Source organism: Carettochelys insculpta, chromosome 1 (assembly GCF_033958435.1).
Source record: "Carettochelys insculpta isolate YL-2023 chromosome 1, ASM3395843v1, whole genome shotgun sequence".
Classification (NCBI taxonomy): Eukaryota; Metazoa; Chordata; order Testudines; family Carettochelyidae; genus Carettochelys; species Carettochelys insculpta.
The window spans coordinates 225,567,831-225,628,778 of NC_134137.1; the positions used below are offsets into that span (position 1 = coordinate 225,567,831).

At 48.8% G+C, this 60,948-nt stretch overlaps 1 protein-coding gene across 2 annotated transcripts; it reads left to right on the plus strand.

Moving 5' to 3' along the window:
* Positions 1–13,319: 13,319 nt before the first annotated feature.
* On the plus strand, positions 13,320–58,626 carry LOC142007044 (galactosylgalactosylxylosylprotein 3-beta-glucuronosyltransferase 1-like). Of its 2 annotated transcripts, none has more exons than XM_074983563.1 (7): positions 13,320–13,468; positions 42,318–42,522; positions 44,124–44,272; positions 47,930–48,465; positions 50,517–50,813; positions 51,374–51,481; positions 57,288–58,626. In XM_074983563.1, the coding sequence occupies exons 3-6, from the start codon at positions 44,161–44,163 to the stop codon at positions 51,458–51,460; spliced, it is 1,032 nt and encodes a 343-aa protein (XP_074839664.1). In that variant the 5' UTR covers positions 13,320–13,468; positions 42,318–42,522; positions 44,124–44,160; the 3' UTR covers positions 51,461–51,481; positions 57,288–58,626. The 2 variants fall into 2 exon arrangements, with proteins under 2 accessions (XP_074839664.1, XP_074839665.1); XM_074983564.1 differs by having other exon boundaries at positions 44,128–44,272.
* The last annotated feature ends 2,322 nt before the right edge of the window (positions 58,627–60,948 follow it).

Below are 60,948 nucleotides of genomic sequence, written 5' to 3' on the forward strand. Positions count from 1 at the left end.
GAGAGCTCTGCAGAGGATTCATGGGGCAGCACCATGCATGCAAACAAACTGCAGCGTGTTGCCCCCTCTGCCTAATTCAACAGGGAAATCAGAAACGTTTGACAACTCTACCTTGATTGGTTGTTCTGCTGCCTCTTCTAGCACAAAGCACACAGGGCAAAACAAAAGATGCTAGCTGCTTCTTCTGGGGAGTCTCCCCTACAATTGCACCGTACACAATACATCGACTAGAGGTTTCTTCCCCTCCATTAGGCTCAGCTGTCAGGACTGGCTTGCTGACAGTCAAGTCAAAACCAGGTCCTGGCTCACCGGGCAGCAGGATCTTCAGTCACCTGTCCTCTATACATCTCCTCCTTTGCCTTGTCCACTTCATCCTCCTGAAGGGCCTGTGACTGAGGCTCCTTAAAACCATCCACAGGTTTCTTATAGGAGCTGGTGGGGTCACCACCAATGATAGCAGGCAGCTCTTTCCAAAAGCAGCAGGTCTGCAGGTCTACACTGTCGGCCTCCTTTGCTTCCTGACGTACCTCTTGCAGCTGCTTGACTTTTACGCAGTACAGCAGTTGGTCCCTATTGCAAACCTTCTCCTGCATTCCCAGGCAGTCTGCTCACAGATGCCCACATTTCTACAGCTGGATCTGTGTTGCGCCTGCACAGCCTCTTCCTTCTCATGGGCTCTGGAGAGCCAAAAGCTCCTGCCTACTCCAGGCAGGACTGTGTCTTCAACATGAAGCCGGCATGGGCAGTAGAGCCACAGCGAGCTGCTGGGCGTGCTTGCCAAACCAGCCAGCCAGGAAAGGGAATTTCAAAAATTCACAGGGCTTTAAAAGGGAAGGCAGCTTTCTGTCCACCTGGCCCATGAGCCATAGGTTTCATATGGCTGGTAACCATAGGGGTCAGCGAGGGGCTTGGTCAGATGGCTCCCAAAGACCAGTAACAATAGCTGTAACTAGTTACTTCCCCAAACAGGAAGTCACTTCCATAGCTAGGTGGCTGTAAACTGCCTTGCATTGACCTTTCCATGCAGCGTGGAGCAGGCCCAAGTTGAGGGCAGGGACATTCATTCCAAGACTCCAGGAGACATGAATACCAGCATGAAATACACATGGGGAACTGTGGATGGGATACATGGCCTTTCTCTTCCTGGTCAACAGCCACTATACAGCACAGGAGGGGAGCACACCCAAGGTGCAGCAGATTAGGAGGGAATGGTCTGAGGGCTTGGAATGGGAATAACAAGAGGTTCTAGAGCGTGAGGCTAAAGAACATTGATGTCACCAGGCAGAGGTCCAAGAGACCGAAGTAACAGGGGGGTGGGGGGAACTCCAGGGCAGGAGTGAGGGGCAGTGGCAGAGACGTGCAGGGAGCTCAGGGCAGTGGGGTGCTTCCTCTCAGAAACGCTGTGTCATTACAGAATTACGGAGGGAACTGCAAGACTCATACTCCTGGTGAGAAGGTGGTATTGCTGGATAGAGGACAGGCTTACCCACGACCTGGCCTACACTTCGGCTTGGGCAGTGAATTTATGCTCCAAAAATATTGGCAAATTCAGGACTTGCCTACCTGGGGAAATTGATTGGCATAGCTATAGCAGAATCATGACTGCCCTGCAACTACACCAGTAGAGCTCTCTGTCAAAGCGAGATCTCACCATTGGGCACACTCCCCCCTGGCAGAATGTGAAATAGCACCAGCCTTTCCCCTCCTGCTTCTTCTGCCGCAGTCACTCCAGTCCTGGAGTGGTTTTCTTCATTCTTCTGACACGACCTTCTAGGAGGGTCACCGATGGTCCCACCACTTTAGAGGTAAACAGGGTCTTGTGTATGTCTAGCACTGCAGAGCTTCATGCTAGGTCTTCAGCACAACAACTTGGTATCTCCCACCCCTTATCTCCTGGGCCTCCACATCACCTTTGTCAATAGGCTAGTGGGTGAATCCTCTGCTCCGGGTTCCACCCTAGTGATCTTGAAATAAATACCTACAGTCTGCATAGTAAGATTTGGGCTGCTTCCTGCCACGGCTTACCTTTCGGCCTTTCCACCAGCCCCATCCAGGTACACTCCTTCACAGATCCTGAAAGGAATACACACACCACCCATCGTCCCAAGGAACAGAATCTATGTAAGTGTCCCATGCCAAGCTGGCCCACCCTAAGGCTGGTTCTGGTCATCTTTTGGCCCCAGCCAGTCCTTCCTTCAGGCAGTCCTGAGATAGACGTACCCAGGTTTAAATTCTAGGAGCTCTCCCATCCTCCTAGTCAGCCACCAGTGCACTGAGCTTTGCCACTCTTTACTATCAGGCTCAGCTCCTCTGCTCATTAACCCCCTCCAACCTGGTGCCAAAAAAGGCCAAAAGACTGGACAGATGTTTCAGTCACCTACAGAGGGACCTCTTGAGGACTAGGCACAGGACACTGATGGGGCAGCAGGGGTGAGGGAAGGGAGCTCCCCTTCAAACTGTAATGAATTCATGCTGGTCTTTTGCAGAGAAAGCTTCTCAACTCACCCCCAGCATCTCACCCATTTCAGCATGTCTTGATTTTCAGTGCATCCTGTCAACATCAGCATCACCCCCAGCACAATCACCCTGGACTGCAGGGTCGTCCAAAGTCACACTTTGTCATCCGACCCCAACATGCCCCCAGGATGCCTTCTGACACTGCATCACAACAGGAGACACAAGGTCATGGTGCAAGGACACATGTGGGCCATGTAGGACACGTGCTTACAAAAGAATGTAAGTCCCCTAGCGTCCCAGGCAACCCCATCATATAATCCCATTCAGAAACGTATCAAACTCCATATTACACCCACTTGGGTTGCTTGCTCCCATGTAATGCTTCGTGATGGCAGCTTTAAGTTTAAGATCCTTTTAATAACTATAGTACCCAGAGGCACTGAGACCTCATCTGGGGTGAGTGCAGTCTCTGCTCTACAGCCTCAGCTGAGAGCCAGCTGGTCTTTAGCTCATGTAGTAGTGTGCAGGACTTGCGACCCTATGCTCACAGGTTCTAACTCTGGGCCTGGCAACCCGGGTCTGTCAGCATTACCTAACAATCACATAATCTGTGTATTCTTCTGTCTGTTGATCCATGTGTGGCATACCCATCGCTGTGCTGCCTTAGCTCTCTTTAAATGTTCAGCTCATTTACACATAACTGATCCCCATGTGCTGGCAGTCGCCTCGCCTGTAGTACTTAAGGGCACAAGTTAACTTCTGCACTGTATCAGGCTCTTTCTCCAGAGTTCCCCAGCATAGCAGAGATCATCTCGGCCTGAGCAGAGGTGAGGAGCGCTCCAGCAAGTCACTGCATGGACAGAATAAACTGAAACAGCAATTCCCAGGCTGCTTTGCTAGGTAGCTGTCTGAACCCACTTGAACCAGACAGATGAAAGTGGCCAATTCTGGCCCAGATATCATACACCTAGTTTGGCAGACAATATCATCTCACAAGCAGCACCACTGCCTGCTGACTCTGGCCCGACGGCCTCTAGAGTTGGACCAAAGTGGGTCTTGCCCGCAAAAGCTCATGACCTAATAAATAAAAAGCAGACAAGTAACACTTTAAAAACTAGCAAAATGGTTTATTAGGTGAGCTTTCGTGGGACTGACCCACTTCTTCAGACCATAGCCAGACCAGAACAGACTCAATATTTAAGGCACAGAGAAACGAAAACACTAAGCAGGGAGGACAAATCAGGAAAAGATAATCAAGGTGAGCAAATCAGAGAGTGGAGGGGTGGGGGAAGGTCAAGAATTAGACTGAGCCAAGTATGCAGACAAGCCCCTATAGTGACTCAGAAAGTGGAACACTATAGTGGAACTTTCTGAGTCACTATAGGGGCTTGTCTGCATACTTAGCTCAGTCTAATTCTTGACCTCCCCCCGACCCCTCCACTCTGATTTGCTCACCTTGATTATCTTTTTCTGATTTGTCCTCCTTGCTTACTGTTTTTGGTTCTCTGTGTCTTAAATATTGAGTCTGTTCTGGTCTGGCTATGGTCTAAAGAAGTGGGTCTGTCCCACGAAAGCTCACCTAATAAACCATTTTGCTAGTCTTTAAAGTGCTACTTGACTGCTTTTTGTTTTGATAGTGTATAGACTAGCACAGCTTCCTCTCTGTTACTATTTGACCTAATAAATGTGTTAGTCTTTAACATGCTACAGGACTGCTTGTTCTTTGTGAAGCTAAAGACGAACACAGCTGCCCCTCTGAGACTGTCCAGCCTGCCTGTTTTGGCCAACCTGCCTCTAGGACAGTCCTCATGCACGTGCCTGTTCTTGCCCAGGCTTTCTGGGGCAGGCCAAACCACCTGCTCTGGACATACTCTTCTGGTATGAACAGCTGATACTGAGAGGTACCTGTGGACTGGGTAAATTCCTGGAGCTGTAGCAAATGGCTGCCTGCATATGACTTGTACAATTGTCCATCTTAACAAAACAGTCTGTAATTCTACATCGGCAAGAAGATGTCTGTAGCAATGCATGGGTAACGGTATCCAGCACGTACCTGTGAGATTTCTTCACATGCTTATGCTATGTCAGCTGTGGGATCAGTACAATCCACAAGGATTAGTAGTTGGCTCTGAGAGAGAATTCCCGATTAGGTCTACAGAGCAGAACGAGAGCTGTAACTCTAGCCCTGGATCTGAACACAGCCAAACTTGAACAAGGTCCCGATCCAGATCCAAATTGGGTGGGTTGGTTGCACCACTATACCGCGATGAACCAGAACCATAGTGTTTCCAATCACCACTTGAAAGTTCAGGTACAAATCAAAGTCCAAAGAGGCCTATCTCTAACACATGCAAAGAAAAAGTCAGCTCAGCCCTCAGAAGGCTCCTGGAGGGTGCTGAAGGGTCAGATTTGTTTTGCTGCCCTGACAGCTGCCTGTTCGCCCCACGGGGCATGTGGACTCTGCCTCCATGTGTGCGGAGAGGCATCAGATCTCTGAGCACGCGTGTGACTGACAATTGCTGGGCTTCCAGAACGAGCCAGGGCTGCGTGAGGCAAGTTTCAGCCTTTGCATGCAGCTCTATTTGACCCTTACCCAGCCCATTCATTCCTTCTGTACAAAAGCAAGTCTTATTTAATTCCATTTTGATGAGAGATACAGAGCAGAGAGGAGCTGGGAAACAGAAGCTACTTTCTCATAACGCAGTATAGCTGGCAGAGAGCCACCTTCTGTTCTCTTTCCCCTTCCCTCTGCCTCACAAAGCTGGCAAAGAATGCACCACTGCCTGAGCAAGGGTGAAAGCAGAGTTTGCCAGCTGTATTTGTGAAGTTGTACAGCTGTGCACAGGTCACCTCATTTCCTATATCAGACCAATATTTCCTTAATACTGGCTGTTACAATACCAGTGTATATAGATCTGCTCTGGGCGGTCACTTGTGAGTGTCTGCAGGCTTTCTAGGGAAGTAGCATATAGGGTAAGCTAGCCTACCCTTTCACACTACTTTACATCAAGGTCAGTGGAGTTACACCAATGTAAAAATGGTGTCATGGGGTTGAGGAGCTAACCTGTGTTTTTGACTGACAGCTCACCAAGGCAGTCACTTTATGAAGGCACAATACAGGTTGAACCTCTCTCGTCCAACATCCTGGGACCTGACTAGTGCTGAATGAGAGGATTGCTGGACCATGGGAGGTCAATATTTTCTAGCACATTACCAACACTTCCACTGCTTACTGGGCTCTCAGAAGACATTGAGGGGTAAATTACAGCTAAATACCAGCACAGAACACTGACAACCAGGACTGGTGGCTGTAAACAAACTTTATGGGACCGCAGGAAACTTGGCCACACCCACGATAAGGGGTTGTTCAGCTAACTAACATAATGCTGGATTACAGAGGATACCGGATGAGAGAGTGACAGATTAGAAAGATTTAACCTGTGTAATTGCTGTCTGCCTGTAGAGGATTAAACAGGGATGAAACTGATATAGAAATTACGATAGAAAAGTGCAGAATTTAACAGAGAAGGATTTCCTCTCTGTAGGCCTTTTCCTTTTGCTGTCCTATAGAACTCTGTAGCAGGGATATAACTCTAATCAATTTTACAGGATGGCTCAGAAATCGATAGAAAGGTCAATAAGTATTAGTCATTTTTTTTCCTTAAGGGTAAAATATGACCGTGCTGATCTAGATGCTGCCACCTGCTGGGTGGGCATGGAGATCACTGCTGTGTCACACACTGGTTCAGGGGAACCTGAGGAATGTACAGCACAGCGCCTTGGGACGCTGATATTCTGGTGGTGAACAGTATTCATTTTTCACATGCTACCTGGATGAGGAAAATGCAGTCTGCAGTCATTTGACTCAGCGTGCCTTTGAACCTCCCCATCAGTATAATTGAGTTCACTCCCTCTGTCTTGTGGCATAAGTAGAAGCCAATCTCTTGCACTCCCTGGGGCCTCCTACATGCCTCTAAAGAGACACAAGTCCTAGAGTGACAATTCCCTTCCCCGCTGGAAAGCAGGAGAGTTTATTGAGCCTCCGTGTTCATTCGGTATCAAGCGCCCCCTCTCGTCATGAATGGACCCAGGGTAAGCTGGATGCACATATGGGGTCCTATGTGCTTCCACTTATGGAATCCATGTGTGGGCTCCTTTGTGCACGCACATCATGCAGACCTATGTACACGCGTGCACACAGGCATCATCATGCACACACGTACTCATGCAGGTTGCTATGTGCACTCCCTCTGCCCCCTCCCAGCCCCCCCACAGACACCTTCTTTTGTTCTTGCATATGCAGGAGCCATACGTGAATTCCTGCTTTGGTGGCAAACCCAGATTCCCTCTGCGGCGGCTGTGTCCCACAAGGGGCTAGGAATTGCAGGAGAACCCTGGGGATACAGAGCATAACCCTGTCGCTGAATCTCCCCAGCACACCAGTCCTTTGCATTGTGTGCCCAGGAAAAGCTGCCTTCGAGCTCAAGAATAACAGATGCATTTACCACACAACAATCTGTCTGTCTATCGAGGCACTTCCATGGCCCCTATTATTATAACAAAATCTGAAGGCTTCCCAAGCATTTAAAAATAGAACTCGCACTCATCTTTCTCTTTCTTCCTCCCCAGCCTGGAGCAGAAATAGTTCGATGAGCATGTTGTTCTGTTGCTGCTCAGAAGAAAGAAATGAAACTGCAGAGCTGGCAGTGCAGCCTTCCAGCCTTCTTCAGGCTGCAACTGCTGGGCACTGCATGGATGCCTCCCCGCAGAATGTGTTTGTCAAAGGACAGTGGGTGTAGCTCAAGGCCCCGTTGTTCAGACATGCATCTTCCCAGCCTGATTTGCAGGAAGGGGAGTGGTGCTAACACAACTGGAACCTTGGGAGATAAAGGCCTGACCCCCAACCAATTGTTCATCAAGCCTGAAAGGCAGGGAGCCTGGGAAGAAATGAAGCAGTTAAGAAGTGGCTTTCTTTACAGAAAGCAATGGGACCCAGATGGCTCAACAGACTATTTGGTGCTGGAAGGAGGAAAATTGTCTAGTGATTAAAGCAGGGTGCTGGTTGTCAGAATGGGCCTGTTATATTCATGCCTGTGACCTTCAGAAAGCCATGCCCCTGCTCTGTGCCTCGGTTCCCCCATCTATATATTCAGGCTAATACTACTTTCCCTGCCTGAAAAGTGAAGTTTAACTCAGGCAGCTTTATAAGTCTCCACATAGAAAAGGGTTATAGAGGGGGCCATGTAAAGGTCTCAGTAATCACATTCATTACACACGCTTAATTACTCTGGCCCATGCAAGTGCGGTCTGTAAGTTAGTAACATCTGATGGCTCTTCGGCAGCCTAAATGGAATGAGCTGGTGAGTTCTCAATCTAGTGGCTAGTGATGAAGTTTCCATAGCACAGAATCACCCCCTTGCCTGGGCCTTCTGATGGCAATCTTAGGGGAACTCGAGGGCCCCGGAGTTGAACAGAGATTGAGTCATCTTGGTGAGGAGCTGCGGTCAAGCTTGCCCTGTGCTGGGCCCGTTCTGTGGACAAGCAGAGGATCCAGCCTCCGAGGGGCTCCTTCTGGTAGCTTGACTGGGCTTGGCCGCTGGCCTTCCATCATTTTGGTGGGCTCCACCCACCGCCCCATGATTTCAATAAGCTGGCACAAGTAGTACCCAACTTGCAATGGCCTCAATCCTGTCAAGTTGGCTCCCACAGTGGCACAGCCAAGGGAGGGTGCTTGGCTGGGAATGGATGAGCTGCTCCTAGCCTGGAAAAATGCCTCAAATGTGCTATGCAAAGTGTGGGGCAGCAGCCAGTGCAAGCTAGGGCAGCAGGCGGCAGCAGCAGCAGCACAGCCCAGATGCCTCAAGACTCAGGAGGCTCAGAAATGATGTGTGGCTCATTCCTTTCAAGCAAAGCCAATAAACATTTCCCCTCTCTGCGGCTTTGCGATTTACCATTTCAGGAGTCAATTGTGTGTCCATGAGTCTGTCCGCATGCTGGGACTGTGCCAAGTGTAACAGGGCGCACCGATGAAAAAAAAGGTGAGTAACAACAACTCATAGGAATAAAACACATTCAAACACATGAAGACCAGGTCCACCTAACCCCATCAGCCAAGATGGTCAAGGGTGTGACCCCCATGCTCTGTGTGTCTCTAGGCTGTTGACTGCCAGAAGCTGGGACTGGACAACAAGGGATGGACCATTTGGTAATTTCCCTGTTCTGTTCACTCCTTCTGAAACATTTGTCACCTGTCACTGTCAGAAGACAGGCTACTGGACTAGGTGGACCAATAGTCTGGCCCAGTATGGCCATTCTTATGTTCCTAAATGATAATAATTCACCCATCTTTAGCAGCTCTCACATGAGGATCTCAAAACTCTTAACACCCATCAATAGGTTTATCCTCACAACACCCCGGTAAGCAAAGTCAGAATTTTCATCCCCGTTTCACAGAAGAAGACACTGAGGCACTGCACACTCACATAGCAAATCAGTGAACCAGCAACAGAACACAGGGGCCAGTCCTGCGCTCTAAAAACTAGAAATACTAACACACACACCCCGCCGCCGCCCAGTGAGAAACTAGAATCAAATTCAAGTCTTGACTCTTGTTTTCCCTACTCTGAGCAAACAGTCCAGTAGATTTGGACTTTTCCTCCTGTCCTCACTCCAGCAGACTGACCGCTGCACCCTCCCCACTCCCCCAGAACATGAAGAGCTTCTTAAGAGACTTTTACCTAGAAAGGAAGGACTGCCCAGTGGATGGGGGCATGAGCAGAAAATTTGGGAGACTTTGATACAAGTCCCTTTTCTGCAGTAGACTTCATCATCTTCTCACTTTAGTCTCTCTGAGCCACCATTTCTCATCTGTAAAATAGGGACAATAGCACCACCCTACCTCTCAGGGGTGTTGTGAAGATTGCAATACTAGGCTCGTGGGGGGTCATATAAGTGATCGAGATTCTTTGTGAAACTGCCCCCTTCTCTTGCTAATTCATTCCCAGACAGCAGGGCTATTACGGAATTGATTCAGGAAGATAGACTTCCTCTGGGCCATCTGTCGGGGGGAAGTGTGGCTGTTTCCTGATGCCCCCCCCAAACACACACATAAAGGAAAGAACACCCAGCTTTTTTGTCCAGCAGCACAACTCCCAATGACTATCTAGACTTGTCACTGAAACATCCCCAGGTCTGAATAAGCTCTGGTCTGGGGAATGGAACTTCTGAGGTTGGCACTGAACTGATTAGACTTGAGCCCAGCTGGGTCATAGAAAGCTGTTGTTGTAGAAATATTCTGAGACCAGGATGGATGCAGAAGGTCAGCAATGAGGAATTCTATAGGAAGATACAGCTGCAAGAGAACCTGCTGCAGAAGGTTATAAAATGGAAGCTACAACTATTTGGGCATATTTGCAGAATGAACAATGAATGAAGAATCAAGACCCTGGTATTCGGCATAATGGATGGTGGAAAAGGAGAGGCAGACCCCACTGAGAATGGGTAGATGATATAGTAGATTGGTGCGGAGCTAGTCTACAGAAACTAAGCCACTCTGCACTAGATAGGGAATGATGGAAAGGAATAGTGAGAGAGGCATCCGACACCAACGGGCGCTGAGCCCAGGGTTATTGATGATGATGATGATGATGATGACGACGACGACAGCTGGGTCAGCTGGGCTGAGAGTTCTGATCTAGACTGAGAGGGGAGCAAGTGTAGAGAGGCCAGGGCACTCACAGATGCTCAGTGCATCTGGTGCCCATCATAGAAAGGTCTGCAGATTAATGAACCAGTGCAGTGCCAAGCACCCCATGCACCCAGCAAACATCTGGCCACACATACTGATCTTCCAGCTTTGCGTTTCCCTGCATGTTCTAGTTCAGTAAATATCATTTTGGCTGTAAAATTCCCTGTGGTGTCTTTCTACAAAGCTCCTTTCAGTATTCCAGATCCCCAGCCTAACAGAGAGGAGTAGGCTCATGTGGGGAGCAAGAATAATTCCTTGCCCTTCTATGGCACCTTCCAGCCAAAGATCTCAAAGCTTTTTGCACAAATGATCTTGTTGCACAGCAGAAGCTAGGCTACCTGAGGGCAATCCTGCTGCTACTAATACTGAAGTGAAGGCCACCTCAGCTCATTCACATGTTCAGCCCTGGCGGAGGGTAAGACAGCTCATCCAGCTGCTGATCCATGGAGTTTGGTCAAGGAAGGTGCAGAGACTGGCAATTTCTGCAATAATTCCCATGCTGTGTTATCCAGCAGACCTTCTAGGGGCATGTGGAGGATACACTGTGCAGTCCCTGTCCCTGCTGGCCACTCCTGCAGCATATGAGGAGGAGAGAAGCGAGGGCAGAGCTGCTGCTGGATTGAATCCCTGTAACCATTACAGCCCACCTCTTCCTCTGCTGCTAATACATGCCTGCCCAGCCCCAGCCTGCAGCTAGAACAAGGGCTAAAGGAAGAGAACCAAGCCCCAGTCTATGCCAAAAACTTAGTATAACTGTGTTCACACAGCAGAGCAATGGTGTTATCCAGCATATTGCCCGGTGCAGACAGTGCTACGACAAGGGGAGGCCTACGGCCTCTTGGGGAGGTGGAGCGTCTACATCAACAGGAAAAGTCCACCCGTTGGCATATGTAGCATCTTCACTAAGCTCTGCTGGGGCACAGTGCTGTAAATGTTGACAAGCTGTGCAAACCCTTCTTCCATCACCTCCGTTGGAGCCCCACTTGACTCTTCTGCCCTGAAAGACACCAGTTAAGAAAAGCAGCCACCTTGTGGAGAGGAGAGCCACCAACCACCAAAAAAAAATAAGGAGACCTCCTCTTTCCTCCTCAGACCCACCAGCCCTCCACCCAGCAAACTCTGCTCCTAGCCAGAGAAGAGTAGACAAACTCTCTGCCATCTCTGCCACTGTTGCCAGTTCACGGAGGTCTGTGGTGAAACCTCCATGAGGCTCTGAGGAAGGGAAAACGTGATGGACTAAGCAACCCTCCCCAGTCCCCTGAAAAGGCAGCATTTCCATGCTCCACTGTGCAAGCAGAAAAACTGAGCCATGTGAAAGTGCAAGGTCACAGAATCTGAGCCCAGCTCTCCCACACCGGCACTCAGCTGGCTTGACTGCACTCAGTGTTGATGACTCACAATTCTAATGCATCTCTTATGACATAAGTTGTTTTTCTTAATCCCCCTCTCCCCCGGCTGCATTTCAGAGGCTGCATGGGGGTCTCTGCAGACCCTAAAGGCCCTGATAGCAAATGCAACCTTCCCTAGCCATTGTTTGATAGGGAAGGATGATTCAGTGGCCATGGTCTAGGACTGGGGCGCCATAGGGTCAGTTCCTTTCTCTATTGCAAACTTCTTGAGCAAGTCTCTTACGTTCTCTATTCCCTGTCTGTACAATGGGAAGAATAGCACTGCCCTGCATCACAGGACTGGTAAGAGCCTAATAACACTTAGCTCTTTTTGGGTGCATTTTACCCGTTGATTTTAAAGCACTTTAGAAAGGAGGTTGGTATCATTAGCCTCATTTTATAGATGGGGAAGCTGAGGCACAGAGCAGGGTTGTGACTTGTCCCAAGTCAGCCAGCATTCATACAGCCTGGGAGCTACTCAGATATTATGGAAACAGGGCCACATAAGTACCACGGACAAGTAACATTATCTTTTAAATTGGAGTGGAAAGAGAGACTCCTGGGTGTTCAACAGTTGGGACAGGAGGCTCCATCTCACCCATGACACATGCCAAAGTATTCGGCTTTGCTACCCTCACCAGGTGGAGCTGATAGAAAGTGGTGTACAGAGGACTACTCCTGTCCTTGGTGTGAGGAATGGAATGAACATAGGAGCAGATTTGGATGGGGCATAGTAAAAACTACTGCAGCCTCAGGTCCCCAAAAGGGACACTATGGCTATGGCAACATTATATCTGGATCTGCCAGACCCAGGTTTTTGGACTGGTTGTTTCCAGGGTGAATTTATCTGAGCAGCCACCCTGCATTGTAAACCCGGGCTTAAGGCTGGCCCGAAGTTATTCATCCTGCATTATGCAAACCTTCTGACTCAAGTTTGTAGTTGAACCCCAGCCACACTGCAAAGTGGTAGGTCTTGTTATCTGAGTCACAGAGGGTCCATCACCCTCCCCATCCCACGCAGAGTCTAGGACCCAGGTCCAGAGCACTTGCTAAGCTCAGCTGGACCCATCCGGACGGGAGCAGAAGGGAGACTTGGGCTCAGACCTAAATCAGAGGTAAGTGCACAGTGTGGACAGCCCTGATGCAGCTTTGCACCCAAAACGTGTATGTGTGCAGGGGGGCACATGGGGCAACGCCCAAGGGAGCTGCTCCCTCATTTGGCGGGGCAGAGAGGGCTGGTTCCCCATCACACGGCCCAGAAGGGACCGGCTGCCGCAGGCTGCCCGTGCGCGGGGGTGGGCGATCTGGGTCTGAGCAGCAGTGCGCTGCGGGAGCGGGCTCGGGGAGCGCCGGGGGTCAGCGCGGGAAGCAGCCCCTCGCGGGGCCCCCGGCCCAGTCCAACCGGCTGGAGGCGCGAGCTGCGCAGAGGCGCGCGGCAGCTCCGCACCCGGGGCAGAGCGCGCGCCGCATTCTGCCCGGGTTCCCTCCTCTCCTCTCGTGCTCACCCTCCCGCCCCCTTCTTAAGGTGGCGCAGCGCGATGCAGGGCAGCGCGCCCCCGCTCTGCAGACCGCCCTCCGGCAGAGGGGCCTTAAGAAGGCTCCTTCGTATAGCCACGAGCGGAGCGGCGTTGCCGGCGCTGCCTATAAAGGGGCTTGATCCTGTCGGGGCGGCGGGGTGAGATTTATCTCGGCGTCGGGCGAGCTGCGGTGGGAGCAAGCGGGCCCGATCCGTCCCCACTCCCCGCGGTGGGAGCAGGCGGGCCCGATCCGTCCCCACTCCCCGCGGTGGGAGCTGCTCGCCAGCCAGCCCAGCGGCCACGTTCACGTGCAGACTCGTTCCGGCTGCGCAGAGCTTCCCGCCGGCGCATCTCCCCAGGTAAGCCCCGGGGCTCCTCTCCTGGGCTGGGGTCGGGGAGCAGCGCAGGTGTTGCGCTCTGCGGCCGCGCAGCATTGCCTTGGCTCACGCGGCTTGCCCGCAGATTGGCCGAGCCCCAGCCCTGGAGCCAGGCATCCCAAACTTCAGCGCAGCTCTGCCTCCGGATCCGGTCTGACTTCCCTGAGCAGCCCCTGCGATGGGCCGCGTGAAAACCGCAGCTCAGAGCGCCCCAGCCTGAGGGGGGAATCAAAATCCGGCTTGGCATTTTCCAGCTTGGGGTCCATTCCTAGCTATCGGATGAAGCGGGTCTTTGCCCACCAAAGCTTATGCTCCAATGGGTCTGTTAGGCTATAAGGTGCCCCAGGACAGCTTCTTGTTTTCGTGGCTACAGACTTACAGGGCTACCCCTTCTGATCCTAGCTCTCTCTTATTGCAGCGTCCATCTAACTGCTCTAGTGCCGGTTGGGAACGTGATTTCAGGTTCAAACTGGCCTTAACACTAGGGCTGTGAGAGTATTGTTCCTATTCTACAGATGAGGCCACCAAGGTAAAATGACTTGCCCAAGGATGCACGGTGAAGTGTTGGCAAAGCTCGAGACAGGACCTAGGTGTCCTATCTTCCAGTCTTCTAACTGCTAGACAGCACTCCCTCTCCTGCTTGGCTTGAGAGCAACTACAGCCATCTGAAAAGCTGGTCTGACACAGACAGTCTGGCTACATTACTGTTCCCTGTTAGCTGCTGGAGAGATTCAAATGTCACCCACCTATTAGCAGAGCACCCGCAGCTGTTTTTTGTTTTGTTTTTGGTTTTTTATGTCTGGGGATGGTGCATGTTCACACATGCCTCAGGGCACATAAAACATTTATTCTGCACATAGATGGGGAAAAGTCCACACATGAATGGAAAAGATTAGACGGAGCATTGGTCTGCACGGCTAAAATAAAAAATCTGCAATACTGAGTCTCTGACCCCAGGTCAACTGGCTCCTAGGGCTTGGGCTGCGAGGCCAAAACCCTCAGTGTAGATGTTTCAGCTGAGGCTGGAGTTTGCTGGTTCTTAGGAGCAATTTCAGTTAGTTTGGTGCCTCCAAAGTGAGGCTGGAACGTGCTCAGCTCTCTGCCTAGCCCTGCCAATCACCCATCTAACCAGGAGCTGGGGGAGGTGGGAAAGCCATGTTAACAACAGATGTATGAGTTGGGAGAGGGAATTCCCCTGGGTAGCACAAGTGTGGGAAGCAGCAGCTATTCCCTGAGTAACTCCCTGGAAGGGGCTAGTCTCTGAGTGTGGGGGGCAGACGGGACAGATCAGTGCGCAGTGGAGTTGGCATGGCAGAACCGACGGCGCATGCATGCAGCAGAGCAGCAGTGACCGACTGGGGATAAACATACAATTGGCAACATGCGTCTCTTGCAGGCCCTTTCTGCCCTGGGGCAGGACCGTGGTAGGAAAGTCAGCTGCTTCCTGTGCTAACCTGGCTCCACATCCACTTGGGTTCAAATCCTTTTGGGCTCTTATGAGCAAAACAGTTTTGGAGGCCCGTGCCTTGTTCTTCGCTGGTTGCCAAGCAGTGAGTCTGAGAGGCCATAGGACAGGTGGGTATTTCAATGCACCAGTCTCCTGGCACTCCAGCAGAGATGAAGCCATTGTAATTCAGGAGATGGGTGCACTGCCGGGGGAATGGGGAGGGCAGGTCTGCAGTGGGAGAGGAGATTACAAAACAGGAATGAGGTGCATTGGCAGAGCTGTCTGTGAAGTCCAAGAGTGACATAACTGGGCGGGGGCATGCAAACAGCAGCAGGGTGGGAATTAGGGGCACTGCCAAAGCTGTGTGAGGAGCACAGGAGTGGAACAGCAGGTGGTGCTGCAGGGCAGGAGTGAGGGGCATTAGCAAACCTGTGCAGGGAGGTTTGAACCTGTTTCTGGCCACATGCCCTGTCTTCTCCGCTCCCAGACTAGGAGAGCTTTTGCCTATCTGTGAATTACAAGGAGGAAACGACTGTCACTTGTGACATGCATTGCCTAAGTGCCATTCAGAATAGCTCTGTCGGTGCCCTGGGAGGGGGTAAAGGCACACAACTGGTCTCTTGGGAACAGCAGCAGCCACTTCCAATGCACTTAACTCTGCACTGAATAAAGGCTCCGCAGAACAGTTAGTCTGTCGTGGGTCTGTATAGCAGCAAACACTCAATACTGTGCTTTTTCAGAAATCAATTGCTATTGAATTAAAGCAGCGTAGCTACACTCCAAAAGGCACAGGAGCCAAGTAATAACAATTAATGAATTATTTACTCCTTAATATAAGGACTCTGGCACCGGTGTGCTAGACGCGGCCATTTAGGCAGGGCCCCGCTGACATGCAGCAACTTCTGAAGAGAAGGCCAGCAGCCAGCCCACACGCTGGATGGCAGTAGGCCACCAAGGAAAGTATTTGGGCCGAGGAACCTGGGGCAAATCATACCTACCTTTATGGAAAGGGAGAGGGCAACTTCAAGGGGCAAACAGGACCTCTGGTTTTTAAAGTATTGTTTGAAAGCTGTAAGGACGTGATCAGGTACTGAGGCTTTAAAAAGCCTGGAGAAACATACCTCCACTGTACACAGCTCTTACATTCCACCTGCCCATGGGACTCAGGATTATTTAGCAGCATCTGCCCATAGGGGCAGGGGAGTTTTGATGTCTACATCTATATGGTGTTTCAATAATGATGAATATATTTGTTTTACTACACACAATCCACATACTCTGCCTACAGACTTCTTACCACTGGCACCTGCTGCATGCATGCCCATGGTGGTTTGGAAGGGCCCTTCCCTTTGTTTCAACAACACGTGCCAGGAACTCTTGACAGCCAAGGCATACCTGTCCTCTTGCTGCTTGAGATGTCCACACCCCAGTCAGAGGTGTGAATATAGCCAGGGAAGGCACACCTGCACTGGCTTTTACTCTGGGTAGCCCACTGCAGATAGCAGTGAGGATGCAACAGGGGCACTGGGGTAGGCTAGCAGTACAAGTACAGTACCCAGGTGGCTTGTACAGCCCATACCAAAAGTCATACTGCTGCATCCCTTCCCATGGCTGTCTTTTTAGCCGTGTCGGATAGATCAAAGCTAGCTTGGGTATGCCTAGCCCAGCTGCATTCTCCCACCCGACTGCAGTATAGACATAGCTGCACTGGGAGTGGTGCATGGATAAATTCCCCAGCAGCGTTCACTGCAAGGCTTCTGTTCCCTTCTTACCACTACACCCCCAGGCTCTTATATATAGTAGCATTCCTAGTGTCCCCTGCGGTCATCAGTGCTGCGTACCCCCTACTTCGTATTTCATATCACGTGCTGCAGGTGATTCCACCATCCGTTTCAAGCCAATAACACCCAGAGCTCTCTGGCCATTGCCAATATTTAGTTGGAGCCTCCTTAGAGGCCTCTGCATGCCTATAGCCAGCATTGGGAACACTCCTGCTTCTAGTGCCATGTGCCTTGTGTCCAAGGCACCCCTGCTTCTAGCTTCCTTACAACCCACAGTCAATGTCCACAAGGTTGCTGCTTCCAACCTGAATTCACCCCATCAGCACCTGCAGCATGGCTACTTCCAGTCCCTCTGAACTTACCCTACCTCTCCACAGCAGGTTCTCTTTTATTTTCCAAATCATATTTTTCTTCTCCAAGGGCTGTGTCTCTGGGGAGATGAGAGAAAACTGTACCTTCATCATGAAAGCCACTAACTGTTGTGAGAAATGTGTTACACGCTTCCCTACCCTTGTACTGGGCATCCAGAAAGTCTTGAATGTCTACTCAAGGATGAACCTACTTGTCCCTGTCCCATCATGTTTTTTGGTCTTGTTAGGATATTGGAAGAATCCCAATGTCTTAGATGGGCCTGACCCAGCACCTAGGCTCCTGACACACCTGAACCATGACAGCATAAAAACTTGTGCCTGCTCTTTGTGTGTGACCCTACGTGTAATATTTCTTGCCTGTCTTTTGGCTCTGTTGGAATCCAAACACTTCACCCGCATTCCAGAGTTGTTCTTGGCATCTCCTCTCCTCTTCTCTTATGAAGCTCTGCAGGCCAGTCTGACTCCCCATTTTATGCATGAAGACGCTGCAGTGCACATCTCTCCCAGGTACTACAGTGGCGGAGCTGGGAGCACAGCCCAGCTTGTCAGACTTCCAACGCAGGTGCAAGGCTGGAGAGTAGCAAAATGCTGAGCTCATCAATGACTTTTAACAAAAGGATCTGTTAAAAATTGCTGCGAGCATCTGGTTCAATGGAAGACTAGGCAATACGAGGCATATGTGAGCCCCAGAGCTCCTGGTCCTTGACTAGGAGTCCTAGTCGTTACAGTCCTACAAAGACTTTTTGTTGTTCCTAGTCACCTTCCTCTCAGCCATAGATGTATTACCTCCCAAACAAGAATGGGAGTGACAGGAAGCTGGGCAGATCCCACTATACCCCATATGAGGGATTCAGTCCTCTGATAAATACATGCTAATTGGGGCTGAATTGTTTATCATGAGCATGATCCTTCATCTCTCTAAGGCTTGGTCTACAATACCAACTGAAGTCCGTATAACTACATCTCTTGGAGCTGTGGAAAATCCATGTTCCTGAGCAACACAGTTACACCAACGTGACTGGAGGGCTTCTTTCATTGACCTAGCTGCTGCCTCTCCAGGAGGAGGAGTACTTAAACTGATAGGAGAAGCTTTCTCTTCAGCATGAGTAGCATCTTCACTAAGCTCTAGAATGGTGTGGCAGCGGTGCTGTGCCTGTAAATAAGCCCTATGTTAAATGAAGTGAGAGTCAGGCAATTTAAGGCAGGATTTTGGTCTAAAAGACTCAGATCTCCTCTGCAGGGACACGAAAGCTCCATCATCCTTTTCCTAAGAGCTGGAATTTATCCCACTCTTCTTGGCAAAGATTTTCCCTCCCCACTGTTCCTGAACATGCTGTACTGTCGAGTTGTCTTCCACCACACCCTGAGCAGCTGCCTCTGAGTGGAGCTGTCTGTCTAGTTTGTGAAGTGCCTGGGCATACTTCAGGAGTAAATAAAAAAAAAATAGCACAATACAAACTTCTTGAATCTGCCAGTTAGTGCTAAAAATGTGCCGAGTAAAGATGCAGTACTTGGATCCAGATCCAAACTTCTGGGGCATTCACATCCCTGACTTGTGGGATCCAGCTCTGACAAGAACAGGCTGACTTGCAGAAATGTAACATGGCTGCATACATCTGGGGTAATAATCAAAAGATTGAGGCATTATGTTCCAAAGAGCATGTAAGAAGACATGATAAATAATGGTGCAGAGTAGATAGGCTGGTACTTCTATTCTCCCTTGTCCTCTAATTGGAAAAACAAGGGGAAACTGAAGTTGAAAGGCAGCCATTGTAGTAATGAAAGGAAATACGTTTACACAACTGAACCTGTAGACCTCACCAACTGACATCTAATGGCAGTGTCTCTATGCAGCAGCTAGACACCTGCAGCTGGTCGGTGCCAGCCAGGTTGAACTTACAGGGGTTCAGCTTGCTTCACTGTTGCATAGTTTCTCCAGCTCATGCTGGATGCAGGGCTCTGAGAACCTACGGGGTATGAGGGTCCCAGAGCTCAGAGACTGGAAGCCTAGGTAGTACTGAAACGGGGCCCATAGTGTGAGTGGGTGACCATCTGTCCCATATTGGGTGGGACAGTCCCATATTTGGGATGCCAAAATGTCATCCTGACTTATTTTTTAAAAGGGAGTAATTGTCCTGTCTATGGGCCATCTCCCTCCCCCACTCCACACACTTCCCTGAGCCTCAGGGAAGCGGGGGGAGTGCTGACGGCTGCCGCTTCCCTGGGGCTTCTGGGGAGCGCTGGCAGCTGCCGCCTCCTCCCTGGGACTTGGAGGAGCAGCCCCTCCCCTCCATAGCTCCCTGTCTTGTATTTGGGACAGGGACATATGGCGCCCTATAGCGTGGGCCAGCTGCAGGTTTTCCTAGCTTCACTGGGTAAGTGTCCTCACAGCAAAGAGCTTGCTAGGATTCTGAAAAACATGAGCCATTTAGATGCCCAATTAAACATCCACTGATATGTTACATAGAATCCCGAATGTAGAAAGACTGCTAAAGATTAGGAAGAGGCTTCCATAATTCTCCCTTGTAAGATTTCTTTCTCCTTCTGGAGCATCTGGATGGAAGGATACTGGCCTAGAGCTCTAGTTCTGAAGTCCAATCTGGCAGCACCTGAGTTCACTTGAAGGGAATTGTTTTCCATTCAACCTTACACTCAATCCTCAGACTAGGTCGGCTTAAGCCCAGAAGTTCCAGCTTTTGGAGAAGGGACAAGGTCCATATTCTTTCTAGTATCTTCCATCCAGGTGCAGAATAAATCTTATGCGCACCGAGTCATATGCAATAGCTGTACAAACAAAGCACATCTCAGCAGCATTCGGCTCTCTACTGAACAGCCGTGCAAGCACACAGCTTACAGGGAGCATTGGTCAGGGTGGTTCTGATTTGATCTGAATGAGTCCAGTGCTGCCCAGACTGCAGCAATCACCTGCGCTTGTGTTTATTCAAAAAGGCTATTGTCTGCCTCAAACCATCTTGTGGTGCCAGTTTATGAATGATTCAAAGCCACACTGGATTGTCCTAGTATTTTTCCATTGCCCCCTGGCAGTCACTTCATGGTAGCTATTGCTTAACCAAGCCAAGTAACGAGACTCAATGAGGGAGGAAAGGAGTTAACGTTCATAAAACTTAGGTTCCAAGTCAGTGGAGAGCAGCTGGGTTTGTGGAGGGGCTAGTGTATGAATTTAGCATGTCAGACAGTGTTGTATATCCATCTTGCAAGCTAAGCAGGGTTGATCCTGGTCAGTATGTAAGGGAGAGCACCAAACAAAACACGATTGGCAGTGGCGTTGCAGGCTTCCTTTCCTCTGCATTGTTACCCACAGTGGTGCAGACGGCTGCCCCAGAGCAAGACAGGAAGGGGTGTGGCTTTGGGCCCCAGAAGGGGCAGGGCCAACAGCAAAAGGGGTGGGGGGCCAAAGGCAGCCATCCCTTAGCACCTCCTGGACTTCAGCACTGCTCTCTTCCCCTCCCCATCTCCCTCACAGCATACACAGCTGGAGCAGCGCTGCTGGGGCAGTTCAGAGGGACCCAGCACTCTAGATGTTACCAAAGTGGTGGCTGGACCTCTGGGCCCAGGCACAATGACCCCCTGTGCCCCCTCCACCTCCTGTCGGTGGGTCTGGGTAGAGAATCAATGCTCCATCTGGCACTGGGGGCAACGTGCTTCTGAAGGTGCCATCCTTCACAGCAGGGGTGCAGTTGGTGTGGTTGTCTTAACCTCTTATGTCCCACGTTTCTCTTGTTGGAGCAGAGCTGGGTTCTGTGCCAGCATCTGCCCTCAGGCTAGTTTTGGACAAGTCACTTCACTGATCCGCAGGTTCCCCATCTGTAACAGGAACATGGAAAATAATGCTTGGCTACCTCCAGGGCTTTGCAGGGTGTAGTGGTGTTCTCAAAGTGGTCTAAGATTGGTTGGTTGCTACAGTTTGATTCCTTTATTCGCTAAATTTGTAGGAGGCTGGTAATCTGACTTCTATCTAACGGTAGGCCACAATAGTGGGCCTTATGGGATACGTGCTCCGTGGCATGCAGAGCAGACCTCTGATTGCAAGGAGTGCTGTACAAGGGTGTTCTAGCCAAAACGTTGTCCCCTGGAGGGCAAAGCTGAGGCTTCACATGAAGGGAACGGTCTCCTGCAAACAGATCTGCTGTGGTGGCTCCCTCACTCGTGCAACCAAGCCTGGTTGGCTTTTGCCTCATTGAGAAGACCCATACTGACTGTCCCTGCTGGTGATCTTGTTTCTAATCTCCCCTGATGCCTTACAGTTTGTTGCCTTTCATCTCAGTAGGTTTTTTCCAGTCCACACAAAGGTGAAAAGGAGCAAGGCACCAATGACTTCCTGTATCTGCTGGCTTCTCTCTCCAGCGCTAACATGAATAGGGCCCTTCATGCGCTCCTCTTGAGCAAACACAGATGCTTTTGTTCTGGGGACTGGTGGGATGGGATGGAATTAATAAATCGGAGCTGGTGTTGTGCTGCCACATTCTTGTAATTTTAAGGCAAGATCAGGAAAGGAAGAGGGCAAGTTAACTCCTCTCTCCTTCAGAGAGAGTGCTCCGATATCGACTCCTGTCCCCTCCTTGCTCATGCTGTCTCCTCTCTCCTTCCCACTTAATCTATTGCTCCATCTCCCTTTCATTCCTTCTTTTCACCACTCATTCACACCCCCCATTCAATTCAGTGCTGTATTCTCTCCGCTGCTGCCTTCTCCTAGAGACTCTTCTGTTTGTATTCTCTCCCACCTACTCTTCCCATCCCTCCATATTTCTGGCCTTTTCCCAGCTTAATCCCTGTGTAGAAAGAGAGTGCATAAACTCCAGACAGATGCCTCATCCAGCAGCCTGAATACAGGACTGGGAGCCGGGAACTCCTCGGTGCTAGTCTTGAATCAGACAGTGACACCTTCTCTTACTTTAGGCTGGGGTCTGCAGCCTGCAGCTCTAGAACCACAGGTGATTCTTTAAGGACGACTTTTTGACTCCCAGTGCTATAATTGCAAAGTAAAAAACCCCTCCCGATTATCTGATAAACAGTGAACATCTAAAAACCCAACAATGAACAACTCCTATCAAAAGAGCAAATGAGGTGTAATATTGAAACGTTGGACAACTCCCCCTTAATATGTGCAGTGCGTTGTGGGATACTGTATCTGTCTTGATCGTGTTACTAATGAAGTCTTGATTTTGAAAAGGAAGTTAGCAACATTCCTGCTATGAAGGGCAACAAGCATTTTAAGGAAGAGAACTGAAATTAAACATGAAATAAATTTGGCCTACTTAAAATAGATTCAGGAGTGAAAGTCAGGAAGACAGTGGTACCAACACGTGTAAAGTGTGAGGAAATAGAATATGTACAAGGTTTGTGAACGTCCTGCGGTAAACATGTATCACATTACAAATCATAGTATGTGAGCTGTTCCTAAAACGGGTTACAAAAAGTATAGTTTGATGTCATTTACTAAGGATCATCTTGTATTCTTATGCATTGCGACTCTTGAATTATTGAGTTTTTTGCCGAATTTGAAAAAATGGCTCTTCTTGCTCTTTTCGCTGCCAACCACAGCTTTAGGCAAATCATTGCCTGCTCTGTGCCTCAGTCTCCCCTTTCCCTAAATGGGGCATAATGATGCTTCATCCCAAGCAGGTTAGAGGGAGTCTAGGGGGGATTAATACATGTCTTTTGAAGATGAAAAGTAGAGTAGAGGTTGAACCTCTCTCATCTGGCACTCTCAGGACCTGACTGATGCTAAGTGAGAATTTGCTGGACCGCAGGAGGTCAATATTGTCTAGCAGTAGTGCCAGCGCTTCTGCGCTTTCTGGGCTCTTATCCATAATTTATCCCAAAATGTCTTCTAAGTAACGGCACAGAACATTGAGAGCCAGGACAGGTGGCAAGAAAACTTTGTGGAACTGCAGAAAACTTCTCGACACCCATGATAAGTGGTTGTCTGGCTAACAAATCATACTGGGTCACATGTGTTGCCAGAAGAGAGAATTCCAGATTAGAGAGGTTCACCCTGTAGTGTTATGCCACGGATATGGCATTTACCCATGTGCCTGTGGGTAGAATAAGAACCTGCTGCCCATGGCCCAAGAACTGGCTAGGCCTTCTTCTTAAAGTCTGACCAAAAACCTTTGCAGGCTGTACTTCAAGTGAAATGATTTGCTTCAAACTGAAGAATCCTGAGCACCTCTGCCTCCCTGATGTTGGGAGGTGAGGTGCTGTCGCCGGAGCCTATTCTTTCACAGCCTGCCTGTGCATTGATCTTCTGTACCTGACATTCGGTGAAGATTATTGTCAAGGTGTGAAAATGTAGCTCTTGGCTCCTTGTGTACTTTTAGTAATACTAGTGTTTTGCAGCCTTAGCCCTGGAAAAATCATTTCACAAAGGTGCATAAGTGCTATCGTCCTCATTATAGAGATGCAGAAACTGAGGCATGGCAGAAGAAGTGATTTGCCCACAAATGTACAAAAATCACAGATGGAAAAGCAAATCCAGGAATCCTCCATTCAGTGATATGCTACCTAGTGGCCCCAGAGAGGAAGGAATACATGCACATCTCCTACAACTGGAAGGGACCTTTGGAGGTCATCTAGTCCAGTCTCCTCCCCTCTTGGCAGAGCTAAGCACCATCCCTGACCTCTATCTGCCCCAGTCTCTAAGTGGCCTCCTCAAGGATTGAGCTCACAACCCTGGGTTTAGCAGTCTAACACTCAAACCACTGAGCTAGGAATAAATAATAATGACATCTCTAGGGGTTTGATACTCAACCCTGGCCAACACTAAAGTTACTTTAACCCAGCTAAATTGCTTGGGGGTGTGGGTGGAAAAATTCACATCCCTGAGTGGAGTGATTAAGGTTATGTCTACACTATGCCAAGGACTGATCCATTTGGCAGTGATTTATCCTGTCATCAAAGATGCAATTAAGTGATCTCTGAACACATTCCCATTGATACCTGTACTCCAGCAAAACAAGAAGAGTAGCCAGTCTCAACAGGAGAGCAGCCCCCCTTGACCTTACTGCATGGAAGACACCACAGTAAGTATGTCAATTTCAGCTATGCCTTTCATCTCCGTAGGCTTTTTCTAGTCCACACAAAGGTGAAAAGGAGCAAGGCACCAATCTGCATAGCTGAAGTAGACGGATGGTAAAGATAAGAGTAGATGAGGGGTAAGTCCACCTGATTCCAGGTGTGGACAGTACTCGGTTAACAGAAGTCTTCCGTTGCAATAGTTGCTGCCTCTCAGAGGTTGATTTCTCTCGGTGGCATAGGTACACCTACACAGCTGGGGGCAGTGTCTACAGTACAGCAGCGCATCTGTGCCCCCTTTGCAATTCAGGTATACCCATGCTCTCCCTGTTGGAGGACTTTGGGACAAGATGACCCTTCTGCATTCCTTTGGTACGTTTCCTAGCAGGTGCTGATTTCTGACTTCTTCCTCGATCAGGTATTGATTGATCATTACTTGTGCTACATGTTTGAATAAAGGGGTTGGTTGTTTAATGACACTCGTGCACTGTTGGGGGTTCTCCTCATGCCCTTCTACTCAGTTCCTCAAGAATTGTTTCACTCCTGTTTTGTTCCTCAGGTTTCTTTATTTGGCAGACACCAAAGCTATGTGGATCAGATCAAAGCATTTGGGTGTTTGGTGCACTCTTTACCTGCCCCCACCCATCTCTTCCTTTATAGGCACTTGTGCATTGCATCGGGCATTTGGGGATTAGCTTGGTCACTTGGTCAGAAAGAACAAATCCCAGCACGACATCTCCTGTCCACACCTAGTCCATGTAGGACTTGCTTTTCACCTACTCTGAAATGTAGGGCTTATCTTCTCCAGCATTTTTCTTAACTAGCAGTGGTCTTATGTACTTTCCCCATCTTAGCTAATGGACATTCCTTTCCAGCCTGCTGATCCATATGTGCTCCTTGTTCCCAAGAAACAAACAACCCGCCCGTATCCAAGTTACTCACATCAAGCCAGGCCTACATATAAAATCTTACAGATCACAGCGATCGATTCCCAGAGCAATAAGCAAATAGAAAACTAAGTCCTGATTATTCCTGAGCACCTTCTCTGCAGCCCCCAGGGAGCATCTGCCACAGTAAAGCATGAGCCCATCTGAGCTGTGACTCTGGACCAGCCATGGCAGAATGAGAGGGGCACTGTCGATCTGTAACAGTACAGTTGAATGAGACGTAATTTTTCCCCTCCTTTTGTTAGCTAGGGTGCATAGCTCCCCAGCAGCCTACATCACCAGGATGGAAAAGGTTACTGCTGGCTCACTGCAGCTAGTAAAAACATCCCCCTGTCCCACAGTCCACTTTGTGACACCGCTAGTGCTACCTAATGCCAGATGGACCTCAGTGAGGTCGTTCCCCTTTTGCCTGTCACCCCACTTCCAACAAGCCCTCACTGCCTCTATCTGGTGCACAGCTGTGTGCCTCCCTTCCACTGACAGGGCATCTCCTTGCCAGTGACAGCATGATGGCCCACCCTGTAAAATCTCTGAACGGCCCATCTCCTCTGGTCTCTCCCTCTCCTGCGACAACAGCTAGGAGCACATAGTAGGGGGGGTGCTCTGATTTTGGAGGGTGGGAAGGGGGTACTGAGGGTTCCTGGCTGTGGAGGAGGGGATCAGGCAAGGGGATTGGGGATGTGTCTGAAAATTGTGGGTACTGGGGGTACTCTATTTAAAAAAGGTTGAGAAACACCTGAAATAGAACTCAGTTAATTGGTTTAATGGCTGGCAGGAGGGATCCAGCTCTTAAACCAATTAAATTGAGTCCTGTTCATTCAGCACAGCAGGATGCTGGGAGCTGCCCCTGCCATGACGTGTGCAGGGTTCAGCATGCATGGGGCCCTGGATCCATGGCTCTCCTCCCAGTATGCTGCTTCCCAGTCCCTTTCAACAGTGCCCTTTTTCCCCACCCTCCTCCTCCCACACCAGCACTGGGCCTGCTATCATGTGGCCCTGACTACTTCTCTCCAGTGCCTGGTAGGATTCCCTCCTACGGCAGTCAGATGAGCACCAGGATCTTGAGGCCAGATTTCCCCTAAGATCTGTGCAATTCACTTCCTACTAGCATTCAGAGACACTTATGGGGGAATTGCGCAGAAGAGGGCGAGCATCTCATTTAACTTACTCAGGGAGCCACACAGCTGTGGTGAAGAAGAGATGGCCCCACAAAGCAGTAGTCGAGGGCAGCAACATGCAGAGCTCCTGGGTAAGTTAATCCTGGGTTTGGGGGCACTGCGTGGGGCTGCGAGTGGTGGGGGGGTTAAGCCTGGGGATGGGGGGATGGTTTGGGTCTATTTGTGTTGGACCCTGGAACATGTAAATAAATTACCCTGTGGCCCTGGATGAGAAAAGGTTGAACACCCCTGTACTAAATCTATCTAGAAATAAGTATAGCCACATTCTTTGCAGGATGGGAGACATTACCCTGGGAAGCAGGAACTTTCAAAGATTTGGGGGATCATGGTGGATAATCAGCTGAAGATGTCCCAGGATGATGCTGAAGTTAAAGTGTGACATGATCCTTGGATGTATGAATGGGGGGAATTCTCAAGTAGATGTTCAGAAGTTATTTTATCTCTGTGTTTGACACTTGTATGATCCCCACTGGAATACTGTCCAGTTCAGGAAGCACATTGGTACAGTGGAGGCGTTTCTGAGACGAGATGGAGAAAGATTAGAAAACATGCATTTATAGTGATAGATTCAAGGAGCTCCACCTACTGATCCAGTAACCTTTCTTAAGATGACTTGAGTACATTTAGAAGTATCTCTTTGGAGAACAAATATTTAATGGGCTCTTCAATCTAAAAGAAAAAGATAACATGATCCCATCACTGGAAGTTGAAGCTAGAGAAATCCAGACAGAAAATGAGGCCTCTCTCTTTTTTTAAGGGTGAGACTAATTAACCAGTGGGACAATTTTATGGAAGGTGATGGTGAATTCTTCACCCCTGACAACTTCTAACTCAAGATTGGATTTTTTTTTCTAGAAAACCGGCTCTAGGAATTATTTGTTGGGAGTTCTACAACCTGTTTAGCCAAGAGGTCAGACGAGATGATCACATTGCTCCCTTCTGGCCATGGAATCAGTCTGGGAAAACACCAGATATTACTCTTCCCCCTTAGATTTCCATGACAGCCCAAGTCCCATCACTGGAAATGATTCGTGGATCAGGGTATGAGCATCAGTTCCCCTCTCACCCTCATTCTGCTAAATATAAATCCTTTGCACTATAATCACATTGCAGGGAGGTGCACTGCCCTTTGGTAACAACTGTCCCTCTGACAAAGCGGGTCTTTGCCCACGAAAGCTCATGCTCCAAAATATCTGTTAGTCTTTAAGGTGCCACAGGACTTCTTGTTGTTTTTGAAGACAGACTAACTGGGCTACCTCTCTGATACTTGTCCCTGTGACAAGCCCCGTCTTGTCACCGCTCCCTTTCAGCCTCACTATGCTAGCAGTATTTTATGCACTGTACACCTTTCATACACACGTACAACACCTTCATGCCCACGCTGCTGCTGCACGTGGACCGAGGTGCTCTCACATACACACACACACACACCAAAGATCGTGATCACCACTGGAATAAGCCAACAAAGCTCAGTTGACTTTTTCCATGGATTCCCCTCTCCCCCATGATTCTTCTGGGCCAGATTCATTTCAGACTTGGTTCCACAGAGGTCAAACGCAGATTATATGCCAGATTGCAGGGAACCTGACAGTTTGGACCCTAATAATGTGGGTCCATTTTAGTCAGTGTCACAGCCTTAGGGTTTTAAAGATCTCAAAAGTCATGGTGTTATGGGGAAATCCCAGCCCAAAAGAGGGCATGGGGGTTTAATAGGCTTTTGTAGAGGGAGTGTATTTCCACCCTCTTCTGCACTGCCTTCGTGCATGGTAGCCAAAGAGCAGCAGCTACTGGCCAAGTGCCCAGCACTGAAGGCAGCACCACTAGCAGAAGCAGCAACAGCAGCACAGATATAAGGGTGAGAGTAGCCGATCTCCCACCACAATAGCCTGATCGCACAGGGTGAGACACCTCATAGCCCACAGCATGTTTTTTGTGGCTGTGCATTTGGTAGGGCCCTAGTTCTAGCTAAGGCTCTGACAGAGCTAGAACTGCAGCTTCTCCTTAAGGCACAGCCCTGTAGGTAGGTGCAGGGGTCCCAGTGTGTGCTGCAGTTGGAGGACTGCAGGGTTCAGCATGCCTGGGGCCCTGGATCCATGGCTCTCCTCCCAATATGCTGCTTTTCAGTCCCTTTCAACAGTGCCCTTTTTCCCCACCCTCCTCCCACACCAGCACTGGGCCTGCTATTGTGTGGCCCTGATTACTCCTTTCCCGGGCCTGGTAGGATTCCCTCCTATGGGAGTCAGATAAGCACCAGGATCTTGAGGCCAGATTTCCCCCAAGATCTGTGCAATTCACTTCCTCCTAGCATTCAGAGATACTTCTGGGGCAATTACGCAGAAGAGGGAGGGGGTCTCATTAAACTTATTGGCTCCTACATTTCCACATGAGCAGCAGCTTCTGCCCTGGCCTTGCCTTTGCTTGGGGATAGGCAGGCATCTGTCTCTCACACAGTGAAGCGCAGCACATGGAGTACCACTATCACAGCTGTGGCGCGCACACGTGTGTGTGTGTGTGTGTGTGTGTGTGTGTGTGTGTGTGTGTGTGTGTGTGTGTGTGTGTGTGTGTGTGTGTGTGGTAAAGGGAAATGACCGCTGTCGTTCCAATGGTGCACATGAGAACACCTATCATCTCCACTGTGGGAGAAACAGAGTGAGACTGAGGACCCAGGAGGGATGCTTTACCGGAGACAATCATTCACCAGCCAACAGAACATGCAGACTGTGAGAGCCGATCTTAAGAGAGGAATAGGAGAGGCTTTTCATTGCTTCTGTGTCTGCAGCCCTGTCTGCTCACTTATCCAGGTGGTCTAACCTCCCGAGATGCCGGTCTGTGCGATGTTCCCTGCCCAGCACTGCATGTTTGCCCCAGGGGAGTGTGGATGTGACCTTCTGGATCCAGGAATCCACTCCAGGGAAAATGAGGCTCAAAAATTAGCATTATATCTAGATTGGACTAGGACATCAGGAGAGACCTCCAGGGAACTCAGCCAGCCTGTCTTGGGGGTAGTAGGAAAAGAAGGGGGAGGTGGACCAACAATGGGAATAAAACACAGCAAGAAAATGAGCTGCAGTGTGCTTCCAGGAGAGGAGATCTCAGGAGGTCTAGGCTTCCATTTAAAGATGGGTTGACAAAGCCCTGCTTCCAGCCCTTGGTGAGGTTCTGCGCTAGAATTGGTTTTGAGTTGACCCAAATCCAAACTCCAGCTTTAGACACCCCCTGCCCCTTAGCTTTGGGATATTTGAGAACCACATTCTAACCTAGTGTTTCTAGCCAGCAAATCAAAAGCTGACTGGAACTTATGTAGTTCTGCTCTCTGAGAGACAGAAACACGTATAGATGAGTTAGCTAGAACATGGGGGAAGTTCAAATCCAGTTCTGAATTTCGTATAGCTCTGGGCTGCATTTCATTAGAAGGTTGCTATATGTCTTTCTTGAGAGAGAAGACGGAACTGATCTTTTTAAGTCCTCCAAAAAAGGAGTTTGCATATAGTTGGAGATTCCTGCCCATGATCAGCTAACTTGCTGTGGCTGAGCAGTTAGGTAGCATCTGAGGATAGGGGCAAGGGCTGTGCGTGACAAGGGGCAGCAAGGAACAGATGCTCTACTTGCGGGCTGAGGTTACCAAAGGTTCATAGGCTCAGAAGTCTGAGGAGAATCTGTAGTTCCTTGCTGTACACACTGGACTGAGAAGGCTGGTCTATACAACGATAATTTTATAGGCTAAATGTGTGGAAGGGACATAGAAATTGACATTTCATTGTATCTAGTCCAGCATTGACCAGTGCCTCAGGCTACAGAGGCAGACAGACAATGTAGTCCTCTCTAGTCCATTTCTCCTGCTGAATATGGATGCAGAGTGATGGAACTTCCTTCATGACTCTCAATCCTGAGCACAGGTAAGCATGAAGGTGTGCAAATATGCCTCTGGGCATAGGGCAGCACCTTTTGACTTCCCATGGAAGCTAGGTTCTCTGTGCACAAAGAGCAGAACAGGCACTTTAATCTGGATTACTTGTGCTTGCAATTAATAGAAAACTGTGGAAGAAAGAGCAGGGGTGCTGTCTCTTCTGGTGAGCTCTTCCACCTTGAACAGGGTGTGAGACCCACTGAGCCAACCCTCAGACCTTTGTGTCTGATAGAAGCCATTTCAAGCCAGGAGGGGCAGCAGCAGCCAGGGGAGATGACAGCTTGTGCAGGATTCATGGACAAGATGGGGGATGGAGTACCCAGCTCTGCGCTCCCAGAAATTGCAGGGCTGCACGCAGAGGCAGCCCGCCCTCTGTGCAGCACCCTCAGAGCCCCATGGCACAGTGCTTCGGCAGCAATTTAAAGAGTCCAGGGCTCCTGCAACAGCAGTGGTGGCCATAGTAGCGGCAGAAGCTGAAAGCCCTGGGCACCTTTGAATGGCTGAGCTGTGGGGCAACTACCAACTTTGGCTATGTCTAACCAGCAGTGTTGTTTTGGAATAAGCTATTCCAGAAGAGCTGTTCCGAAATAACATATTTTGAAACAGTGAGTCTACACACAAAATACATATTGAAATAACTTTCAACTGTTTCAAAATAGGGCATCCACACACAACAGAGTCTATTTCAGATATGAGCCACTGGACACACTCCGTCTTATTTCAAAATAGCCCCTGTTCCCTGTCTGCACAGTCCCTATTCTGAAATATCTGTTTCAAAATAGGTGCTATTCCTCGTAGAATGAGGTTTGCAGAATTCGAAATAAGCCAGCTGCTATTTTAAATTCATGAACATGAAATAAATTTATTTCAAAATAGTGTTTTTGCTGAGTAGATGCTCACAAATTTATTTTGGAATAGCGGAGGTTATTCCGAAATAACTTGTATGTGTAGACACACCCTGGCTATGTCTACACTACAGAGTTCCTTCGAAAGAAGCTTTAACTAAAGCGTGCATCCGCACACAAAAAAGTGGCTCAAAAGAGTGATCTGCTCTTTCAAAAGAGAACATCCACAGAGCCCCAAAAGAGTGATCTGCTCTTTTGAAAGAATGGGCCAGGGATCGAAAACAGAGACTGTTCCTTCGAAAGAAGGGCCTTGCAGAGCATCTACATGTTTTTATTCAAATCAGCTTTTGCAAAGGGGCACTCTTCCTGAAAGGGGAAAGGAAGAGTGATTTCAAAAGGAAAATCACATTCTTTCGATTTACTTTTGAAAGAACACTTTGTGTGTGTGCAGATGCTCCATGGGCTCTTTTGAAAGAGCCCCCTTCTTTTGAAAGAACTTGCTAGTGTAGATGCAGCCTCTGTGTGCCCCCCTCCATCATCGGCGGGTCTGATAACACCCCTAGTTCCAGCATTTATGATCTCAAATCTGCTTCCATCCTCTCAACAGACAGGCACAGATTTACCATCTGTCACGTTTTTTTATTTCCTACTTCTACAAAGTAGAGCCATGTTCCATCCTGGAAATGGCAACGTTAGCAATTTCCATTCTGGAGCCTTTTTTCCTTTTTACCTCTGTGTGGTAGGCTATGTTTGTGGCAACTCCTTTCCCCCACTTCCTCCTTCCCCTCTAATATCATACCCTGGAGGGCAGATACTGTATGCTGTTCATGCTGCTTTTTGTCCCAGTCTTGATTGAAGTAGATCAGTTCAGTAACTAAAGATTTGATTCTGATGGAGTTTTCTGAGCAGGTAACTGTGGCATAAATCTATAACAGAAAATTGGCCCAATCCTGCATTTCTTCAATTACCTTTTTTAGATGCCTGCACAGCTGGTTGATGCCAGGCGATAAACAGCAGATCTAATGTGCTTTAATGAATTTATACTATGGAAGATTTGAGAACCAGTTCTCTGGGTAGCCTGTATGCTACATACTTCCTTCACAAGGCCCAGTAGTCTCAGCAGCAGAAATGTTCATCAGGCATATCATTTCTTGCTTCCTGGAATAAATGTCGTCTTCACTAGATCCTAGCGGTCACTTTTACAGCTAACAGACCTTACCTGCCATGTTTTGCCCGTTGCTAAAGAATTAACACTGCCTACTTTCCCCTTTTTAATGTCAGTTCTATGTCTGGCAACAAAACTTCATTTTCATTATTTTATTAATCATTCATTCAACAATCATTCTCCAGTGAAAAAAGTAGGGTATTTACTACCCCTATGCCATAAGGCATTTGCTACAGATAACTAATTTTTTTTACTTAGTGCAATAATCGGGTTACCATATTGGAACTTTCAGAAAAGAGGACACCCCTGCAAGAGAGTATATCTGTGTTAGTATCTACCAACTCATGTTGTATCAATGTGTTATAGTATATATAGTACATACATACATCTCTCATAGAGCTGAAAGAACCTCAAGATGATTGAGTCCAGTCCCCTGCCCTCTCGGCAGGACCAGGCATCATTCCTGACAGATTTTTTTTTTTAAATCTATTTGCTCCAGACCCCAAAATGGCTTCCTCATGGATTGAGCTCACAACCCTGGATTTACAAGGTCCATGCTTAAACCACTGAAATACTGATACAGATATACTCCCCATTTTATGTGTCCTCTTTTTGTGAAAGGTCATGTGTGGTAATCCTATGCTATAAGGATGCTAACCTTGATTCCCCAAGAGACTGAAACATTTGCCTATCTGTGGCCATGTGAGCATGACCATTGACTCTGGTGAGGTGGCTGATATAGTTAAAGATATGCATGTTAAGTCACATTTTATATCACCAGAAGTGACTCCCTGCTAGATGATATTTGCCATGCAGAAGTAGTGTATGACATTACTATAACCAAAGCCATTTCCCTGGCACTCAGGGGGGCGATGGGAAGGCCCATTAGGTAAGAGTTCATACGTTGCCTCTGAAAGTAGAGGAACTGAGCAGAATAATCAATCGGTATAGCACATCAGTGATAGCAGTGTCCTCTGGAGGCATGCATTTGATGCAGGTAAGATCAAAGCCCATCTCTGCATCTTGGCTGTTGCTCAAGGTGCAGTGTCAGCCTTTGGACCCAGCATCTTAACAAGGAGCTTATGATCAAGAACACTCGTGGTATTTAATTATGTCCCAAATAATGCCTAATGCCTCTTTCTCTTTGAGAATAATTCCTCTCGGCCTTTGATAATGTTCTGGAAACAAATGTCATGGGGTTTGCCTTTCCTTCTTCACAACCAACATGGGCACTGACAGCTACGGCTCCTGCTGAACAGGCAACATCTGCTAATGGGAGGGAAAACGCTGGATGAAAAGCACCAATACACTAGAACTATTCAGTTTTACTTTTTGCTTCCTTGAAAGATTTAGGCCACGTCTACGTTACCCAAAAGACCAACCTGCTCCAGGTCGATCTGGGGTTCGATTTCGTGCATCTGGTAGGGATGCACAAAATTGACCAATTGGGTTGGTGGTCGACCACTGTATTCCTCACTACCGCAAGGAGTAATGGAGATTGGCAGGAGAAACTCTCCGATTGACTTTCCTCAGTGAGGGCAGCCAGGTAAGTCAATTGCAAATGAATCAATTCTAGCTACACAATTGCTGGAGCTAGGATTCTGTATCTGCAATTGACTTACTTTCCTAGTGTAGATCTGGCCTTATTCTGCCTGTCAAACAAACCCCATTTCCTAACACTTAATCCAGCTAGTGGGGCTGCTTATTGCTGGTATATTTGGAACAACAGCTCCATAACAGCTACCGTTGCCTAAAAAAGATCTCCATTCTGAAAGTGTTTGGCAGCAGAATGGGCAAATCTTGGTTTAGACAAGCCCCCAAAAATACACTTTCTCCGAGGTTAGACTGTTCCTGTGAGTTCGCAGCACTGAGTTAGGACTGACAGGAAACCTGGCTCTCTCATGAGACATCTGGTCCCGCCTGCGTCTGTTTGGTCTTGAACTGTCACTCTTTCTCGGGGTATGTTGGCACTTTTCTTTTGGAAAAGAAGCACAGATACATGAAAATTAAAACTGGCCCCCAGGCTGCAACATTCTGAAACAGACCTGAAGTTTAAGGAGTCTGGTAGGGCCCGTGGCAGACATGAAGATCGGGTGAACAGTTGGGATTTAGGCCTTGCACTAACATTGAGATCAGAGGTTGGGATTGTGCCTATCTCTAAAAATGAAACACGTAACAGAATTTCCCGTTCTCCCCACGCCACCCCCAGCCAAGAAGGTTCTGCATGAGTGTGGGACAAAAGTTTTGTTCTGCATTTATTTAAACTGGTTGTGTCTGTTCCTGTTCACAGCCAAAGTAACTGCTGGCTGGTCTTTCTCTCTAAGACGGCAGGCAGAGTCGTGCCTTAGCATAAATGTGTTCGGTACCCCAGGAACTAGCCTGAATATCATATTGGCCGTCTCCAAATTGTTTCTTGTGAACAGAACCCAATGTAAGGAACCCTGCCCCCCTGCATACACCACTAAGGCTGGGACACATCTCTCCAGAAAGGAGTCACACAGAGCTAGGTATGAAGCTCATGGGCAGGGGCTGCAGGCCAGCAGGATCCACAGCACATCCATAGGGTTGGAGAGCAAATAGCAGAGGATGTAGTGAGAGGAGGGTGCCTTACAGGAAGTTTTGGGGGAAGGCAGAGGGTTTTTCTTCCCTGCTGACTCACTCCCTGGAGGTGTTCTCTGCCCCAAGGGCACACACCACTGAAAGCTGCAACTTGGAGGTACCTGACCATCCAGGCCCTAGGAGTGGTGTTAACCCTTAGGACAGGTGTGCTAGAGGAGGTGAGCTGTGGTCTCGCAATCCCGTGTTCTTTAAGTCTTTATTTTCTGTCAGTCCATCTCTTCAAACTCTTCAGTGAAGTTGTCTTCACACACACACTTTTCTTGGGTCAAGATCACTACTCCCCTTTTACAAGGGAGAGACTTGCCCAAAATCACTCAGAAAATCAGTGGCAGGGTAAGGACTAAAATGGAGAGCACCTGTCTCTGCGTCGCAAGATCGTCCCTTTTCCTCATGGGCACGGCACCCTGCAGGAACTTCAGCAGGGTTGTGGTGTCGGGGCTGGAAAGGGATAGGTACGCTCCTTCCCTGCCCCATTTTGCTAATGAAATCCTGCCTCCTGGCATGCAGCATCCTTCCCTGCCACTGGCTTTTCAGACAGCCAGATCCAGCAGAGTTTAGGGAAGAAAATACTGCCACTCAGCTGAATCTCATTTCCTCCCCTGACTCCCAAGCTGTGGTGTCCCATTCTGGAACTGTACTTTTGGGGCTTGTCTTAAATCCCCTACGTTTTGTGCAGCCCAACCAGGCAGAAGATAGTCCTAGTCGGAGCAGCTCCTCAGCCCTCTACCAAGCACAGAGCGACATTTCGGCGGCTGACTCTGTGGAATGAGATGCAAAAGAACTGGGCAGAGAGGAGCAGCAAGCCGAGACCAAGCTGTTGCTGAGCACCACGAATACAGCAGCAGGCATGAATTATGCATTCCTCATTTGAAGGGCACTTGGCCTCATCAGTAATGAAGGCTCATCGCTCTGCCTTCAGCGTTGCATCCCCATCGCCAGCAGTTGCGCAATTCTGGAGAGCTGCATGGGTGTCCTCAAGGGGCTTGCGGGGTGGGGACGGGCAGCGAGGCTGCAGAACCTAGGCTGCTGTGCCACACTGCAGAAAGTTCCTGAGCATATGAGATGTGAACCTGCACAGCCCCCAGGGTGCCCTGCCAGCAGCACTGCTCCTTATGCCCATACGGATGCACATGGTACAAACATGCACCCAGAAATGAAGGCTCCCAAAATTACTGGGAGTTTTTGAAAATTTTGGCTTGAGCAGGCGACTTTGCATTAATAGATCCCAGACTTGTACATTGGGTGGTCGGGTAATATTGTAAATGACTCTTCCATGCAGGGTACAAGTCTAGGGCTGTGTCTACACGTGCACGCTACTTCGAAGTAGCGGCACTAACTTCGAAATAGCACCCGTCGCGGCTACACGCGTCGGGTGCTATTTCGAAGTTAACTTCGACGTTAGGCGTCGAGACGTCGAAGTCGCTAACCTCATGAGGGGATCAGAATAGCGCCTTACTTCGACATTGAATGTCGAAGTAGGGACCGTGTAGACAATCCGCGTCCCGCAACGTCGAAATTGTGGGGTCCTCCATGGCAGCCATCAGCTGGGGGGTTGAGAGATGCTGTCTCTCCAGCCCGTGCGGGGCTCTATGGTCACCGTGGGCAGCAGCCTTTAGCCCAGGGCTTCTGGCTGCTGCTGCTGCAGCTGGGGATTCATGCTGCATGCACAGGGTCTGCAACTCGTTGTCGGCTCTGTGTATCTTGTACTGTTTAGTGCAAGTGTGTCTGGGAGGGGCCCTTTAAGGGAGCGGCTTGCTGTTGAGTCCGCCCTGTGACCCTGTCTGCAGCTGTGCCTGGCACCCTTATTTCGATGTGTGGTACTGTGGCGTGTAGACGTTCCCTCGCAGCGCCTATTTCGATGTTGAACATCGACGTTGCCAGCCCTGGAGGACGTGTAGACGTTATTCATCGAAATAGCCTATTTCGATGTCGCCACATCAAAATAGGCTACTTCGATGTAGGCTTCACGTGTAGACGTAGCCTGGGGCATTGTCTGCACTAAACAATTAAACCAACTTAGGTTAAGACAAGCTCAGCCACCCCCTTAATTGATGCAGTTTTTCATGTCCATTCTACTGTCCTTTCGCAGTGGGACACATCCTCCCCAGGAGCACTTCCACTGACTTACAGAGATGGTTGGGGAGGCAATGCAGTGCTGGCAGGCAGTGGAAGTAACAGTGTCTAACCAATTCTGTGTTGCCCTAACTACTCCGCCGTAAGCCCCACGCCTCCTGTGGAGTTGCGTTGGTGCAGTTGGGAATTTACATTGGTAGGAGTGAGGCTGTCGTTTGTACGCAGACATAACTAGGTAAGCTGCCTTACGTCAGCCTGGCTCTGTTGTGCAGACCTAGTCTAAATTTATGATCTCCAGGGCAGACTGCGATGCCCACGTTTCCTCAGGCTCTTTCCAGATGATTGTTCCCTTTCTGAGATGGTGGGCTTTTAAAATCTCCTCAGCAGCTCCCCAGTTTGCCTCCACCATTAGCTCTGCCTTCCATCAATTCTCATCCCCTCCTTGGGCTTCTCTCATTCTTCCCCACCCACTTCCTCTTCCTGCTGGGGGTCAGAGAATCCATTCTGCTCCGCCACAAGTGAGAAGTGTGTGTCAGAGAACAAGTAGGTGCTCCATGTGAGCCGGAGTCACCCTCCAAAGGCAGATCAATGCCAGTCCTGATGTGCAGCCTCACAGGTCACCTTTCTGTGACTCAGTTTCCCCCCATCTGTAGAATGGAGAGGATGAGGTGGAACTCCTGCGCCAGTAGATTGAAGGGTTAATTAATGTCTGGAAAGTGTGATGTGGTTGTGAAGTGGTAGGAATGTGCTCTCTATTATCATTATTAGTATTTATTTTATATGATCCCATTTCCTGTATTCTGCTGCCTCCACATTGTTTTTTTCCAGCCCTGGCCTTGCCAGTCCAGCCTCTGCCTTGCATGTGCATGTGGCAAAGCGGGTCTTTGCCCACAAAAGCTTATGCTCTGATAAACCTGTTGGTTTCTAAGGTGCCACAAGACTTCTCATTGTTTTTGCAGATACAGATTAACATGGCTACCCCTCTGATACTTGCTCTGATTGTTAGTGTACAGTAGTTGGAAAGAGGATGGACTAGAAGGATACCCCTTCCACTGTCACGCTCCAGCCTGGCTCTCCCTAGCCTTGGCCTTGGCTTCTGAGTATGCTTCCAAGCCATCCTCAAGACCACCCTGTAACTCACGTTACCCCAGCACTGCCACCTAACCTAGATCTCCTGAGCACGGACCCATACTCCAGTGAGGTGCCTACCCTTGTACCTGACCCCACGAAGCAATGAGACTAGCGGTGCTGCACACACTGCAGGCCTCCCTAGCCTGGGTATAAACAGCAATGGAACCGGTGAGGCCTGGCTCAGGCAAGTAGAGTTAAGGCATGCCACTAGGTGTGTACCTGGCTCCATACCCTGCAGGCTTGCTACATGCTCAGGCAGCATCTCCCCCATCTAGGCTGCCATTTTCCATAGGGTCGTGTCTCACAGCTGTGTTCCCTGCTGCTCTAGTCTTTCCCCACCTCACGGAAAGGGCTCGGTAGTGGGCACAGATTCTGGCTGTCAGCAGCAGGTGGAGAAAGGCCGAGCAGCTTTTCTGCTGCCGAGACAGTTTCTTTGCCTTCCCACCCCCATCACCAGAGCCTGTCCCTAATATGTGTAGCTACATACCTCAGTGCAGACATGGCATGGCTTTTTTTTCCACTGGAACCCCTGGAAAAACATATTGAACGTGCTGCTGCAAGTGGTGTGCACTGCAACTTTAACTGAGCTTACTTTCAACCCCGGGAACCTTTAGGCTGGTCCCTAAAGCTGAGTTGCCCGCTACTGATATTGCATTTGAGTAGCAGAAACTTTTCTGGGAGCTAAACAGGCTGGTGATGGTCGACAGCGGAGCAGTCAATTGCACCAGATGCTCTGAGCTACAGCTAGATCCTTCTTACTGCTCAGTGCTACACAAAACTAGGAAACAATCAAATCCCGCTCCAGAGGGGGTACGTGTACACACACACACACACATACACAAAACAGAAGATTGATGGGTGAAATTAAGCAGAGAGATGTGTAATTGGAAAACAGCTCAAGAAGGTTACAAGCAGCATATTGAAAGCATCCATCAGGCGTCTAGCTAATGTTGTTACAAGTGCATAATAAAAACAGAGACTGCAGCAGATGCTAGGAAAAGAGGGGGAGAGACAAGGAGAGTTGGAAAGGGAAAAAAAGCAAGGGATGTAGAGATAGAACATAATAAATAATGCAATTTGTATTACAGCAATGCCTACTGGCCCCTCGCAGAGTCAGGACAAGAGCTATGAAAATGCACAGTAGGAGGGAGTCCTCTCCCAGTACAACTTACTGCCCAGAAGTGCTGGGTGAATGCGTGGTACAGAAGATCAGACTAAGTGATTGTCATGATCCCTTCTGGCCTTATGAGCTCTGTATTTCATGTAAGAAAATACACTACAAATGGGCATCGTAAAGGAAAAGGACGGACTGGGGGGGGGAAGTAATAGTGCTGGTAACACACAGCTACATAGATTAGCTGTGTGCACAAACTGATGGTCCCAACCCAATTACAGACTGTTTTTAATTAAAAATGTAAATGAGAGCATTGAGTAGATCTCAGTTGCTCCCCCCAGGTTTCAGTTTGACCATTAGCAATCTCCCCCAGGCAACATGATATAAATGGGTTTGTGAGGTGTCAGGAGAAGGGCTGGGTGCTGGTTTCACTGGCTACCTGGGGGAGGGTATCCTATGCCAAAGGGGCAATGCAGAAGAAACTCTGCCAGCCCCTGGGAGAGAAGGGGATGTGCAGGTGATCAGGACTATCGTTGTTGTCAGGGTGGGTGGAGGAGAACTCTAGTCCGGGGCAGATAAAAACACGCAGCTGTGGGAAAGGGGAGTGAATGTTCTCCATCTTGCCCTCTTTCAAGGAAGGAGAGGAAAATCTGTGAGAGAAGAAATAATGTGTTCGACCTCGGGGAGGGTGAAAAGCAGAACCCTCTGTGATGCTCACTATGAGCTTGACTGTGCTGGTCTTGTGCAGTGCTCAAGCTCTGTAATACTTGCGCACTGTGGAAAACGGGTAACGAAAGGATGAGGCTATAGAATGGTGGTCGCCAAACTTTTGAGGGCTGTGACCTCCATGCCCCTGTCTGTTCCCCACAGAGCCAGGAGCAGGCCGTGGCTGGGGGGATGCAAACATGGGTAAGTGGGCGGAGGCTGAAGCCACAGGGATGGGACCAGGGTCCAAGCCACAGCCAGAAGCCAAGGCTAGGGGCAAGGAAAGGAGCAGAGTTGCACCTAGGCCATAGTGGTGGCCAGTAGCCAGGCCTGCATCTAGCTGTGGCTCCACTTCTGGACCCACCCGGCCTCCAGCTTCCACCTTGAGTGAGAGGTGAAGCTGGGACCAACATCTGGGCAGCGAGAGGCTGTGTGGGGCTCTCTTCCGCCTTCCAGCTCCCATAGAGATACACTGAACCTCTGTCAGACTGATCCCAGGCTGTGTCCAAGCTTTCCCTTCCACACAGGCCTCTGCTGTTTGAGTGAAGAGAAAGGTCTTGCAGCTGGCACTTCCGTCAGGTCCGTTATCCTCACTTTGGACCCCGCTACTAGAAGGTGACCTGGCCTCATGTATTGAGGCAGTAAGTTATTCTGTCTTCCTTTAGAGCAGCACTTGCTGTTGGTGCTCCACAATAGAGAGGGGCCAGCAGCGGATGCCGGAGCTCAGGTGACAGCCTAGCATCCTGTCTCACGCATCTGAGATCTATGGCTTGTCAGCATTCATAATGTGAGGCAGGGAAACAGCCCCCTGCCTCACTTCTGTGTTGGCATTGTTTATTATTATTTATGAGTAGCAGACTCACCCAGTTTGGCCTGGATCCGGGGCTGTCCTGAGGCACTGGGGGCTGTGTAGCCCACTGGTCATCTTCTCCCTGGGGCAGGACTGGGGCACCCGGGCTGCCTGCTGGCTTCCCCACAGGGCTGGCTGGCCTGGGATTCGGGGAGGCCACATGGCCTTGTTGGCAGCTGCTGTCTGGGTGGCCTGGGGGAGCAGGGACTGTGCTCTCGGCCAGCAGCTGCTTCCCGGGACTAGGGGACTTGCTGGCCTCTCTGTGGTCATTCATGAGTATAATTGCCCACACACACACTTACTGCCCCCCTATGGTCATTTGTAAGTGTAACTGTCCCTCCTATCATACCCCTCGCTTTCTGGTCAATGTGAAACAATCTCATTCCAGGCACAGCCCATTATCCTGGCACAGCCAAACCCTGACCTTGCTCTAAGATGGTAAGAGGAAGCTGCATAGCCAATTTGGTGGTCCTAGCACTTACCATTTAGGAGGAGCTCTTGAGCAAACAGACTCAAGGATGGACACACAGACAGACAGTTGCACAAACTCTCTGAAATATGTAGCAGATTGTTTAAAAGTAATAGAAAGGTTGAAGATTTGGTCCCGGGAGGACTAACAAACCTACAACACTTACCATTATTCCCCTAGCTAATTCTGGTGCTCACGTGGACCCTGTTGCTAGAGCATTGCCATGCCTCACAGTCTTTAAGACTTTTATTCTCACAGCACCCCTGTGAACTAGGGTAGCGTCATTATCCCCATTACAGATAGAAGGAACTGAGGCACAGGAAGAGTGAGTGACTGGCCCAGAGTCACATGAGAAATCTATGGCAGAGAAGGGACATGCACCCAGTTCTCTCAGCTAATGTGCTAAGTGCTGGACTCTGTGTCTTCCCAGTCTTCTACCATACTGGTATCAGGACACTGCCCCTCCATGGGCTCTTCAGCTGGAAGAGCAAGAAGGGGAGCTTGGCCTGTTGGGAGTTCGGGGGGTCAGGCTTACAGCTGCAGCTCTCAGGACACATGGTCACAGTCAGTGCTTTTATTGCTCAGGGCAGAGGTCAGCAACCAAAATAGCAAGAAGAGCCATTTTTCCGAATTCGGTAAAAACCTCAGTAATTCAAGAGCCACAATGCATGCGAATACGAGATGGTCCTAATAAAGAACATCAAACCGTACTCTTTGGTAACCCCTATTTGAAGAACAGCTCACACACAATGATTTGTAATGTGATACATGTTTACTGCAGGATGTTCACAAACTCTTTACATATTCTGTTTCCTCACGCTTTACATGTGTGTTCTTAGTATTGTCTTCCCGACTTTCACTCCCACACCCACTTCAGTTATGCCAATTTTACTTCATGTTTAATTTCAGTTTTCTTTCTTAAAATACGTTGCCCTTCACAGCAGGAATGCCACAAGCCTCCTTTGCCTTTTCAGAATCAACACCTTATTAGTAACACAATCAAAACACAGATACAGTATATCCCACAATGCACTGCACATATTAAAGGGGGAGTTGTCCAACGTTTTGAGATCACACATCATTTGCTGTTTCAAACGATGTCTCAAAGAGCTGCTTGTGGCTCTGGAGCCGCTAGCTGGAGACCCCGGCTCAGGGGAAACCTAATGAAAACTGCATTCCCTTGGGCCTCCACAGGGAGTACTGGTGCAGCCGCCATCTGCTAGACAGGCATGAGGGAAGATGCCCACTTCTAAGGGCTCACTATATTCACTCAGCACCTGAGAAGAATCCCCGAGGAACCAGTCCACTGCAGTTACCAGGAGGGCGACGGGAGTAAAGTCTGGCACATGCTGGTCTTGAAACGGGTCACCAGCGAGGCACTGCGCTGACAGCAACAGCGGTGAGTATTCAGCTGACAAAAGGCAGTGTTACTCCTGTGCAGCTCAAGTGCAGGCATGCAGAGTGCTGTGCTGCAGAAGGGTTAACTTGCCATTACTGTGCTTGACTTTTGCTGCCTGTGGCATGGCACAGGCAGCTCATTTTATAATGAGCCGGGGGCTTCTGCGCCCATGGAGCTAAAAGCAGACAGAAGAAGCTCTGTGTTGCTTGAAGCAGGGAACTTGTGAAAGAGAAAGGATGACCTTTTGGCTGTGACCCCATTTTGGTATCTGGATTGTGTCCTTGTTTCTGCCATAAACTTTCTGGATGGTGGTGAGCAAGGCACGTCCATCAACATTTTCAGAAGGGGTTGCCAATTTCAGATACTTTCTTGAGTGGCTGCCCGACAGGTGACAGGAGCTGTAAGTGCCAGGAGTGCAGGAGCAATTTGTATTGTGTGGGGTGCTAAAAGCCACTGACCCACACTGTAAGCTATGGATATAATGAAACCCTCTTTTAGCAAGGGGGTGCCACAGCAACCCCTGCACACTTAGTTCCAGCACCTTTAAGTGCTCAGCAGCTGTAAAAATTCAGGCCCACGATGTCTGCAGTTGAACACCCAATTAATGAAGCGCCCTAAATTAGCATCTCCTCCTGAAAGTGTGGGCTTTAATGACTATCTCAGTTCCCCTCGTTTCACAGGGGTGTTGTAAAGATGAATGCATTAATATCCGTGAAGCACTAAGAGTCTGTGGTGACGAAAGCCACAGAAAAAAGCCCATGAGGAGATTAATAATTCCATTGGCAGTGTGTGATCTGGATGATGAGTCATACATAATGCAGTGGCCAGATACCCATTGGCGGGGATAAAAAGAGACATTGATTAACTACCCAAGCGGTGAACACTATCTTTGCTGTGCACTGAAAGAGGCAGAGAACCTGGGCAAAGATCAGGATGTGACTGTAAAGAATGTATCTGAACTAACATATACGTACGTAAGGGATGCATTAAAATGATATGAGAAGAAGAGATACTAGGCATCTTTAAGCCCACTGCTGTGTCCATGGTTTGTCCATTTGTGTCTACAGTTATTCAGATCTTGCACACAACTGCAAGAATACTACGTATTTGGTACATCGAAAGTCAAATTTTCAAATAGCTGAAGTGTCACTACAGGGCTCAGAAGTTAACACCCCATTGGGATGAATGGGAGCACTCGCACTCCCTCTGGGCTGTTGTTGCAGGTTGCCTGACAATTCAGAGAGGCAAGCTGCCATGCATTGGGTATCCTAAGTTCACATTTGGGAGGAATTCTATCCTTGATGGTGGTATAGAAACTTTTTTTTTTAAAGGATAAAACAGGTGCCAGCCAGATAAATGCCTTAAAGGCTCTGGTTTGAAGAGTGATGGGACTAGTCATTGTGCTTACATTTAAACAAGGGCTAAAATGCTTTGTTGGAACAGGGCCGGAGTGTTCAGCCAGCACCGTTCAGGATCTAGCCCTAGGTGAGCTGGACCTAGTCTGTTAGCAGAGCATCTGGTGGCACTGACTTAGCCCTTGCTGGTGTCTGTCCCTTTCTGTATGAGCATCAGGTGACTTACCCCGTACTCTGTTCTGAAAGGTAGGGAGATGCCTGAGCGTTGGAAGCTCTTAGCAGCATGCTAAGGAGACGTAACCTTCTCACCACACTCCTGATCGTCTTGCCATGGGCCCTGCTCCTAACCTGGTGGCATCAGTACCCAGCCACCCGCTACCTCATCCTGCTGAGAAGTAAGTGCAAGGGCTTTGCTCTTAACATGGTTACAGTTTGATCATAACAGTGACATAGCAAGGGCATTCAGGGAAGGAATGCAAGAAACTAATGATGGGAGCGCTTGATAGGAACTCTCCGCAGAGGGGGTGAAATGAAGAGAAACTTGCCCAAAGGAACCCTCAAGAACTGGCTTCTGCAATCAGCCAGGCAGTCTTTAAAAGTAGCTAAATGTTCTCTGCTGTACAGCAGAAGCCTCGGAGAAAGCCCACGCTAGACGTTATGTCTGAATGGGACCATAGCTTCAAAGGTTTTTAGGAATGTAGCCCCACTGGATTTCACTGGGCACTAGAAGCCTAAATACCACTGAGGGTCTGGGTCTGTCTGCCTAAGAAATTCTGTTGTGCAGGAGAGCAGCTACTTCACAGCAAGATTTTTCCCTTCTACCATGGCTCTTCCCCGGTGCAGCTCCCGTGTAGATAAGCTGCTGATGTTTTGGCACTGTAGCATCTAGGCCTGCTCTGAGCAGAGTGAGATGGCACAGAGCTTGAAACATCTGGAATCTTGACTATGCTATTACCCCTTTCTCCTGCTACCACCAGTGGTGTTGAGCTGGCAGGACATTTATAGGGTGACCAAATATGTGACAGGGAGATATGGTGGGGGCTCCCCAGCTGTCTGACCAGCCTGAGCCATGTAACGGGGGGCGGGCAGGGGGCTGCTGTGCAGGGTGGCTGGAGCACAGCAGGGAGGGGGCTGCAAGCAGCTGCGGGGGCTGGGAGAAGCTGAGGAACCCCAGCCAGGTGAGGGGTCCCACTCCCTACCAACCCCCCACAACCACAGCCTCTCCAACCCCCAGCTCGCTACCAGCCCCCCAACCGCAGCCTCCCCAGCTCACTGCCAGTTCCCCTGCACCAAACCTGCCACAGGCTAGGGACACCCTGCCACGGCCAAGCCCTGCTGCTCCTTCAGCCCAGGCCCAGCAGGGCAGTGAGGGATGGGGGGATGCACGAAGCCCGGCTGCGCTCACCTTGGCTTCAGTCCACCATGGCTGCATCCTGCCTCGACTGGGAGCTGCCATTACTCTGCCTCCAGGGCGGCGGGCTGCCAGGGGTTGGGGGAAGAGCGGGGACGCCACTCGGAACTCGGGACTTGACAGCACCCACCCCCTCCCCACTGGCTGGCTTGGAGCCCTGCATTCCAAGCAGCCCCATCCACCCGAGAGCCCTGGGCCTGAGGGGAGCTGGCCCCCCAGGCTGGCTAAGTTAGACCCTGCCAGGGGTGGGGACTCAGCCCTGGAGCCCTTTCCTCTGGGACCTGGTTCTTAAACTAGTGCAGTGGGCTGGCAGGGCAGATCCATAGCACAAGGTGGGGCAGCTGCCCCAGGCAGGACGGGGCAGGAGTCCCTACTGGCTCCCTCTGGTGTGGCTGGAGAACATATGAGTAGATGCTCTCCAGCCAGCAGCTGCCCTAGGAGGGGGCTGAATATGGGGCAATTAGCCCCAGTGGTAAAATAAGTCAGGACAACTTCCTTGAGCCTGAAATATGGGGCTGTCCTGCCCAAAACGAGATAGACAGTCAACCTAGAAATTTAGGAAACAAATCTTAGAGGGTTAACACCCAGGCCCACCTGAATTAGCCATGCGTAGTATTGAGAAAAATAAACTCCGTACAGTCTTGCCCTGTAACTTTGGGCTAAGGAGCGAGCCAGGTAGCATACAGGACGCAGGCAGGATGCAGGATCAGCCCGCAGGCCGAGGGTAGGGTTATGGGTACGAGAGAGAGCTGCTTTCTGATTAAGGAACTGGTCGTAGGGTTGGCTCACTGCTTTCCGAAAATGGAGTTGCTTGTGCGCAGTTTGCTGCTGTTTTTTGCCATCTCTGTTCAAAGCAAACAAGACTGAGGTCTATTTTGTGACTAAACTAAAGGAAATACCTGGAGGTTTGTGTCCCAGCTGCCCTCTTCCAAAGGGAGATGGTCCACCACAAAACTCCAAAGTGTGCTACCATTCAGTAAAGAGGTAACAATGCTGCAGCTCCTGTTCTTACATCACTCTGTGGTTCATGGGAGGGTCACAGAGCTTTTCCATCTGAGCCACAGGGAGATTCAGTCTCAGCAGTGATGTGTGAGCCAATAACCAGTTACATTATGTAACTCCCGCTTGTAACATCAGCGCTGCAGGGCAGGTCATCAGCTGTAGGGATTGAATTTGGGATCCCTGCATCTTATTGAATGAACTTTTACTGCTTGAGCTGAAAGAGGCTACTCTTAGAAGACTCATTAATAGTTAGGTGGTTTAACCATCACTAGAAGTGAGAAAACACAGCAAGAGGCTATGGATTGCAATGATTTACAGATTCCCATCAAAATTTTTCAACCATCACGTTTTAAGCAAAAAATGGCCATTTTTTTCTAATTTGGATTAGAAAATTTAAATTTATATCTGAATTAATTTTTTGAAAGAAATTGAAAAATTAACTTTTTGGTTGTTTTCCGTTCCACTTTTTCTCCTCTCATTTTTGTCTGTCCTTCCTCACCCTCCCCCCACCCCCGCTTTCTTTTCCCCCACTGCTAGTGTGGCTGGGGAGGAGAAAAAAGAAAAACAAAAACTGTTAATGAAAAATGCCCAATAAACATTGTGATACCCTGTATCTCAAAACAGCACAGTGCTCCCACAGTTCCAGATTGAACCCTGGAAGTATGTCACAAACCTAAAATATTTTCCTTTAAAAAACTACAGAAGGAAATTACTTTGAAATGTTTAAAATCTTTCACAAAAATTATTTTGCATTGGAATAATCCATTCCATAGGCAAAGCCCTGCCTAAGACTCTTTTAGAGTTGTCACTTTCCAAAGACGTAATTAACCGTAAACCAGGATGGGGAAACAAAGACCACAGTTCCAAACACAAGGGTAATGCTTCCTTCGCATTAAAGATATTTATTTCCAGGTAGTCTCCTCACTACAGTGGCTGCAGGGTTTTTACAAAACCAAGCCTATGGCTGCTGTAGTTTCAGAGACTGGGAGGGGAAACCTGGATGGGAATCTCTCCACCTGAAGAACTGATATGCAATATGATAAAGTTGTAAAAACTCTGTTTAATAGAACATTTTCCTGAACCTGAGGGATGTTCAGACTCAAGAGTTTGGTTCATGGCCCATCCCCTATACAAAGTATTACCGCTTCAGGAAGGCAAGATCAGCACCACATCAGTACAGTTCTGGCATTTCTACGGTGCTTTCTGTTTGTTAGCCCGTAGCTTGCCCGTAAAGAGATTACTCTCGCCTGGTGCCATCAACGCTACGAGTGGAGTTAGGCAACATTACCCTTTTGCTGCCATTTCACATGTGATCTTCCAGCTCTCAACAGTCTAGAAGGATTAGCTCATGTCCTACTATTCATACATTCAAAAACATCCCACCTCTGTGGTTGTCAATCTATTCTCTGTGGATCACAAGTAATCTTCAGGGTGAAACCTCTTGAGAACCAAACAGTAACGGGAGGGGAGATATGAGTCTAAGAGAGGATCACTCTCTTATGAAGAGGTTTGCAGAATGAAAATATTGTAGAGATGGGGCCTCTGCTCGAAATAGATCAGAGTTATCAATGTCGCTTAATATATCTGTTACCAGGCTTCTATTTAGTCTCTAACGTCCAGCTGCTTCTTTTTGCCGCAGAAGAGACAGACGAAAATGCAACAGCTAAAGCTCGCTTCAACAGCACATCCCCACTGAGGGAAGAAGGGCTCCCATCATGCAGCTGTCAGCAAGCCTCAGGGGCGGCTCCAAAAGTCATCCAGAGCTATGTGTATTCCCGGCCTCCCCCCTGGTCAGACACTCTCCCGACCATCTTTGTAATCACGCCCACCTACACCCGGCCAGTGCAGAAGGCTGAGCTGACTCGGCTAGCCAACACCTTCCTACATGTCCAGAACCTGCACTGGGTGGTGGTAGAGGACTCACCCCGGAGGACCAACCTTGTGTCCAACCTGCTGGAGAAGATGGGGCTCAATTTCACCCACTTGAATGTGGAGAGCCCCCAGCATCTGAAGATGGGTGGACCCCGGCTCCCATCCCAAAAGCCCAGAGGGACACTACAGAGGAACCTTGGCCTGCACTGGATAAGAGACACCTTCAACAACACACCGCCCCCAGAAGGGGTGGTGTATTTTGCGGATGATGATAATACCTATAGCCTGGAAATCTTTGAGGAGGTAGGAGCCATTGCACTTCAGGAGAGAGAAGAATGACATGTAGCTGTTGCCCATAAAGATCTTGCCCTGTGCTCTGCAGTTACAGAGGACCTTGACACCATGGCGTTAGCACAGTTCACCTGCGCCAAGGGTGATAAAAGTTTGGTAGCCCCACACAAAGGCTCCATATCAGTATGTGCCATGGGGCTCCTCACCACTGGGGCTCCCTCTGCCTCACATGCAAGGTGGCTGAGTGCTAGGCAGGTGAGGCCAAAGAGTGGAGAGAGATACAAATCTACCAGCCTTTTTTTCCTAGTGAGTAAAAGGTGCTCCAGCCATGGGATGCAGATACAGGGCAGCTCCACAGCTGTTGTGTGATCTGGAGGAACAATTCCATCCCTCTTTCGCCCCTGCCAAGTTGCATGGATATGCTGGTGCCAGGACATGGTGCTGAGGCTTTGTGTCCATGGCAAAAGGCTGCTCTGATCAAGTCTGTTCTGGATGGGGTGGTAGAGAAAATGCTGTAGACGAGTGGAAGGGCAGACTGAACTGATTTGGCTTTAAAAAGCATCAGACAGAAACTTCCACTCAAAACTCAAACCTGCCCTTGAGCTCTTTATGGAGGTTGGAAGAAGTTTGGTTAACTTTTCAATCTACCTTTGTTTCCCATTCCTCTGTACTCTGGGTCCCAACAGGCAGGAAGAAAGAGTAAGCATGCAACGGGAAAGGGCTAGCCTCAAGGAATTTTCAGCCCTGCTAGTAGCAGGAAGCCAAACCAGAAATATCATGCGGACGCTATTTGCGCTGAGTTTTCCAGTCTATTACAAACTCAAGAAGGTGATTGTCCGGTATGGTTCACAGAATCCTGGGACATCACCTTCATAAGCCCAAGTTAGCTGATAGGCCCCATTTCCAATCCTCAGAAGTTTCTTTGGTCTTCTTGAGGAGAACTAAAAGCCTCATCATCCTTCATTAGTTCATCCTTTCCTGCATCCCCTGTGGGCACTGCTAGGGAGCCCCCACGTAGTTCTAGGAGATGGCCCTGAACAGCATGGGTGAGAGCACAAAGAGGATTCCTGGGATGAGGACAAGGGAGTGTCGAAAGAGTGTGACTGTCTGCGGAGACTGCTTGAGTCAGGCATAGGATGGAGTCAGTTGAAGTGATTAGTAGGTGCTGCAGGCCTGGTCAGGGTCATATGGTTTAACAGCACTGGGGAATGTTCATATGTCTGTGGGACAATCAAGAAAAGACCAATAAAAGATACAATAGGATCTGAACATTCTGTGAAGAGGACAGGCCTCTGCCTTTCCCTTTATGTCTCTGAGGAACAGTAGGCAGCAGATGAGTGGAGGTTAGAGGGTGATGGAATTTGAATAGTCAGATGGTGAACAGAGGAGGATGACTAGGAGGAAGAGAAGAAGAGGGAGGTAAAAATGACCATAGACTTCCAGATGATTTCAATGTCACCTCCTAGCCCTTTGTGTTGGGGGACAGAGCATCCTGCCAAGTACCACCTGGTTTTATAGGAAGGCACAGGTGATGGGTGCCAAGTGTCCATAAAATGAAGAAAGGGGAGATTGATGGTGTGGTCATGAATAAGGAGAGACTGACCTCTTAGCAAGTGGGTGGGTAGGAGTGAAGGTGAATGGGATCATGGGGACCATGGGAAGGTAGGGTGATGCGAACGGGGTCACTTTGATGTCAGCTTGTGAAGAAGGGGCTGGGGATGGACAGGTGGTACATGAGCATCAGAGCAGGATGTAGAGGAGGTGCAAGTACGAAGTCAATAAAGCTCTTTAGCCAGGAGGCGAGGGGTGACCGCGAGGAAGAGGTAGAGAGGAAAGGATGGGAGGAAGCCTGGGGCAGTCTGGCGGGTGGAGGTGAGCAGAGAGAAGGCAGAGAATGAAAGGAGAAGACTGCAAGAAGTTAAAGGCAGAGTGGTTCCCACAGAGGACATTGGTGGAAAGGGGTCAGAGGGTGACAGGGCACTAGAGGCGTGTTGCACACAGGGAGGTGGGGGTGAAACGACAGCATTGAACCTTTCACTGCACTGCTTCTCTCTGGCACACAGATGCGCTATACAAGGAGGGTATCCGTATGGCCAGTGGCCTTCGCTGGGGGTCTGAGGTACGAGTCCCCCATAGTGAGCCCAGCAGGGAAAGTGGTGGGCTGGAAGGTGGTTTTTGACCCTAACCGGCCCTTTGCTATTGACATGGCTGGATTTGCAGTCAGCATCCGACTGATCTTGGAGAGGCCTCAAGCCAATTTCAAACTGGAGGGAACTAAAGGAGGCTACCAAGAAAGCAGCTTGCTGCAGGATCTGGTGACTATGGATGGACTGGAGCCCAAAGCAGCCAACTGCACAAAGGTCAGCATGACAAGTGATTTCAAAGCACAGTTCCCCCTTTTGTGGTCTACATTAAACCTCTCTTCTAAACACACCTCTGTCAGGATCCTTTCCACCCTCCACTGCACCTGACCATACACTAAAGCACATCAGCATAGAACAAGAGCTAGGCAAATCAGTTAATATGCATGAAGTGCTTTGCAAATGAAAAGCCATCAGAGTCCAGAGAGACATTGTGATTATCCATTATAGCGATAGTACTGGAGGTGGGTCCCTAGCTGCAGAACTCAGATCCCAATTCCATCACAAATTCCAGAGTTTGTGGAGGAAGGTGTATTTGGAGTCAGGCCCATCTCTCCTCATTGCTGTAGTTAATCTATCCATGAATAAAATAAATATATTGATAATAAGAGCTCTAATAAACTCTGACTCTGACCCCAGCTCTGACTCACATCATTTTCACCCAAACACCTAATGTATTTCAGAGCCCTGACTATTCAGGAGCTAATGCACTGGGATTGCTGGTCTTGATTTATCCACGGAATCCAAAGCAGCTGTGAACTCTGTTTGCTTCCATGTAGGTTTTGGTCTGGCACACCAGGACTGAGAGGCCAATGCTAGGCAATGAAGGCAAACATGGATTTTCGGACCTAAGAATGGAGGTGTAAATGGAGAGATGGCCCCAGGCTGTGAGTATCCCTATGTCTTTGTCCTTTGTTCTGTATTTGTTAATATCTCTCTATACACAACTAAGTCCGGCATGGTCCACAGAGACACCCAGCCCAGACCGGTCTCTGTTGAGAATGGGGGTTTGTCAGCAAGGGTTGAATGACCTCAGTGGCTTGTGCTTACTGCTGCACATACTTCCATTGACTGCCGGTGATTGTTGGAAAGGACAAAGTTAGAAATGTGACAAACACCAAACTTCCCAACCCACTTTGCACTTCGAGTAGGCTTGGGTTTGAATTCGTGGCTCGATATCTGCCTCTGTGCTTTTGGTTCCATGTCTAAACCAAATCCAGAAGGATTTTTCTGGTTTTGATGTGACCCCAATCTTACGACATTACTGATCCTACACGATTTCTACCATTAACATATTTTAAAAAACCTGTCTATCCAGCTGACCCCGTGGGATTTCCATCAATTGTGAGGTCCAGTGGCCAATATCTTGCCAATGCAGGGAGTTACACTGCACCTGTGAGGGGTTGTTGGAACCCAGGGGGCACAGGAGCAGTCACAGAAGAGTTGTATAACCTCACTGCAGCCTGCGGGAGGGATTTTCCAACCCCTCACCCATCTAACCTCTCCAATCGCTGCAGAACGCTCTTCTGCCAAGCTGCGTTATTTGACACAGCACTTTCTGCTGTGGTACCCATGGGTTGCAAGGAGCAGTATGCTGTGAGACTTGAGACCTGGTCATGTACTGCCTGCATCAGTAGCTTTGTCTTCTAGTTCTTGTCTATACTAGGCTTCTTTGTCAAAAATTTCTCCCCAGTTCAGCTCTACCAGTAGTAACAATAATCGCAACTTGAATGCAGGCAAGAAGTTGGCTGCCCACATCTTAGTTGCTGGGTCATCGAGTGCTGCTTTGAACACCTTTGATAATGCCAAGGCTACCAGGCACCCTGTACACACTAACACTCCCACCCTTGCTGAGCCAGCGGCAGCACTAGTGGGAAATTCAGACCAAGCTCCGTTTCTGCACACAGCAGCAGCGTACACCCAGGCCTCTGCACTGTAACCCATTGGCTGTCCGTGTGTTACTTGTCTCTCACTGGGCCCAAGACACGTGGGCCTGAGGCTGCGTCAGCCGGGCTCTCACTCAAGCGGCACAGATTGCGATATTTAGTTGTGGGGGTCGCTAGTTGGTCTCTTTCTGTGATTGTGCTAGCTCGTGCAAGCCAGGCTCTCAGCTGGTGCAAACAGACCCATTCTGTTGACTTCCATGCCCACTTGCACCAATAGTGAAATTGATCAAAAATCTTCACGGCTCTAAGGTTTCAGGGGGTGCGTCTCACACATGGTAGTAGGGATCTCCAAAGCAGTGGGTATTTGGCGTGAAGACACTTCATTGACAAACCCAGCAGCCGCATCCAAAGGAGAGCGTATTCCAGGCCACATTGCATTGCTCCCTGTTTTTAACCCCAGCACTGCCAGCAGTTACTGTGCTAAACATATGAGATCCCAGTTCGTGCTCTTTCCCACTGTCCCTAATGTCAAACCTGTTGCGTTTCAGAGCATATCTAGACTCAAGTTTGTAGAGTCTGATTTGATCCAGGCTTCTGCAGTTATGGCCCTCGGCATACTTCTGTCTCTTAGTAAGCACGTTGTGTCTCTCAGCTAGGGACCTCTCCCTGGTATAGGTTAGATCTGTCTGGGAGAACCATGTGCCTCTCTGAAGTCTCTCTTCCCTTCACTGTGGTAGCTTAGATCCTGGAAGTAAGGACCAGGCAGACTGTGCTTCCTGCTGCATATAACACTTGTTGAGTTCCTGTCAGACAATGTGCAAGACTTCCCAGCACAGGCTGCAGCAGCCGAGCATTTCTCATGGATACAACAGGCCCAAAGCAAGAGAACATACCAGTCATATAGAACTCACTCCAGTGGATACAGCTGTCAATATCATGTACCTCCTTTATCATATGCACCTGCCTTCCCAAATGAGTGCAGGGTGGTGTGAACCTGCGAGAGAACACCATATTATGCATGTTCAAGGGGACATAAAAAGGGCAAACAAATGTACCAATATTCTTGTCTTCCACATTTATGAGAGATAAAATAAGGCCTGGACGTTTAAAAAGAAAAAAAAAAGTTCTTCTGGTTTCTGTGCTAGACATTCTGATTTTGTTCACCCCAACGTACTTTATGGAGGGCTGAAGCACTGGTAGGATTACGGACCATTAATGAGGTCCTCAGCTCCCAGCCCTACCTCTTCATCTTAGGCATAAGGGCTGGCATGACAGAAAGGGGCCTAAAAATACTTGCAAACCTTGGGACTGGGGTATGCTGGGTGAAGTGGGGGTAGGAGGGCAGTATCAGAGATGGGGGAAATACCTAGGTGTTAGCCAATGGTCAGGTGAGATGCCACTATGTCCTTGTATTAATATGAGATTTCAACTGCCCGGGGCAGAGCCCACCAGTGACCAGGCTAAGAGCTGCTGAAAAGCAACTAGGTTCTTTGTTTTTGTGTTTGGCTGGGCACAGTAACAGGTGGAGTCAGGTTACCACTTAATCAATTACTTTGTTTATTTATCTAACAAGTTAAGCTCTTACTGTTACAATGTTGCTTTATTTGTTACCTAGCAAGTTAAGCTCTTGTGGTTACAATTATTACAAGGTTTATACTTTGATTACAAATAACTAGCATGCACTCTAGTTCATAGATCTATACTTGTTAAATGTGCGCAAAAGAAATAAAAAGTAAAATACCTAGCAGGTCTTCCTCACCCCTGCATTATCAACGTGGCTTGGCCCGTTTCCCTCAATCCCTTGGGAAGAAGTCCTTTGTCCTTTTTTTTCCAGGAGTCGAGCGTCCTCAGGGACCTGGGGAGACCCCCACTCTCCTGTCCGGCAAGAAAGATGATTGCAGCTCAAATAGGGGGTCTGCTGGACCCCTCTTTATACCCATTAAGTCATGTAGGCTTCTTCCTTGGTTTAATTGAATTAAACTGTCTGATACTGGGTCTCACAGGGAGTTCAGGGGTGTAGTTTACACCTGTGAGGTAGAGACAATTAAGGGCATTTGTGTCTTAATGAGCCAGAGATTTTTCCTCTTCCAGTCTGGGACCGTGTGGGCGAATCAACTAATGGTAATTAGCCAAGGGCAGTCTGAGGCCCGGCTGTTAATTAGCCCATTGTTCTTTGCTTTGCTCCCGAGCTTCAAAGGCCATGGCTAAGATAAGCCCTTCTGTGCTCTCAGGCATTCCAGGGCTGGGCTATTCCTTTTACCCTTTCATGCTCTGAAGCACCTAGGGAAGGCAAGATGGAGTAGAGCAAAAAGGGGGTTCTGTCTGGCTACACTAGGGTTGTCTAAATTACATTAGGGCCCCCAGAGCAGGTCCAGATAAGGAACACTCAAAGATGGGTTAAAACCACCATGGCATCTCCTCTCCTAGGCTACAAGTTCAGACCCTTAAGAGGTAAAGCACCAGCTCTCACCCTGCATGCTTACTTGAGAGGAGACACCATTATCATTCAGCCTTCTTAAAAGGCTTTTTAAAAATGTGTTGGTTAATCTTCCTAGGTCTATTGATAACTATCAGCATACGAGTGAGGTGTATATTATACGGTTATTATTCAATACCTATTCACAAACACAGTTTGGAGAAAAGAACTCTGTGCTAAACATGCAGTTGCCACTGCCCTGGGAGTTAAGAGCCTAACGGCCAGATCTACATTTTACTGAAAAATCTGAGGTTATGTCTACACCAGGAAAAAAAGTTGATTGAAGATATACAATTTTAGCTACAGCAATTGCATAGCTAGAACCGACGTCTCTACAATCAATTTAGCTGGCTGTCCACACTGAACAAGGTCAGTGGGAGAGTTTCTCCCATCAACCTCCCTTAACATCTCACAAGGAGTACCAAGGTCGACTGTGACCCTGAGACGTCGATTTTCACTTTCCTACCAGACGCGCAAAATAGAACTCTGGAAGATCAACCCTGAGGAGGTCAGTGTTCCGGGCTAGTGTGGACATAGCCTAAGATATGCAATTCCAACTACAACAATTGCGTAGCTGGAATTGATGTTTTCTAATACCAATTTTTCTGGCTGTCCGTTCAGAGGGAGGTCAATGGGAGAAACTCTCCCGTCAACTTCATTTACTGTTCGCAGCAGTGAGGATTACCAGGGCCCGCTGTTGACCCCTGATGGTTTGATTTACTGTGCCCCCGCTAGGTGCGCTAAATCAAACCCCAAAAGATCAACCCTGAAGAAGTCAGTCTTCTGGAAAGGGTAGACTGAGTCTAAGAAAGCTCACAAGCCACTTTTATGAGATTCCCAGAAGTTCTTCAGAAAAAAAAAATAAACAGGAATGCCATCTTTCTGTTCTTAAAAAACAAACAAAACCAGCAAGCAGGCCAGGGGAAAAACATTCTCTTTTACAAAACCCTTTACTCCCCATTCCTGTATCATAAAGGAGCAAAAAAGGCCAAAATCCTCTTTTTTATTTTCCTCACCACAGGCACATATGAGAACTGTCTGAGTATTCTGTGTAATTACCATATTATTAGCATCAATATTTCACATGCTATATAAAATAACCCTCCTTGGCTATGTCTACACGTGCATGCTACATTGAAATAGCTTATTTCTATGTAGCGACATCGAAATAAGCTATTTCGATGCATAACTTCTACACGTCCTCCAGGGCTGGCAACGTCGATGTTCAACTTCGACGTTGGCCAGCACCACATCGAAATAGGCGCTGCGAGGGAATGTCTACACACCAAAGTAGCACACATTGAAATAAGGGTGCCAGGAACAGCTGCAGACAGGGTCACAGGGTGGACTCAACAGGAAGCCGCCCCCTTAAAGGGCCCCTCCCAGACACAGTTGCACTAAACAACACAAGATCCACAGAGCCGACAACTGGTTGCAGACCCTGTGCATGCAGCATGGATCCCCAGCTGCCGCAGCAGCAGCCAGAAGCCCTGGGCTAAGGGCTGCTGCACACGGTGACCATAGAGCCCCACAGGGGCTGGAGAGAGAGCGTCTCTCAACCCCTCAGCTGATGGCCGCCATGACGGACCCCGCTATTTCGATGTTGCGGGACGCGGATCGGCTACATGTGCCCTACTTCGACGTTCAACTTCGAAGTAGGGCGCTATTCCCATCCCCTCGTGGGGTTAGCGGCTTCGATGTCTCGCCGCCTAACATCGATTTCAACTTCGAAATAGTGCCCAACACGTGTAGCCGTGACGGTCGCTATTTCGAAGTTGGCGCCGCTACTTCGAAGTAACGTGCACGTGTAGACGTGGCCCTTAAGCACAGTGTTCTGGTTATAGGGTAGCTTCTTGCCTATATGGACAGGGAAAAAAATATGATTGTGCTGCATTAGAGAGTTGTGATGTAACCCTGGCTAGGCCCTGTCTCTGCTAGAGTTATGACCATGTCAGAGAACTCAGTGACAATACAGTTGCCCTTTGACTTGGGCATGGCACTTTGTAACATAGAGGATACCCAGTCTTGCTTCAGCCATGGCCACAAACCCTTGGGCTTGTCCCAGGCTATAGCCTGGTAAAAGAACACAGCCCCTGTCCCTTCTGCTCCATGAAATGGAACAGTGTTGAACTGAGCCAAGGCACACCCTGCTCAGAATTGGGTCTAGACATAGCCTGAAGGAACCTAAAGGGGTGCTGAGTGCAGTGCATCCCCTGAAATGTTATATTTTAATCAAGTGTGCGGGGGGGGGTGGTTAATGAGATGCAATCTTGAGGCATGTTGTCTGCACCCACGCCTTTCTTACTCCATTTTTTTTTTTTGGTTCTGCAGGGGTGCAGGGGAGTTTACTTCTGAGATGTGTTAACACCAGCCTTCCCCACCACCAGCTCTGCTCAGCACTTTGTTGAAACCTTGGAGGAGTGCCCAGGTTGTGGCCATGTCTACCAAGATTCCCATTTCCTCAAAGTCTGTAAAAACTAGGGTCAGCGGCCATGCAGTGCCTCATGACTATGTGGAGTTTCACCTTTGGTTTTATTCACTGGCCACCAATCCTTAGCTACGGGAGTGCTCCTGGGTCCTGTGTTTTGAATCATTTGTTGGAAGACGACTTTTTCAAATCCGGGCTGTGCCATGCAGTTTGTCTAGCAGACAGAACGTTCAGGGTGAATGCTGGGTCCCCCAAAACACCTGTTGCCAGGACGTCAAACTTGAGCCATCACACACTGTGACAGTTCAGGGGAGGGAGATCTCACAAAAGCACAAGGGAAAATCCACCAGCATAAAATAGGGTTGTTTTCAAAACTGAGAGAAAACAAATCCAGCTTGAGGAGATGTCCCTCTGAAGACACAATGCTTGCAGGGCTGTCTCTGCCTGAGACACTTTTGTACATTACACACACTGGGGTAGAGGTCTAAGTGGGAACACTTGAGTCTGCATTTCAGAGCTCGAGGAGGAACTAAGGCATCTCCTCTGAGGATTTGGGTACCTAGGTGCTGATTTTGGAATCTCAAACTGGGCTGCATGTTTGGAAACTGGGGCCACAGAGTGTCATGTGCCAAGTTCTTTGGATAAACACCCTCTCCAGTGCCATGGAGAGGGAGGACATTACAGCTCCTGTGCCTCATAGGGTGTGTTGCTATGTGTTCTCTCAGACACTAGGAAGCAGGGCAGGTGGACTTTAAAGCCCTGGCCCCAGTAATGGAATCCATGTTGCCCTGGCATGGGGCATTGAGTTGATAAACAGACTTGGATCATATATGTGGAAGTCTTCTCCAGGCTTCTACAGAGCTTAAGAAGTGGAGAGGGATGAAGCATGCTCAGCAGTGAGGAACTGTAAGTTTCCAATCATCCTGAGTAAGCAGATCAGCGGGAGAACACCACCGCCAAGAAACAAACCTTAAGGAGCTGGAAGTGAGGAGACAGTAAATGACAATTGAACGGCAGCGAAATGGACAAGGACCAAAGTTCGAGGAGAATGTTTGGCAGTGTGTGTAGAGAAGGGACTGTGTCCAGTCTAGGGCAAACCTTGTTCCACTGGTAGGGTAGGACACAGGCATCCTAGGAGAGAATTCAAAGAAAGGCAAGGCAATAGGAACTGAGGCTGAGCAAGATTTAAAGCACAAGTGTATGCACAGTGTGTGGCGGGGGTTGTTACTCAGGCTTCTACAGGAAGGTCCTCGAACAATCCTAAAAAAAATCCTTTGATCACACCTTGAAAACAATTTTTCCTCGCACCATTAAAAAAAAAAAAAAAAAAAGCCCTGGGCTTTCAATAACATATTGAAGCTTTTCATGGCTGGCAGAATTGGAGGACTTGTTATGAACAACTGAGCCACACCTCTCCACCCCTGCAAAAAAATTGGTCAGGCAGATGATTTATGTACGTGTTGGCTTATTTAAATTATGGTCCTTTTCTGCCTGTTTCCTGTTTCTTAGCCTGAATCATCTGACATGTTTTTTGAAAGAGATTTATTTCCCTGTCATCCTACACTCTTCTAGATCTCACCAAGAGTGGCAGATCTTCCATTCACTGCTGAAATGTCATGTTTTTTTGTTCCCTGCATTTTTTTTAACTGAGGTTTTCAATCAGCAAAATAATCAGGTGCATAGTAATGAAGGGGGTAAATTATAAAAAAAAGAAAGATGTTTTATGTGAGAAATACAGGCACCATTAAGTGTGCGTCAAGGTCCCCAGCTCTTCCTGCAGTTGTAGGCTTGGCACACTATGTGCAGCTGATTGCCTGAGACAGAACACAAACTCACTATAGAAGTCCAGGAAGCTCCTGAGAAAGGGGCCACTAAATATATCTGAGGAGCAGATAAGGGCCTTGTCTCTCTCTCATAGAGGTCTGCTCACTTTGATAGGAGCCAGTTTAAATGGGAAAGTGGAAGAGAAATGAAACAGCGGTACAAAAGGCATGAAAATAATGTAATGGGCAGCAAACAGAGAAACAGAGAGAGGCCCCAATCTGAGTATGGAGGGTCATTAAAGGGACATCATTTTCACCCTCTCATTTGGAGGTGAAGTGAATAGGCCACAGAGACTGAGCTCCTCTCTTGCTCCTAGAAAGTGGCCTTCCAGGGCTGGGATGTGGCATATTGCTAGGGGAGCACAAGGGAAACCTTGCTTTGCCATTGCCCGTGCTGTAACTCTCCAATATTCAGAGGTGGTGAGGCTCTAGGGTTATCAGTTGTCTGGGCTCTGTGGTCCCTCACTCACCCAAATGGGTGAGCCTTTCATTCTGGGGGACCCAACCCATCATCACATAGGGGGGGCTCCTTTCACAAGCACTAGACTGACACCAGCATTAAAAAGAAAGTGACCACCTTTGTGCCTTGTGAGTTTCTAGTGATAATGAATGAGCGAGAGAAGGGAAATAAAAGAGCTGATTTAAGATCTTTCATTTTTCCATGGTACCAGAGTGTCCATGTGCTAGGAGGGCAGGGTCATTGCCAAGAGGAAAAGGAAGTGACATTGTACGGTGAAAGCCATTAAGTAAGGAGAATTGTAGAATTTGGTTTAAGTCTTGCTTGGGTCTAAGTAAAGCAACAGAGTTGCTTTGAACATTATACCTAGTGAATGTTTCTATCTAGATTCTTACATGGCCCATATCACCATAGTAACTGTGCATCTCCCTGGCACGGGTGGATTGTTGATTCCCACAGAACCCTTCAAGAAAGCAAAGTATTATTTTCCCCATTTTACATGTGAAGAGGCAGAGAGACTGAGGACGGCTCTACACTATAGACAGCTTGCTGGCATAGCCATGTTGGTCAGGAGTACAACAAGGTCTGGTCGTTCACTGACAGAGCTGTGTTGGCCAGAGGGAGATGCAGTTATATCAGCAAAACTGTGCTTCAGCTAATATAGCTTAATTTACTTGGGAAGCTGGAATAAATGATACCAGCAAAAGTACAATTAGGCAAATCATGGGAGGTGCACAGAGGGGGGCACATGACCTCCCCATGTAACTCTGCCCCACCCCCAGGCTGGCCCCTCACACTCTTCCCATTCCCAGAACTGCAGCGGTGAAAGAAGCAGGATCTAGGGCTGCCCTTCCACACAGCTATGTCTGCTGGAGCCTGTACAGCCCTGCCAAAGTAGAAAAGCCCTGTGGTCCCAGGAGCTGGAGTGGTGAAATGAACAGAATGCCAGCAGCAACTCCAGTGTGGCTGATGCAGTACCACCCCCAGCCCTGTCCCCCAGGAGCACTATATAAACCCCAGTGATGCAGCTGTGTGAAAAGGCTGGGAGTGGCACAGCTGTGCTGAGGGAGCTGCCAGTGTGGGGCTATCATTCTGCTCCATTTCCTTGCTTAATGTGCCCCCTCCAGCATCTGTCCACATGAGAAGCTCTTTCCCAGTATAGTATACAAGAGTAGCTATACCAGCAAAGTGTTCCTTGTGTAGACACAGATGGACTTTTCTGCACTTGAAAGATTTGCCATTATAGCTATACCTGTTTAGCTATGCTGGTAAACTCCCCTAGCG

Bases quoted from the DNA above. Each gene is read 5' to 3' on its own strand.
- LOC142007044 (XM_074983563.1), top strand. From the start codon at position 44,161: ATGCTAAGGAGACGTAACCTTCTCACCACACTCCTGATCGTCTTGCCA. The intron at 48,466-50,516 runs GTAGGAGCCATT...TCTGGCACACAG, and splicing joins GCCTGGAAATCTTTGAGGAG to ATGCGCTATACAAGGAGGGT. The intron at 50,814-51,373 runs GTCAGCATGACA...GCTTCCATGTAG, and splicing joins AAGCAGCCAACTGCACAAAG to GTTTTGGTCTGGCACACCAG.